This window comes from Pinus tabuliformis, chromosome 6 (assembly GCF_031772625.1).
Source record: "Pinus tabuliformis cultivar Carrire ecotype Pingquan chromosome 6, CPIR1, whole genome shotgun sequence".
Classification (NCBI taxonomy): domain Eukaryota; kingdom Viridiplantae; phylum Streptophyta; class Pinopsida; order Pinales; family Pinaceae; genus Pinus; species Pinus tabuliformis.
The window spans coordinates 220,238,850-220,310,938 of record NC_142292.1 but is presented as its reverse complement, the minus strand read 5'-3'; the positions used below and the strand labels follow the sequence as shown (position 1 = coordinate 220,310,938).

The following is a 72,089-nucleotide window of genomic DNA, read 5'->3' as shown; positions in this document are numbered from 1 at the left end:
AAAATGCACTTGAAATTCATTTTTCGTAAAAACTTCTAAAAATTGTAAAATTAAATTTATATAACTGAATATGCATAAATACATCAAAATGAGGTGGATGTGATGGAAAATTGATGGAAAATATAGAAATTAAGTATGTCTTCTAAGCAAATCTAGACCAAAAATGAGGGCCAACATCTGGCAATGTGAGAATTGGTGCAGGGCAGACACAATGATTCATCTCAAAAAACACCTTATGTTACGACAAAGACTAGAAATATTTTTCTTTCACTCTTCCCCTGTTAACTTGACTCAAAGGCCAAGTGATATGAGAGAATCCAAACATGAAGCTTCGATAAAAAGTTGTGAAGCTTTATTAGAGTGGTCGGGACAGAGAAAATCACGAATAACATGGATCTTAGCTGAATCCACATGCATACCTTGCTTGTTAATGAGGTAACCCATATATTGGACTTGGCTCATTCCAAAGGTGGATTTCTCAAATCTAGTACAAAGTTTGTGCTATTGCAGGGGCTGAAGGACCTACCGAATGTGTTTCAAGTTCTCTTTCAAACTCTTGTTAAAGATGAGGATGTCATCTAGATATACAACCATGAACGAGTTGGTAAAGGGCTAGAAGATGTCATCCATCAACCTCATAAAATTGGCAGGGGTATGTATCAACCCGAAAGACATGACCAACCACTCAAAAAGACCATCCTTGGATTTGAAGGTAATCTTCCATACATCTATGGGATCTATTGGAACCTAGTGATAACTAGACTTTAAATTGAGCTTGCTAAAATACTTGGCCCTTTTGAGCTGGTCAAGAAGGTAATCAATCGATGGGATTAGATACCTATTCTTAATAATGATTTTATTTAGTGCCTGATAATCAATGCAAAGTCTCCAGGTCCCATCCTTCTTTTGTACAAGTACAGTGTGGAACCCCAAGGTGATGATCTTGGTTGATTGTGCATTTTTTGTAGAAACTCCTAGATATTTTACTTGATTTCTTCATTTTACAAAATAGAGCAGTGGTATATCAACCAATTGGGTAGAAGGACTTTGGGAGTCTGATCGATCAAATGCTTGACTTGATAATGTGATGGTACCCCTATGGGTGAGGATAATATGTCCATGTATTATTCCATGACCTTATCCACTTTCTTCTGTTGCGCGGTGGAACCCTACGCGAGGGACATGGATGTGACCATGATATTCCCATTACTTTGAGAATGAATAATAAAAAATGAAAATTTCCTGGTTTGGGAGACGATCTTACTGCATTGCTTAGTAGATATCAAAGAGATGGTGGTAGGAAGAACTACCTCCTGTATATTGTATAACTTATTGCCCAAAGTAATAATAATAGTGTGAGCCTCGACTCATACATAATATGATGTTTCCACACGTATGGTTGGCCTAATAATACATCAAAAACTTCAAGAGGAGTAATGTCACATAGTTTCTCATCTATGAAGGGTTTAATGCTGTAGGGAAGATGACACTGATGGACGATGTGAAGACCTCATCCTTGGTGGAGCCACTCGATGGTGTATGGATGTAGGTGTGGTGTGGTTGGTAGGCCCAACCACTTAACGAGCTATGTTGATATGAGTTTCTTGTGTCTCCTTCTGTCGAAAAATAATTGCATTGGTGACCCCTTCACCCACATCTATGAGTGGAAGAGATGACCCCTTCCTCCGGATCTTTGGGATAGATATTATAGATCTTAGTGGTGGAAATGATGTTGTTTGGCACTGCATCAATAATTGAATTCCTTTTCTCATTCCCCTTGTTGAGTTCCGACTCAAAGTCGAAACAAGCATCTCACTCTGAAGCTTTCAACTCAGCCACCAATGATTTCTTGACTCGACACTCACTTGTGTTGTGAGTGGGGCTCATATGGAACTCACACCACTTTCCTTTATTCTTCTTTGTCTTCATGCTATTTTTATTTGACTGAATATTCGATGGGTTGTCTTGGGTCATACCACCTTAGATTTGACCTTTTTTCTACAGTTTGGGGGTACATTTCACTTGCTTCAAATTCATAGATCCAAAGTCTCGCTTCTTTGGTTTAAATTTCTACTCATTCTTGACAATGTATCATTAGGTGGTGCCAAACAAGGAGATGTGTTTCATGCTAGATGTATTTTTTTAGACAATTGTGGTGCTTGAGTAGCAGATGTCGTTCATAATCCTTGATACCCAGTTCATGTGAAGGGTATAAAAAGTATTTGTGAATTGTGAAACAAGTTGGTCCCTTCCCTACCATAATGTGGTCCATTTTATGTACTTATCTTCATAGCTCCTAAGATTGTATTACTATTCCTTGATGGTGTCTCGGAAACAATTCCAAGTGGGTGCAACTGAAAACGGTGAGGGTTCCCTATCATCCCTCTACTCACAATAGGTTTCTTGCTAGTCCTTGATGTGGGGGGCGACTTTGAAGAGTAAAATAGTAATATTTTCCCTATTGGAAAAATCATGAACAAAAAAATATCCTTGCAACATATTTAACTAGTAATCTATGACATCTGCATCTATCTGGCCTTTCAATATGGGAATTTCAAGGTTGACTTGTACCTTAAAGTGAGTGGTGCTTCCAAGGTGGTTACTGGAGGAAGATGCGTTGCATTTGGGCATCTGCCGAAGGATCTGGGCAAAATTTTCCATAATCTCATTCCTTTGTTGCTCGAGGGATTCTTTGAGCAATATTTTGAAAGGATATCCCGCTCCCTCATGTTTCTTTTCTTTTGCCATGGGAGGATGCCTGGGTTGGCAAGGAAAGTCCTGCAAAGGTTCAACCATTTCTAGCCCTAACTCCTTATACCTCAACCTCATAGGGGACATGCACAAAAAATATAGAAAAATCAAATTGCTCCGATACCATTGATCTAGATTTATGTAGGAATGAAATGAAATATAAATTTAAACATAAATACATAACTACAATGAAAATTGAACTTAAAATCATTAATAAAAAAATACTAAAAAATATTTACATGCATAATGGAAATAAACTAGCTCGAGCGATGGTAGCTTATCTATAAGAATAGATGTTGTGGCTACATGCCTCTGAACTTTGTTCCAATGAGGCTAGCTCAAAGGCCTTTTATTATTGAGAAACAAGGGAAAACCCCGACATCTAAAACCCAAACCTAGGAGATGAAGTGTGAAACATTTGTGGGCCCAGTTGGGGTTAGTGGGTACACTAAATTCCCAGGGTTGTAACTTTGGCATACAATCTGTGTTTGATGTGCATAATCCTTCATTAGAAATACCTATATGGAAACGATGACTTTTGATTTCAAACCTTGTTGGAAAAAATACTGAGAGGGGGTTGAATCAATATTTACAGTTCAATAATATTTCATTTCACAAACATATTTATATACGCTACTTCTGTGAATTAAAATTGCATGTACACGCTACTGTGATTAGAGAAACCAACGTATACCAAGAGAAATTATGATTTAGCCAATTTATCATGTGTTGAACTTTAATCAGTGCATCAGTAACTTGTTAAACAGTGTAGTAAAAACATAATAAACCATCACACATAAGCAACACACATGAACACCAAGATTTAAGGTGGAACCCAATGTGGGAGTAAAACCACCTACTACTATCGTCCCTGTCTTCTTTTAATATTAAGAAAATTTGTTTACAATCTTTTACTGGTGCAGACTCATACTAGGACGTAGGCACCCACTTGCAGAAGGCTACAACTTTCTCTCATTTTACAGCTTCTACTGGAAAGGAGCTACAACCCCCTAGTTGTTGCACTATCCAATGTGTTTACTAGTACGTAGGCACTGACCTACAGAAGGCTATGAACTTCTATCTTCCTCTACGGACCACATTTCATAAATTTTTAGACTGGATTCTCTGGGTACAAAAAAATACAAATGAAGGCCTCGTTTCATCAAATTTTCATACTGACCCATCAAAACTTTCAAGCTAGATCAACCAATAATGAATTAATATGAATAGTCATATCATTGTCACCAGAACACTGTGCTGAAACCAGAAACCTGCATCATAATTCAGAACCAACTATAACCTCAAAAATCATGTATCAGAATGTATACGCTACTTTACTGAACCCAACCTGCGTGTATATGCTACTTCCTTTAACCAAACCTGCGTATACCTTCAAAACTACTGAAACATAAAATTTCTGAATCAAGTTTGTACCAACCAATAAATTACTGAACATCTACTGTCAATTTACATAATTTTACACAGGAAATATAAAACATAAAATATACTTCAGATAGAACTATTCTTGAGAAACCCTTTTCACTTGCACACCTTGGCCTTTTGATCTTCTCCTCCTTATATAGTTTTTGGCCTTTCTCAATACCTCGGAACAAAACGACTTAGGACCCATGGTTTTCTTGGACGGGATCAAAAAGTTATTACTCCACTCAATATTGTGGGCTAATACCATGGTATTAACCCCTAGTATTCTTTACTCTTGAATTTCCTTGATTTTCTGACATATATGCACTTTTCCTCTTGTGAAAGTGCGTGTATACGTATACACTCTTTTTGTTATGTGAACCAACATGTGTATGATATCTTGACTATGTGGACCTGTGTATACATCTTAAATGGCTTTACACTATCCTTTTCCTTCAACTTCTTTATTTTGATCAGTAGACCTTAGTTCCATCTTCCTGTTCTTATATACTAATGCCATGTTACCTCTCTATAGACCCGTTATACTGAAAGTTTCCTTTTATCAAAACTGAACTGACTTGTGAGTGAGTTTCCATCAAGGAAAACACTTGTATAATAATGCCAACAATTTCCCCCTTTTGACTTGATGGAAACCATGTTGGTGTTGATTAATGTAAGCTATAGAAACTATTAGAGATAACAAGCAACACCAAAATACTCTCCCCTTTGACATCAAGGGTAAAGGGCAGACCAAGATACTCTCCCCCTTTGATATACATTATCTTGTCCATGCTCCCTCTGAGTACATGCAGAGTCTGCAGAGATATGTTTCAAAAGTATAACATGACTCTATAACTCAACCAAGTGAGTATGACCTCCCTAATACCAATGCCTCATACATACATCAATCACCCAACCAAGTAGGGATACACCCAATTTGACTCATCCACCCAGCTAATTGGGGATATACCAGTTGTTTATACATGACTAAAATGCAACAACTATTACATCACCCATCCCATGCCTAGTGGGGATACAAATTACATTATATGTCCAATAGGACTCATTCAAACATAGACAATGACAGAACGAGAAATATCACACCCTATTACTTCTGCAACAAATGATATAAATATTTAAAACCATAGCTAAACTCATCAACCATAATGCCAACAATGCAGAATGTGAGTGAAGGCTAATGCTCCCCCTGAACCTATGCTACATGTGAATTATCAACAAGTCATTAATCAAGGCATCTTTGTCAGTCAAATAAAAATCAATGAACAAAGCATATTGTCAGCTTATAATCATCAATATCAGACTGAGCACCCATATCAGAGTTTGAACCACTGTTTTTCTGTCAAAAAAACATATACGCTTCTGCAGCCACAGAAACCCACATATATACGCAACTATACTTCATGAAACCTTCGTGTATGAACCTTCCTCTGAAAAATTGGATTTAACAGCAGGATGATGCAACAATACTCCCAACTTTTGTTTGAGATATTCAAATGTTTCTCTAAGAACCAGTTTGTTGAATATATTAGCAACCTGTTCTTTGGAGGGAACATACTCCAATTTAACCTTTTGTTCAAGCACTTATTCTCATATAAAATGGTACTTAATGGGTATGTGCTTGGTCTTGGAGTGCATGAAAATATTTTTTGAAACACTGATGGGACTTGTATTATTACATAAGAATGGAGATGGGCGGAGTACATGTGATCTGAATGTCTTGCAATGTTTGCATCATCCAAATTAGTTGTGTACAACAAGATTCAACAACCACATATTTGTCTTTAGCTGTAGATAAGGCAATCGAACTTTGTTTCTTGCTAAACAAAGACAGTAATTGTGAACCCATATAGAATGGACCTCCACTACTGCTCTTTCGATCATCAACACTTCCTGCCCAGTCTGCATTTTTATATGCATGAAGAGTAAGGTCTTGATATTTAGGATACCATAGTCCAAATTCTTGAGTTCCTTGAAGATATTTGAAAATTCTTTTAACTGCCTAAAGATGTGATTCATTTGGATTTGTTTTGAACCTTCCAACAATTCCTACTGCATGCATGATATCAGGTTTGGTACTTGTTAGATAAAGTAGACTTCCAATCATAGATCTGTAAGTTGGTTGGTTTACTGCTGGTGATTCATCGTTAGAACTGAGACTGCATCCTGTTACCATTAGAGAACATTCTCGTTTAGAATCTTACATTCCATATTTATTCAAGATTTGCTTGAGATATTTGATTTATGAAAGAAAAATACCATATTTTGTTTTCTGTACTTGTAGACCAAGAAAATAAGTAAGTTCACAAAGTAAGGACATTTCAAATTCTTGCTCCATTATCGAAGCAAATTTTTGACTCATAGATTTTCATTGCTACCAAAGATGATATCATCAACATAAACAACAATAATTAGTAGTTTATCATTTTCAATCTTTGTGTAAGTTGTTATCTACAGAACCTTTTGTGAAACTTTGCTGTTTTAGATATTTGTCAAGACAGTAATACCAAGCCCTTGGAGCCTGTTTCACACCATAAAGAGCCTTTTTGAGCTTGCATACAAATTTTGCATCATTTCCTAGAATGAATCCTTCAAGTTTCTCAATATAAACTTCTTCTTCTAAATTTCCATTAAGAAAGGTCGGCAACAGGTGCAAAAGTTTCTTCAAAATCTATACCTTCTTGTTGAGCATACCATTTACAAACAAGTCTTGCCTTGTTTCTAATAACTTCTCCATTTTCATTCAACTTATTCTTAAATATCCATTTTGTTCCTATAACATTTTTTATCATGAGGTCTAGGAACGAATTCCCAAGTATCATTCTTTTCAATTTGGTCAAGTTCTTCATCCATGGCCTTAACACAACATTCATCTTTCCTAGCTTCATTTACATTCTATGGTTCTGTGGAAGATAGTAATGCTAGATAACTTGAGGTCCTTGTGAGAGTTCTTGTTGTCTGTACTCCAAACCATTTTTCTCCTAGAATTTGAGATTCTGGATGATTCTTTTGAACATACCTAGATGAAGTCTTTTCCCTGTCTGTTGTGTCTTCTTATGGTGTTTCATTGGTTTCTTCCTCTATATCATTTTGATTTGATGCGGGAAAGCATTCCCCATCTTCCTCATTGTCATATTCCTTTGTTGATTTCATTTGTTCCGAATTTCTGCATCCTTCATCAATTACAACATCAATGCATTCAACAATTTTCTGAAGTCTTTTATTATGACATTTGTATCCTTTACTTCTGGACGAATAACCAAGAATAATTTCTTCATTTGCTCTGGGTTCAAACTTACCAAGTTTTTCATCAGTCCTTTTGATGAAACATTTTTTTCCAAAAACTCTAAAGTGTTTTACAGTAGGAGGCTTACCATACCAAAGTTCATATGGAGTCTGATCGCTATTTACCCGAACATTTTCTTTGTTGAGAATAGTCACGACAACAAATGCAGCTTCAACCTAGAAGGTTGTGGGAGTTCCAAATTCATCAAGCATCGCTTGAGCAATTTGTTGAACTGTGTTGTTCATTCTTTCAACCACGCCATTTTGTTGAGGAGTTCTGGTGATAGAGAATTGCCTTTTTATTCCCTGTTGTTCACAAAAGTCAAAGAATTATTCTGATATGGAATTCTCCCCCTCGATTAGATCTGAGACATTTGATTTTTCGATTTGATTTATTTTCAAATAAAGCTTTGAAGGCTTTAAAATTTTCAAATGCTTCATCTTTATGCTTTAGTAGACCTATCCAACACATCCTGGAAAAATCACCAATAAATAAAATAAATTATTATTCTCCATGAGGTGACTTTTTCCTTGTAGGACCACATAGATCAGTATGAATGAGTTCAAGAGGCTTACTTGCTGATCCTTATTTTTCACCGAAATGAACTCTGGTTTGCTTACCGAGTTGACATTGTTTGCATATGGTATTTTCTGGGATACTGATATCTAGAAGATCATGGACTGCCTTGAGCCTGCATGCTTTTCTTATTTGAGAAAGGCTTAGATGTCCCAATCTTCTATCCCATAGCCAGTTTTCATCTGCTTTTCTTAGACAGAATTGTTGTTGTCCTCCTTTGAGTATGTATAAGTTGTTTGGATTTTTTGTACCTTTGATTACAGTCTTTCATGTATTAAGCTCACGAACCACACATTCATTTGATCGAAACACAACTTCATTTCCTTGATCACACATTTGACTAACACATAACAAGTTATGCTTTAAACCATCTACATACATGACATTTCCATCTTTAACCTTTTCTTTCAAGAAAACAGAGCCCTTACCTTTAATGACAGTTGGTGTGTCATTTCCAAATGAGATATTCTTTTCCTTTTCTAAAGCATTATATGAATGAAGTTTCTCTTTATCACCTGTCATGTGTTTGGAGCATTCGCTCTCACTGTACCACTGATTCTCTTGTCCTTCTGCATACAAAGCTATGCCACATATTTCTGATTAAGATACCTTCTTTCTCCATATATTGGAATTTAATGATGTTTTATCCTTTTGAAGTGTTGGCCAAAATTTTCTCCTACATTCATATTCTTCATGACCAAAGTTGTTACAAATCAAACATTATGTTTCATATTCAAGAGGAGAAAAGTTATTATAGGAAATTTTCTTGATTCCTGTTACACTCCTTTGATTTCATGCTTCTCTAGTCATGATGGTTTTGTAAGCAACACATAGAGCAGCCTTATGTCTAAAGTTATGGCATGAAAAACATTTCCAATTAACGAAGTTTCTACGACCATAGAATATTTTGGCATTGTTTACCAATTGGTTGAAGCTTCTAATGATATTAATCCTTGGAGCAAATTGAGTATGATTTACTTGATAAGTACTTTTAGGTCTATCCTGATGATTGTCATACTATTCACTGATCCTTGCTGCATCAAGAGAGCTTCTGGTGGAGGCTGACGACTTCTGTGATTGATATGATTCTTCACTATATCCAAGACCTGTCTTTATAAGAGGATAACATTGAACTTTGATTATTTCATTTAAAGTTTCTGATCCTTTAGCAAATCTAAGATTAAGATATTTTGTCTTTTCAAGTTCTTTTCTTAGACCCACAATTTCACATTCTAGATTTTCATTGTGTTTTTCTCTTTCGGTGAGTTGATGTGTCAATGTATCTATGATCGTATTCTTTCCTTCTAAACATATTTTGAGTTTTGTGATTTCTTCAAGAAAGTCTTCCTATTCTAAGGCATTCAAAAAATCATCATTGTCATAGGCCATGAGAAGTCTATAATCTTGTTCAGTTTCATCTTCATCACTATTATATAAACCATCACTATCTTCATGTGTATAGTAACTCCTTCTATTGACAACCTATTTTCTATTTCCTTTTGCATGTTCCTTTCCCTTTTCATATTTATCTTTATGAGGACATTTTGTAGCATAATGGCCAACTCTACCACAAGCAAAGCATTTGAATGGTAGCTTACCTCTGAATCTTCCAGAACCACGTTGAAACTTCTTGACAAAATTTACCTCATCTTCTTCTTCTGAAATGTATTTGGTTCATTGTTCTCTTCCTTTTCTTTTCCCTTTGCTAAAGATTTAAAAGTGGCTTCTCTCATATCTAATGGACCTCCTTTCCTCATTTCAAAGGCAATTAGGATTCCATGGAGTTGAGTCACAGTAATATTTTGAAGATCCTTTTTTCTTCTATGGAAGGCACTTTTGACTCAAATTTAGAAGAGACAGATCTCAAAATCCTCTCAACTAAAGTAGCTTCCTTTATCTCTTCACCTAGATTCTTCATACAATTGACAATCTCATCTACATGTAAAAAGTAACTAGCAATACTCTCATCACTATGCATCTTAAGAGTTTCATACTGTATTCTAAGAATTTGAAGCTTAGCACGTTTTACCTGGGAGTCTCCTTCATAGCTCTGAATGATTTTGTCCCATATCTCTTTGGCTGTCTTGAGTTGCATGACTTTGACAAATTCTGATTCTGACAACTTCCCAATAAAGTATTGAATGCTTTCGCATTAGTTTCATATAACTTCTTACTTGTAGAGTCTATATGTATTTCTCCTGGAAATTGATATCCTCCTTCCACAATTTCCCAAACATCGGCTCCAAGCGATCGAAGATAGGCTCTAGTTCTTATTTTCCAATATACCAAGTTGTCCCATTGAAGATTGGTGGTCTGATAGATCCCATGCCTTCATGATTATTCATCTTGAAAGATCTTCCTTCAAGTGCTCAAGCTTCCTCTGAAGGTCCTACTCTGATACCAATTGTTGGAAATAATACTGAGAGGGGGGTGAATCAGTAGTTACAGTTCAATAATATTTCATTTCTAAAACATATTTATATGTGCTACTTCTGTGAAGTGAACTTGAGTTTACACGCTACTGTGATTAGAGAACCAACGTATAGCCAGAGAACTTATGATTTAGTCAATTTATCATGTGTTGAACTTTAATCAGTGCATAAGTGACTTGTTAAATAGTGCAGTAAAAACATAATAAAACATCACACATAAGAAACACACATGAACACAAATATTTAAGGTGGAAACCCAATGCGAGAGAAAAACCACCTACTGATGTCGTCTTTGTCTTATTTTAATATTAAGAAAATATGTTTACAATCTTGTACCTGTGCACACTCATACCAGTACATAGGCACCCACTTGCAAAAGACTACAACCTCGTCTCATTTTCCAGCTTCTACTAGAAGGGAGCTACAATCCCCTAGCTCTTGTTCTAGCCAATGTGTTTACTATTACGTAGGCACCGGCCTACAAAAGTCTACAACCTTCTCTCTTCCTCCAGGGACCACATTTCATAAATTTTTTGGTTGGATTCTCCTCATACACAAAAATAAAATGGAAGGCCTCATTTCATCAAATTTTCATATTGGACCCATAAGAACTTTCAAACTGCATCAACCAATAATCAGTTAATCTAAACAATCAAATCACTGTCACTAAAACACTGTGCTGAACCCAGAAACCTGCGTCATCATTCAAAACCAGTTGTAACCTAAAAAATCATCCATCAGAATGTTTACGCTACTTTACTGAACCCAACTTGCGTGTATACGCTACTTCCTTTAACCAAAGCTGCATATACCTTTAAAACTACTGAAACATAAAACTTCGTAATCAAGTCTATACCAACCAACAATATATTGAACATGTACTGTCAATTTACAGAGCTTTACATAGGCAGTAGAGATAACCCTTCTCACCTAGACAATCAATCAATCAGACACCAGACTCCTTATGCTTTCAGTTTTACATTCAGATCTAAGAAGACTTCATTGGAAAACAATAGTAAAATAGTAGAACTGATCAGATAGATCAGTCATTTCTGAAGAATATGATTTTCCTTTGTATAGGCTACTTGGAAGAGTCGAACCTGTGTGTATATGCACTTTTACCGAGGTGAACTAGTGTATAGATCTGCAAATATTAACTCACAAATTCACTACTATTTCAAGCTTCAGACAAACCCAGATCATGACATTTAAAGAATAAAATAGGTGTACGCAATCAAATCTATCCTAACCAATATCAGATCATTCAATGATAAGTCATTTTAGGTCTCATGATCCTGATCCAACATTGAATTCAAGGTGCACAAAATATTTCATATCAAATCACAAACATAGCCCCTGCAATATAAAATATACTTAGGATAGAAGTATTGCTGAGAAACTCTTTTCACTTGCACACCTTGGCCTTTTGATCTTCTCCTCCTTATATAGTTTTTGGCCTTTCTCAATACCTCGGACCAAAACCACTTAGGACCCATGGTATGCTTGGACGGGATCAAATAGCCATTACTTTGCTCAATATTGTGGGCTAATACCATGTTATTAACCCCTGGTACTCTTTACTCTTGAATTTCCTTGATTTTCCAACATATACATGCTTTTCCTCTTATGAAAGTGCGTATATACGTATACACTCCTTTTGTTCTATGACCTAGTTTGTATACACTTTTTTTACTAAGTGGACCTGCGTATACATCTTAAAATGCTTTACACTATCCCTTTCCTTCAACTTCTTTATTCTGATTAGTAGACCTTAGTTTCATCTTCCTGTTCTTCTGTACCAATGCCCTATTACCTCCGTATAGACCTGTTACACTGAGAGTTTCCTTTTATCAAAACTGAACTAACCTATGAGTGAGTTGCCATCAAGGACAACACATGTATCATAATGCCAAAAAATCCCTACAAGAAGTTATGAGTTCGATCATTTTCCAAAACAACATCATTTAGGGCCTCAAAATGGCTCCGGAAGTTGAAGACCTGAAAAAAGTGCCAAAAATAGTAAATTGTGCTGTAGTTACATGAATTGGAAGAAACAGTGCTAAGGGTCAAAGTGGAATAGGTGGGTAGCCAGCAATATCTACCTGGATAAAGAAAAGGTATGTATGATTGAATTTGTACATATTTTTTTTTTATCTTCTTCTAACTTTTCATCTTTGATCTCTAATCCATATTGTGGACCCATCTTCTTTGCAGATGTTACAAGTGCAATATTTGTTCCAACTGCAAATGCAGATTTGGTAGTTGTTAGTTTCTTTATTGTTTTGATCAACAATAATTTATATTCTTTAAAAACAAGAAGTATGGTTTCCAATGTAATTATATCATGCAAGACCAATATGAAATTGTAGTCTTCATGATCATAAACTATTTTTAAAGAGATTCTAAAATCTATGATGTAAACTCCTAAACCAAGAACAAGTTTGGTTTCAATATGTGCTATTAGGTTGTATGGCACATTTACTAAAATTGTTATTTCCCTTTTTGTGTCAAATAAGTGAACAAGAAATAGGTCCAGTCCATGTACTCGATCAATTTTTGTTTTATATGTCACTAACACATGTCCATGAAAGACTCTTCCTACTTTTAAGCCCTTATATTGTTATTGGATTGCATTCATTGTGTTTGTCCTCTATTTGAGGATTTTTGTTTTTTTGTTTGTTTGTTTGTACAATAGAATTTAGTAAGTGCAAATGAGAAGACTATCTTGTTAATCAATTCGATGAGAATATTCATAGAGAACATTTACCTCTTTTTAAGTTGACACAATATATCTTTTGTATCAAGTTCCTCATGTTTCCTTTTCATATTGTTTATCTATATACGAAACTACTAAAACATGCAAATGCATTACATTCAGTAGTAAATATCAATTAAGGATGAAAATATATAGAAACAAAATATGCATGGGATGTATTTATTACGAGTTTTTAGTTTTAGTTCATTGTTTAAAACCTAAAACAATAAGGATGGTATTGAGTGTGTTGTTACATTCTTGGATTTTTCCAAGTAAATGATAAATGTAGGAAAAAATAGATTTTGTTGTGATTAGAGATTTGATAAAGAGTTAAATTTTGTTATGATCAAAGATTTAGCTAAGTGTATATCATGTTTTTAATAGAGGTGTAGCAAATAATAAATTATGTTATGATAAGACCAATATGTGTTTGTGACATTGATTTCACATTTCTTAGAAGGAAAATTTGTCCAGATATGATCTATTATTTTTTTTTGACATAACTTGGTGGTTATTTATTGTAGCTTTTATATTTTCATATATTCCGCAAGAGTTCTTTTGCACATTGTTCTAATTTAATATTAATTTTCAAATAATCAATAACTAAGAAAACACAATCATCCTACGTAGTTTGTGACTTTTCTTTTTCTAATAATTTCTATTATTGTATATACATGTTCAATGGTGTTGCATAAATGTTGATTAACCAAATTGGTTGTTGAAAATACATGTCAATCAATGTGAGTTCAATTTTGCTGTCACATAATGTTTTTGTTAATTAGATCAATATTTTTTTTCTATACAAGTAAGAATTCCACGTGTGGAATGTGCTATGACAAAGTTGAATGGTAAGAATTGTTTATTTTTTGGTCAAATGTTCAAGCTAGTTTCTAGAAAACATAGGATCATATTGTCGATTAGGTCTCCGTTATGGATGACGTCACTGAGATGTGCATGTAAATTATGTGTATTTAGGGTTGCAATTGATAAAACATTTATGTTATGAGCTATTTTTTTAGAAAATTATAGTTTCCATGGAGTAGTTGTTTATAGTCGTGTCATTTCATCTAATGTATTGTTTTTGAAAGTTTCAAGATTCTAGTTTTTTAATCAAGTATCATGAGTCAGTGGTTTTAACACACAATAGTAAGTATATACTAGCCCATGTTTTGTCTCTCTAGTTGGGTAAAATGAAATCCATTCCAATGTTAGTCCTTGTGTTCGTTGTATTGTTCATGCACAAGATAATTGTATTGAGAATTCTTTTTGTATTATGATTTGTAACTTGTTTTGAAACATTTCCAATGGTATTGTAATTTGAAATATTGATGTCCAAGTTGGAAAGATATTTATTTCATAATTGTTTTTTGGTATTTCACAATGTCTATGTCTAAAAATTCTATCTAAACAATGTCAATTCCATTGTTATTACATGAGTACATTCTAAAAATGCCTTTAGTGCCATTGACTAAACCACAATTAGTGTTATTTCCTACATATAGATCAATAACATGTTTTGTTTGACTATAATTTTTTATGGCAATGTTATTGTATTCTTAAAGGAAAAACAATTTGAACCAACAATCTCATACTCATCAACAACATTGAGTGTTATTTGTTGATCATGTGCTAGTGAAAACCTTTTGTATTATGGTTATGGACATCCTTGTTTCAATAGAAAATGTATGGGAAAAATGGACTTATAGTTTGGCATCTATGGAAATTTCCATTTATGCATGAAATATCTTTATCGATTTGCATATTTAATCTCATCCTATTTAGCACATCGATGAACAATGGGTCTTTTTAACTTGTTGTATGTAATTGATAACATTTTATTTCCTCTCTCCAAAAGTCATATGGAATTATGTTTTTTTATTCTTGGTCTTTCAAATATAAGAGAGTCTCTTACACATTTTTCCTAGTATAAGTCCCCAAATAATATCATGCCAACATTACCAAAATATGAAATTGGCATATGTAGGATTGGATGGAGTCACTTATAAATTTCATAAAGCATTGCTAGAGCAACAAGTGATGCCTTTTCTATAAGGACTACATGAGTTTTTGGAAGTTCTTTGATAATATATCTAATTTTTAATTGTTTAGTGAAGGACAACTTGTCTTATTAGAGGGCATATAGAACAAAAAATGTAATGTGATGCCACTTGCTTTTGATCCAGGATACTTTCACTTATAGATGTATGAAAAGAATCACATGTAAAATTTGCAGCTTAACCCCGAAATTTAATGTGCACACAAGAAAACAAGAAGAAAGCACATAAAAGGCACAAAAGAAGACACCAAGGTTTGATAGCGGAGTTCATCCAATTCAGACTATATCTCTGGGCCCAGCTCGAACAATGGGGAGGACTTTATATTAAATGGCATGAAAAGAAGAGAATTACAATCATAAGTTGCATAACAAGAGGCTTATACCTCCATTCTGAAAGATGGCTATGAAATGGAGACCTCAGATGGAGAAGTAAGCAGCACCAACGCATCTGTAGCAATGAGAGGGACTGAAGACATGTAAAACTTGTCCAAAACAGACGAAGTGCACTATCGGCCTCCTTCCAAACGGAACAACGTGCTGCAAAATCCTCCTCCCTTGCGTTTTCAACCATTGGGCTTTTATAATGGTTCATTTGGACAAAATCCCGCTTAAATAGGGGCTGTCTAGTTCACAATAGAGGCCGGTGACGTGGAAGGATCGGTAGGCGCAACTGACCCATAAAATAGTCTTTTATCGTTGAGGTGATAAGACTCTAAAACTCCGAAAAAACACTGAAAATCCGACCGAAAACCATTTACCTAGACTTAAAATTTATCAAATCGGCGTATATTCTTTATCGGGTCCAAGCCTGACATCGCAATTGGCATATCGAGGTGCCACAATCCTGTTAATCAGGGATGGACGACCGCCGATCGCCGATATCGGCGTCTGCCGATCACATATCAACCCGGTGCTTTATCGCTGATTGCATCGCAAGTCAGCCTCTGCCATCGCCGATATATATCTATATATCTATAGATGTGATTAGCCCGGTGCTTTATCGCTGATTGCATCGCAAGTCAGCCCCTGCCATCGCCGATATATATATATAAAACCTTCCTCCGACCCGATTGCTCTCCGGTCGCCGATGCCGATTTAATTGGAGATCGGTGATCGAGGTTTTTGCTGTGCCCTGCTTAAGTCTGTCTCCATGGATCCTCCGATTCTGACTTTTGCCTCTTAAGGCTTAAACCCATTTTTAAGGAAAATTCCTCATTTTCTTAAGGAACAAAGCAACCTTCCTTTCGCACTAACTTCATCATTCGGATTCGAATTGAAGTAACGTTCACGCCATTGGAATCAGGATGACGAGATCTACACTTTAGTCTCAGTTGGCTTCATTCTAAGCACTTTGATTTCTAAGATTTTCCATGCCATTGTATCTGAAGATCCACCTGGATCAGATTTGAATGCAACCTTTCCTCTATATGCATTGATTATTCATTTTAATTGTGATGGGTTATACGGAAATATATAATTATGTGTGCATAATAAGGTCTAGAAAATTACCTTAGTTGCAAATGTGTTTCCTGTTCCTGCACCTCTTGTCAATAACAAATGGATTAGTTTGTGTTCTATAGAGTTTTCTTATTAACACATAAGTTGCTAATTTTTCTTATTTTGTGTTTAATTGTCGCATGATGTTACAACACTCTATTTTTTCTAGTATATGCAATTTTTTGACAATTTCATATGGTATTGTAGATCGTAGAGTCAAATCATTGGTATGTTGAAAATGTTGTAAATCAATTTGAAAGTCATAGTTTTTGTATTTTTCATCCATTTATTTATCCAATATTGTACTCTCTATTTCATTTTATTTGAGGCTATCTATGTTAAGTAATTGTTCAATTTGTGTTTCTATTGCATTGATTGCGTCATCAATCTCACCCCGTGTAGGTCCTGTAATAAATCTGAGTTTTTGTTCATTTTTCTTAAATTCGTTTTCCAATGCAACATATGTAGATTCCCAAGTTGGATGACGTTGCTGGACCATAGTCTCATTGGCTCGATATGGATAAAATGATATTAATTTTTCTCTCCAATGATTTTCAATGTCATTGTATTTGTTATACCACACGTATCGAATGAAATATGGCTTATTTTTGTTTTGCGTTTTTTTATCGTTTCTTTATATAGCTAGATGCAAATTCTACTAAACGTATAACATCAATAGATACACACGCTAGCATATAATATTCAATGATCGAAGGGAAAATTCACTTTGTTCCGTTTGCAAGTATTTTTTTATGTTAAGAACGAATGTGAATTCCTCCATAGGAGATGCGTTGATGACAATATAGTTTCATGAACTAGAGTTTAACGGAAGAAATTGCAAAACATGGACTATTTTGTTGTGTAGACATTTGTTTCATGTTTACTAAATCCTTGAAAACAAATAGTGTTCATGATGTTAGATTTTGTGTTTAGATGATTTTTGCATATGTTCTTACATGTCAAAGTAAGTGTTTTATATCATTTTGTCATGTAGGAACTATATTAAATTGTAGATGCATATGAATCAAGTACAAATTTTGAGTCAGTGTTTGTAATCCAAAATTTTGGAATGTCATTCAAAGTTATATGTCCAAGTGTCAGTTGGATTTCTTTGCAGCAATAAAGTTATGTGATTTAGCATACATTGGATAACATGTATGTATTCATCATGCCATAATCCAAGGCTATCCAAGAAGCCATAAAAAATATCTTTTTCATCACACCTAGCATCATTTATTGTGTCAAATACTATCTTTGCATTTTTTTTGCTCTATTGTTATCAAATTCAAGAGGCTTAAGTATTTTGGTTATCTTCGTTGGTGGTGTTGGTAAATTGAATCTACAGGTTAGGATTTTTTATGTTTCCTTCAACTTGTTATATGAAAATGATGTTGGAAGGTTCTAAGTTCTTTTGTAAGAAGTGATGAATAAATTGACAAGTATTTATCTACAAATTTTTTAATTTCAATGTTTGTTTCTTTACAATATATGGGTATATATTTTGTCAATAATAAGGCATGTTCATGTTCACTTCCTTTGTTTTGGAATTTTGTCACATAGAAGTAGCCACCAATTTCTCCATAGTACCTATGATGATGAGCTATTAATTAACACAGTGCATCCACCCTAGATATATGGTAATTTTCACAAGCTATAGGATCATTTCTTATTAATGAGTGGGGCTCGTTTTCTTCTAATTCATTTTCACTCGGTCTTGTAGATTTTTTCCTTATATGGCTTAATGCACTCATCATACACACCAAAAGATGCTCTTCCCTACTAAAGGAGATAGAGAAAGTAGGTGGGCCTAGATGTCAAATTATTGAATGTAGTTTTTACGCATATATTGATGGTAGTATGGTGAAGTGGAAATTGTTTTTAAGTCCATATACCTAATGTCATATTTCAAAATCTGATCCAAATTTGGTTTTGACCTAACATCTTTTGCAAGTGGTTTTCTTCCTTTCAAGTGTTCTTTTCTAATTCTAATCAACATAACATTCAATATTTAGTTTATGATAATGCGAATTTCTTTATAGAACTGTTTAGTTGTACGGTAAGAAAAGTCATGGTTTTTATGCAGGACTTCCCATTGATAGTTCTTTTGATATGTAAATTTTTTCGACATATTTCTTGGGTATTTGTTTCCATAGATTAATAATGGAAAAATCATTTCTTATAAGTACTTAATTTTCAAAATCCCTAATGGTACATATCATACAACATGTGCTATATTAATTTGTTTATTTAGAAGGTCATGGAGGGTATGTGGATTAGTTAATCCATGGACCAATTTTTTTGAATTAGGTTCATTAATATCCTAATTATGATTTAAACTATCTTTAGTCTCAACTGAAATCTCAAATGATTCTTGGTTTCCTATGAATACTTGCTTCCAATTTCCATTTATGTTGTATTTTTCTACCATATAAATAATTCTTTTGCATAAATTTTTTAACGCTTTCATGACTATGTGAACTTAAAATAGGTGAAATCCATACACACTTTTGAATCTTAAATTATTTTTCACAACTTCCATTATGACAATGTGTTTTATGTTTTGAGGCATACTAGATTAAATTTTAGATATGTTAGTGGGGACATTGATGACACCTCCAATTAAAACTTATTTGTGTTTTTTTTTTTTTTTTTTTTTTTTTTTTTTTTTTTTTTTTTTATGTCAATGACCCATTTCCTTTATTTGGAGGAAAGGAAAACTTAATTCCACTAGTATTTTCTCTAGTTCGGTATGTTGTACGAGTGTCCTTGTAAGGTCCTCGGAGCTGCGGTGCGGTTGGGCGCCGGGTGACCGTGCACGTGCGTGCGATGGTGCGACGGGCAGGTGCGACGAACCAGGCGTGTGAAGAAAATGCGACGAACATGCGACAATAATAAGAGTGCGATGCACTTATATGGCGATTGGAGCGTGGAGCGCTGGGCTTAAAGCCGACTTGCGATGGCGGGCAGGCCGACTTAGAAGTGGGCGTTGAACATTGTGAAGGGGTGTGTAAATGAAGATATGGTGGTCGGTTGGGCGAGCCACTACCACACTTCCGATGTGTATATATATGAGTGCGATGGAGGTCATTTCAATCATCCAACTTCGCACTTCTTACTTGTTCTTGGAGTAGGTTCACTTGTGCACAGTTTTGAGGAGGATGAGCACATAGCTCATGTGCTCCTCTAGTGAGTTGCACTCGGTGAAGAACTCTTGGTGGAGAGGTGGATGTGTTGGACAAGGCATGCCCGAGGTGATTGTGCGGAGGTGTTTGTGCGACGACTTGGCGACTCGGGTGAGCGCCCGCCCACCGTGCAAGTGTGCAAGAAGGTGAAACGGAGGTTGGAACGGAGGTCGTAGAGTTGGGCAGGCGGTACTATGTGTTGTGCACATGATTTGGGCGTTTGTCAAGAGTTGTCAAGCGGGACTGCGTGTGGGCAGGGATACATGGTTTGGGCGTTTGCGACCAAACGAAGAGCGAACCAGCGAAGACATGCGACGAGGTGAACAACGGGTTGGAGAGTCGTGCGGCGACCGTGCGGAGGTGCCGACGAGCTGGGCAACCGAGTTTTCCGAAGTTGTGTAAATTTGGCTAAGTGTAAATTTGGGGTTTCCCAAGGACTTAGTCTGTACATTGTAAAAATGATGATTATATAATATATTGATTCAGGCAGACTCACATTACGGGGAGTTGCCCCTCCCCTTTATACTATTGCAATTGTTGTTGTTCTTGTTATAATTGCTATGGATAATGAATGAGTTTACTTGGTTGCGAAACACAAGCTAAGTAATGTTAAATTGAAAGTAGGCGTAGTCCATGAATGTTAGTATTGGTGAAAAGAAAACATTCGATAGTGCCACACCTTGCTACAAGTAGTTGGAAGACTACCGCAGGTGTAGGGGCGTGACAGGTTGTATCAGAGCTAGTGCCGGGGAGCTGGTGCTGGTGTTCAAGCGTTGAAGCTAATACACACCTGCACTTCGTGACAGGTGGTATCAGAGCAGGTTGATTTAGGGTTGAAGAAGCTTGACAGTTGATGACAGTGGAAGCAGGTACTTGCAGGTGAAGGAAGCTAGTTTCACATACAAGTGGAACAAGAGCCGGTTCATTGTTGCAGGGAACTTGGTGAAGCTGGTGAATGGTGAAACAGGTTTAGCAGAGGTGAAGCTTATTGCTTGGACCAAGCTGAACCACAAGGCATGGCAGGTTTGGAAGAATGCGAAGGGAAGCTCTTGCTTACCTCATACAGGTTGAAGCGGTTGAAAGAAGAGAATCCCCGGATTCGAAAGGAACTTGAAGTCTTGGAAAAGAATGTTGAAGACGAACTTCTTCAACTTGGTTGGACAATGGAGCAAGGTGAAGTTGCAGATTTTGCTATCAAGGAAGAAGAAGCTGTGATGTTTGAAGATGTTGCAGACATGACAACGATGGAGGATGAACTTGAGATTGATCAAGTTGGACCAGGATCGTGCAGTTTGCAGACATGGATGAATGAGGAAGAGCCTCATGATGATGATGAAGGGCAAGGATTGTTGATTGTTGCAGGACTTGTTGGGATTGTTTGTGACCTTATGGTAGAAGGTACAAAGGCCCTTGACAAGGGAGGAACATGATGATCGTTGTGGAGGAATGGGTCATGCTTTAGCCATATGGAAGATTGGCTAAGTGCTCGGCATGACTCATGGACATATTGAGGAGGGCACACACTTGAGGTATGATGATGTTACTTGGGTGGACTTCTCATGGCCGAGATCAAGAGCAAGTCTTGGTGGAACCTTCAGTGGAGGATCCATGATGGGAGGGACTCGTGATGTGATGATGATGATATGGTTGGGTGACCGAGTTCACTAGACCGAAGATTGAAGACTTGGATGAGGATGACTGATTGTTGTGATGAGCCTACTTGGTTGGACTACATGGACAACATAGTCATGGACATCAGGTTGGAGACATGGAGACTTATTACTTATGAGTTGATGGAGAGGTTGTGCACTCTTGTACAACAAGGCCGTGGACTTGGTTGGATTTGTGAGCTGATTATGGAGCTCATGATGAAATGAGATTGTTGTGACTTTTAGGGACTTCATATATGGTGGACTTGGAGGATCTAATGCATTGAGAAGCTAAGGTCAGAGACTTTGATGCAGTATGGGATGCATACTTTCAAAGTACATGTATGGGCATGGCTTGGAAGAGTGATTCGATGTGGAAGATCGATATGAGACACTTTGGAGTGATGGAGTTACAACGATGATGATGCCTTGGTGTCTACACTTGGGCATGGGTTGAGCCGAGACTCAACTACTTTGGACAGCATGTTGCAGATGAGATGAAGACTACTTCATGGACCTGAGCATGGCTTACTTATATGGAGATGGATTCTTGATCGAGTTGAGGATGTGATAGGATGCTTTGAGGAACAACTGATGGTGGCATGAGGATGTGCATTCTCATGATTGAGCGTGACAGTTGGACTGTCCATCCGACTAGTTCAAACATGAGGGAGCTCAATGTGCAGAGATGTGTTAGCATTGTGTTGGAGTATCATGGCAGCAGTTCACATGGTGACACATGATGAGGTCGACACGAGATGTTGCAATGGAGATTGTGGCAGAGGGGTCGATGATCATGGATTGAGATGATCTCTGATGGATGGCATACCGATGAGGTGTATACCTTGGTATGGTGATCTTGGTAACAGATGGTTGCCAGGGCGAGACATGATGGAGATGGTGGTTCTACATACGATGCAGAGATGGTTGCAGTATGTGGAGGAGTTGACATCATGGATGATCTTGGTGGATGGCTACCAGGATGGTATGTTGTCGAGGATGACAACGATTTCAGGTGGAGGAGGATGTAAGGTCCTCGGAGCTGCAGTGCGGTTGGGCGCCGGGTGACCGTGCACGGGCGCGCGACGGGCGCACGATGGTGCGATGGGCAAGTGCGACAAACCGGTGTGCGGAGAAAATGCAACGAACATGAGACAATAATAGGAGTGCGATGAACTTATATGGCGATTGGATCATGGAGCACTGGGCTTAAAGCTGATTTGCGATGGCGGGCAGACCGACTTAGAAGTGGGCGCTGAACGTTGCGAAGGGGTGTGTAAATGAAGATATGGTGGTCGACTGGGCAAGCCACCACCACACTTGCGATGTGTATATATATTAGTGCGATGGAGCTCATTTCAATCATCCAACTTCGCACTTCTTACTTGGTCTTGGAGTAGGTTCACTTGTGCGCAGTTTTGAGGAGGATGAGCGCATAGCTCATGCGTTACTCTATTGAGTCGCACTCGGTGAAGAACTCTTGGTGGAGAGGTGGACACGTTGGGCAAGGCGTGCCCGAGGTGATTGTGCAAAGGTGTTTGTGCGACGACTTGGCGTGGGTGTCTTGGCGACTCGGGTGAGCGCCCGCCCACCGTGCAAGTGTTCACAAAGGTGAAACAGAGGTTGGAACTGGAGGTCGTAGAGTTGGGCAGGCGGTACTACGTGTTATGCACACGATTTGGGTGTTTGTCAAGAGTTGGCAAGCGGGACTGCGTGTGGGCAAGGATACACAGTTTGGGCGTTTGCGACCAAACGAAGAGCGAACCGGCGAAGACGTGTGATGAGGTGAACGACAGGTTGGAGAGTTGTGCGGCGACTGTGTGGAGGTGCCGAAAAGCTGGGCAACCGAGTTTGCCGAAGTTGTGTAAATTTGGCTAAGTGTAAATTTGGGGTTTCCCAAGGACTTAGTCTGTACATTGTAAAAATGATGATTATATAATATATTGATTCGGGCAGACTCACATTATGGGGAGTTGCCCCTCCCCTTTATACTGTTGCAATTGTTGTTGTTCTTGTTATAATTGCTATGGATAATGAATGAGTATGGACTTCATTGGTATAAAGGATAAATGTATGTTTACTTGGTTGTGAAACAAAAGCTAAGTAATGTTAAATTGAAAGTAGGCATAGTCCATGAATGTTAGTATTGGTGAAAAGAAAACATTCGGTGGTGTCGCACCTTGCTACAAGAGGTTGGAAGACCACCGCAGGTGTAGGGGCGTGACAGTCCTAGTTCCTTTATTTCCTCTTATTTGTTCCATAATTTCATATTTAGGAATTTTGTCATCTTCAAATGATTTTTTCCAAAACTTACAAGTGTAGGAATTTTTATTTTTGGCATCTTCGATACTAGTTTTTCCATTCTCAATGAAACTATTTAGTATTTTGGTAATGTTGTGTCCATGTGTTCCTTGGTTCACTCGTTTCAATAGGAAAACATCTCTTCTAAAAAATATTATTTTACATATTGAACAATCAAAGATATGTGTGCCAATTATCTGTATTTGATAGTTTTGTTCAAATTTTGATAGTTCTGTTGATTTCTTCCTTAATCTTGATTGACTCAATGAATCACATTTTCTTGATTTCTTCATTGGCCTTGATAGATTCAATGAATCACATTGTCTATACGTTTTTACTTTGTTTGATGTTATGGATGCATTGTGCTCTAAATCGTCTAGCACTACTTATTATATCATTATTGTTGTGTTATATGCAAGCTTTATTTTCTATATTTTCAAGATTCTTCGAATAATGTCTTCAAGTAGATGTAAAGATAAACTTTTTTTTTCTTTTTTAAGCCACAAAATGTTTTGAATTGGCCTACAATGATTTCACTTATTTCTTGGGGGTTCTTTGTAGTATTTCTTTTCAAGGACCACACTGCTTCAAATCTGGAACTCTCCTTAATATTGATGTCAGTTGGAGCAAGAGATGTTTTCCTATGAGTTGTATCAATTTTATTTCTAAGATGATGGCCATTTTTTAAATGTCCTAGTAATCTACAATTAGAACATTTTTAGTAATAGTGATAAGAACATTAGAAAATTTAATTTTTCTTTGTGATCTACTTCTAATATGATTTTTAAAGCATCGAAGTGAGTGAAGTATTGTGGTGCTAGGAGCATGCTATAAATATTCTAGAACTACTTTTTGTTTCACTCTTGTTGTGCTATATACAAGTCTTATTTTTTACATTTTCAACTTTCTTTGAATAATTCCATTAAGAAGATGCAAAGATAAACTTTTCTTGTGCTTGTTTCAGCCATAATATGGTTTGAATTGGCTTGGACCAAGTTCACCTATTGATTGGGGATTCTTTTTATTATTCCTTTTTAAAGACCGTAGTGATCGAAACATGGCACTATCATCGTTATTGATGTTAGTTGGATCATGAGAATTTTTTTCTTAAGTTGTGTCAATTTTATTTCCAAGATGACATGTTTGTAGCCTATCTAGTTTATCTTTATGATATTTTATAATCCTTGCATGATAGTATTTATTTCCAATTCTACCTATTAGTTGTAATGGTTCATAGTACACATGACTTAGACTTATTTCAAATCACAGTATGTTCAAAGTTCTCAACGTTGTTTCCAAGTTACATAGTATCATGAATGTGGACATTGTAACTAGAGACCAAATGACGATCTACACCTTTAGAATTTTTCTTAGCTAAAGAAAGGAAACTACAACACCATCAATATTTTGTATGTTATAGGGAAATTCTATTTTTTTTAATGTAGTTTTTCCAATTTGTTATTTCTTTATACTTTCCTATAAAACTTAAGTATATATGTCTTGTTATGCACCTAATTGCAAATGGATAATTTTGAACTACTACATTGCAAAATTTTTGTGCAATGATAAGTTGAAGGCATGAGATCCTATATTCATTGTCTAAAAGATAATGAATTGTTTCTAATGCACTCTCTCCATATATGTTATTGAACATGGGAACTCTATAGAGGTTGGTCATGGCCATAAATGTCTTTTCTTCAACAATAGATAAGTCGATTTGTTTATATGAGGTGTTCCTTTGCTACCGAAAGACGAAATCCATGAGAGGGTCTCTTTTGTAGAGAAATGGTTCAAAGTGGCCATTTATAGGAGTCTCATCATGTAATAATATGTCATAAGTATTTTTTGTGATTTTTGAATGAAAGTACAAATAATTTTTCATTTTTGGTTTGGACCAAACTCTAATTGGATTTTTCAACCAATTTGATAACCAATGTATACAAAAATGTCTCCCCATAGTCCTCTAGATTCTAGTGATATATCAATTGATGTTGATTTAGTTATTTTTCTAAATATAATTCAGAATTTCTAATATTGTGCATTTTTGTTAATGAATCTTCACGGAGTTCATGTTGATAAATCATATGGCTGCCATGTTTTGTTCTTCTAGAATTTTCTGAAATACACGATTGTCCCTTTTCTTAATTATACTAATGTGTATCAAAAATGTAGTAAACTTTGTAAACTATTAAATAAACGGTCTCCAATCAAATATGATAAATTATTTTCTTGAAATAAGTTATTCTTTTCTAAGAAAAATGCCATTTTTTCATTTTGAGATGAAGTACACATGGTGATTTGTAGTAGTTCAATGCAATTATAAATGATAGTATGAAAATAAGAAATTTTAAAATGGAATTCTATATAGAATATAAATTAAGTGAAATCAAGATGCAAGATTAAAAAGTAGAGCAAAAAAAAAAATTGGAGAGCATGGATATTGTGTACATCTAAAATTGCAATTGCGAGTGTCTACCATTGTTCTAGCAAAAGACATGGAAAACAAGAAATATGAATTATTAGTATATATATTTAAAAGAACATATGCATAGGCATTAAAATAAAATCATGTTATTCCCATTCTTTTTTGATAAAGTATACATTAGAAATAGTTATTTAAGATTCTTAATAACACTAACAAATAAATTTTAAGCACACTTATATTATGAATTATAATGTTGGAGGAATTTTTTTAAACAATTATTATTATTATTATTATTATTATGTTCTACATATTAAGATATGTAACTTATGCTAACAAATAACTAATAATCTTACCTTTCATTTTTAGTGACATATATTTCAATTCACTATTCATAAAATAGAAAACATTTTTTACTATTTAAAAAAAAATCTTTTTAAAATCATTTTCCAAACATATCTAGCACAGAGTAATAAGAAATAATTCATGTTAAAGTCATTTTTCCATGTTCAAAAATGTGCCATATTGTTCGCTCTCCAAACTTCATTGAATGCCTAAACATATGTTAAAAAATGTGCCATATTGTTCGCTCTCCAAACTTCACTGAATGCCTAAACATATCTAGCACATACCAATCAAATTTTTTACAAGAAATATATATCAATGCAACATAAAATCATAAAATCACGGTGAAAGGAAATTGTTCAATTAATGCATACATGTCTATGTCAGGATTCAATACTTCTCTATAAGAAAACTAAATATCTAATCTAATGAACGACCACCTTCAACACTAAAAGAGAAAATATAATATGTATGTTATAACTATAAATTTCTGGAAACAACCCTAGTTGTGGACTTAAAAAAAGTATATGCAATGTGAATTTGATGGGATGAGATTTTGGGGGTTAATCCAAAATCCCAATTCCCAAATAAATCGATCCTGAGGCCTGTGGGTTATGACCCACAAAGCCTATCGGAAGCGCCTAAGGCTTTAAGCCTTTAACCATGGACCACACTTTAGAATCGGAGCCACCCTTTTATCGGCGGGTTTGCACCCATCGGAAGCCACCACCCATGAGCTTTAAAGCCCACAAGCATTACAATATAAGCCTTAAGTATTTAAAACCCCGTGGCCAACCATATATAAATACATGGGAAAACCTTATAAAAACCCACTTTACTTGTCATATGCGGATTTCAAACTTTATATGGCCGCCTTTATAAATATCGGTGGTTCCGCCGATTCGCCATTGCGACTGTCCCAATCCTCCGATCTCTGATTGCCCTCGCAGATCCAACAACCCTTTATGCTCCTTCCTATAATGACTTCGGGTCCGATATATATCGTCGATTCCTTATCGGCGAGGTCGTAATGTAATGGGTCTGCGGACCCGACGACCCATTAAGCTGTCTCTATATTATTTCGGGTCCGGTTATCGGAACATACAGTTCTAAGTCTTGCGGACCCGACGTCCTTTATATCCTCAACTTTATAATGGTTTTGGCTCTGGAACGTCGGAGCTTACACTTCGGCAGTTCCAAAAGACTCCCACTTCTCCGATCGCCAACGAGATCGAAACTGTCGATCCGGACTCGCGATCCGACGATTCATGATCCGTCGCATTATCACCATTGTAATTGTTCCTTGGTTAGTTCCGATAACATCCAAGGGTTCTCGCTGGTGCAATAAAGATTTTGTCGATGCGATGAGGTTCCGCCGCTGAAGCGATAAGGAATCTGGACCGTTGTTATTTCAAATCCAACGGTCCCTGTATGTTTTCGCCATTTTCTTCTTACTCTAATTTTGCTCGCCGACTGAAGGATTTCAGTCTTAAACACGGTTCTCTACCATTGTCTCTCAAACATGCATAGTCCCATTAATATCTCTAGATTTCCATTGATCCATTCTGTGATAGATGGTCGATCACACGCATGCATTCATAATCTGGGAATTTAGCCTTGCAGACACATATGAAACAGAGTTGGAAAAGAAACCATTTACGCATATATATATATATATATATATATATATATATATATATAAACCACAGACAGGTGCACAGTGTTAGCCTCCTATTGTGATAGGTTGTCATTTTTCATGATTGACAGTGGAAGTGCCAAATATGTTCATTTTTTCCATGCTGCAAAAGTTCCATATTTGATGAGTCATGCCATTTTTGAAGAATTTTTCAGTTAAAGGGAAGGCCAAACAATTTAATCTTGGCTTCCCTAGGTTTAAATTTCATGTTTTAGAATATAGAGAATAAACATCTGTCCAAACTATTTAATCTTGGCAAATTTGTAGATAGGTAGAGAATCTTGGGTGCTCATCAGCTTAATCTGAGCCTCGGAAGAAATAAGGGTAGATTTAGATAGGAGGATAGCTGAAAGAAAAGTTGAAAAGTTGGGTTTGCTCGTTCAAGTGCACCCAAACCAAAAAGAAGACAAAATGCTAGGTGAGTAGGCCGGGTAGGTAGTTTTGTGGTGGCTGAATGATCATTTGTGATCCATTTCATATTTTCAAGTGTCAAATCTATTCAGATCACATGTATGAGGCAGTTTTTCATTCGGAGCAGCTCAAGCGAGGCATGTTTAACTTCCCCTTCTTCCCCTTCCCCAAATCATTCACTAACTTCCCCTAAAGAGGTCAAGATCTGCTTGACATCTCTTAACTTCATCGTATTTCATATCATTTGCCTTGGTAAAGATCCGCTTTGCTTAGGAGTGCTCATATTTCTTCTACAAGTTCTATTTCCCCTTTATAGCCTAATATTTCTATACTTAACGCTTTCTTCACACTTTCATGTTAACTACTAACTCTATTATGTAAATCCCTATCTTTTTCCCTTGCCCCTTATTAAAAATATGTATAAAAACCCCCTAAATACATATCCCCTTCCCCTGGTTGAAAAATAACCATAAGTATCCCTTGGGAATTACTAAGTTTACTTGAAACTTAGTAAGAACCCTCCTCTCGCCTTTCAAACCATCTTCCCCGTGCATTTGGACTCCTTCCAATGCATAAAAGCCTTTATCACTTCATAAAAACTTTCCAAGTGCTTTTGGACCCCTTCATAAAGCACAAAAACCCTCCTCTCATGCTATGGGAACTCTTCCGATCATCTCTGATTTCTTAAAAGCCTCCCTAATATGCAAAAAACCCTTTACCGATTGCATGGACCCGTACTTCATATATAAAACATGCCACCGATTCATTCGCCCCCCCTCCGACGCGATATCGCTGTCGGAGGTCGCGGCAGTGATGGCCCCTTTACATATATTGTGTCCCGATTACAAAGCCGCCGATGCAATTTCGCAAGCGGCGTATCGCAATGATATATGCCCCCGACTCCCTCTGCTGATGCGATATCGCCATCGCACCCGACAACATATCGCATCGTGCATATATCATATCATTTATATTGTTGTTGCCCGTCGATCGCTGATGCGCCGATTTAATCATGGCCGTCGGATCGGGCCCTCAGATCTGACGGCTCACATTCAATCGCGCCCCCCCATTTCGCTCGCCCATATTATAAAGCCTCCATTGTATCCTCCGATAGCCGATCGCCGATAGCGATAGCGGCGATCGGCCCATCGGCATTCCCATATATATATATGAAGCCCGTGCCCGCCCCGATAGCGATATGCCCATTTAATATTGGCCGTTGGATCGGCCCGCGCCGGATCCAATAGCCTGGATCTAATCTGTGCTACAGTACTCATTCTGCGCCCAATTTTCATGAAAATTCACGTTTAAAAGGAATTTTGCCTTTTATAAAGGAAAGGGTTGTTTTCGCATATATTACCTTGGCGCTCATGTGTGCTCCAAAGCAATGGAAATTGGTCATTCCTCGGCCATTCATCATCGCTCCAAGCCCGATTGACTCCCAAATAGCAGGTATTTGCCTCGGTAAGCCATCAGCACCCGGTCCCCACCATTTTTGTAGTGTTTTCATCATTTTTTGATCAGATATTAATCGGAAATCGCCGATAGCATTCCCAAGGCTTGCAGAAGGCCTCGCAGCAGTTCTTTTGGCCGAACAACGACCATAAATGGGGCGATTTGACAGTTTAAAGTGTTTTAGCAACCAAGAGGAGCCCAGATTCAGTGAAAGAGTATCAGGGATGCGGCAAAGTGTATCAGTCACGAATATCAGTGGAAATCTTTATTTCCAAGGCAGATGGGCTTTAAAGGCCCCCATCAAAGTCAATGAGGCAGTTTTGAGCCATAAAGGCTCACCAAACCGCAGTTTGAGCTTTAAAGCCACTTAGCAGCAGCAGAACCGCCTAAAGGGAGCAGATAGGAGATCTAAGGCCTAGATTTTACAGAGACAGTGTACAAAGACGCATAGGAGCAATGCTGCAAGTCCCAAGGTCCAGTTATGGCAAAATTGCCAGCGCATTGCAGCAAAGGACCAATATTTATTCATTCTTATGGCTGTTGCCTCCTGCGCAACTTATAGATATTTTTTACATTTATTTTCAACAGATGTTAGGTTAGAAGCATTTATTTCTTCAGATCTGTCTCAGATCTGCTGTTGTAGATATTTTTTAGATATTTTCTTTATTTATACCACCCTCTATATTGTGAAAATGGTTGGTTGGTTGATTTCCTCTTTCGAGACTTGCGTTGTATATGTTGAGAGCTTTTGTAATCAAAGATTGATGGAATATTTGCATCTGAACTGGCTAGTTGTGCTTTAATGGCTGAAGAGCTTGATATGGAATTCACGTGCTTGCTCATGGTCCAATAAGTCTTTCCTCCCTCTGTTTATCAGCTTATATATATCTGTATCATCTATTTATTATAATCTAAGTTGTAGGAAGAAGGAATAGTTCAGAACTGGCTTCCATGCCCTTTGTGCTCAATTCTTGTAACTTTTCTATGTTTTCCTCTGAATTAGTGATGAATATGCATACTTAATTGATCATGTTTAAGCTATTTCCTTCAGATATGAATGCTGTCTAGGAATTCTTCATTACTCCTATTTAGCCTTCATCCACTTTCCCTCTTTGGCTGGATGAGAGATCCTTAATTGCCTCTCATCCCCTGACCTCCATTTCATCCTTATTCCAGCATTAATCATTGTGCCATGTGTAGCTATCCTGCTCCATATTCCTCTCTTCTGCTAAAGAAAACACATCCATCAGTTCACATTCATGGACTCCATGCCCAATGGTTTGAACTTCTTACACTTTGCATGCCAACTCTTCTTGAATAGATCAACCATCCCACCAAACTCAAACAAAACCCATGTGCATCATATCTAGCCTAAAATCATCCCTTAAACAAAGCTAAATCCTAAAGAGAGAGCCATATCTGACTGCTGGTAGGCTAGGACCTGCAGTCCAAAGATTGGTTTGTGGTTACCTCGGCCGTATTCCCTTAGGAGTCAAAGGGAACAACCTGAGTGATAACATATTGGCGACTCCACTGGGGAACTGAATCATTTGATTATTACTGCTGTAAATCCCCATTTTTGACCAGTTTGCCTCTCAAATAAGTCTTAAAGTTGTTTTGAAAAATCCCAAAAAATCAAATAATCACAAAAATCTTAAAATATTTTGATTCCTGAAGGAGATTTCCCTTTTTCTTCAGGACTATTTTCATATTTAGATCTGGTCTGTGTTGGTGGATAGAGATTAGACCCTTCAAAGTTGATTTATCCACCTAGCGACTCCACATAATCCTCATAATAAAGACTCCGCTGGAGAAATGAACCCAAAAGAAATATATGAGCAAATCAGGCTTTTGACCTGGATTATCATCCAAGAGGTCATGTTCTTTCTCTTCCATAAAATTTTGCTATGTATATTGTATTTTAAACACGATTTTAAATTTGATTTTTATGATTTTCCTTTTGAAAATGTTGTTGAAAAGCCTCCTTGCATATCTGAACAGCAGCCTTCTAATGTTGTTGATGATCATCATATAGCCAAGGAGGAACCAAAAATTGAGCTCATTCATTCAATCCCTGTACATAATCCCGTGCCTCGTAAGGTTTCTGATAGATATAAGCCTCTTGTTTTGCCTCCCGTGCTCAATCCTTTGCCTAAAGATCATCCTGAGTATCTCCCAAGATTTGATGGAGAGAATGGTGTTACTACTCAAAAGCATATTCAGGCTTTTGAAGACTATCATAATATATTGGAAGTAGAAGATGAGGATTTTATTATTAGGTTGTTTGCCCTTTCTTTGCAAAGCGAAGTTAGGACTTGGTTTAAAGCATTGCCTGAGGATAACATCTCTAATCTTCAGCAGTTCTCCAAGCTCTTCCTTGATAGATGGATGATCAAACTTAATTTCCTCTCGCTCATTCAAGATTATGATCAGTTAAAACGGCTTCCTAATGAATCTGTTCAGCAATTTTCTGATCGATTCAATCAAGTTTATCAGTTTATGCCCTTGAATATTAGACCTCCCCCCTGATCTAGCTCTATTGCACTATCCGAGAGCTTTTGATCCAGAAATAGAATTCCATTTGAGGGAAAGATGCCTGTCCACTATGAAACAGATGCAAGACATGGCTGTGGACGTGGAGGAAAATCTGAAGATGAGAGAGGAACAACGCAAAGAAGAGCAAGAAGAAAGACTTATTTATTTGTTAAAAGAAACAGAGGAAAGGATGCAACAGATTGCAATGAAATTTGAATATCTAGAGCACCAAAACACATATGTTTTGCAAAAGGAAAGTAATGATATTCATGAACAAACCTGCCACAAAACAGATGACATATTCATACAGCCATATGTGAAAGAGCAATCTCCTAATATACTATATGAATATAATAGCTTTTCTTCTTTCAGCTTTTTGCCAAAATAGGATGAGTATGATGATGATTATGAGCCTAACGACCAAATAAGCCTTGTAGAGGAGTCAGAGCTTATTTTGGCAGAAAGCACAGTTCAGGATCAGCAGCTTGAATCCAATGATGAGCGTGCCCATTTTAGCTATGAAGAAAAGGAGGAAAAGGCAGAAAATTATAATTTCAGCGAAGGAACTTTACCTTTCTATTTTGAATCTTTTCAATTTATTAAGGAGAACTATCATGCAATTAATAAGAAAGTGTCAGCAAGTGTTGATATTGACCATCTAGAGGATAATCAAATCATTGTTCAAAATGTATTTCCTCTAGTTTTGCAGCCCCAAAGAGCCATCGAATGTCAGATTGAGGAAGACTTAGTAGTAGCAGGATGTGATCAAATGATCCAAGTGGATCCCCTGCCTCTTTGTTTTCAGCCATCTCAGGTATTTCAAGAAGAAGAGGAGTGGAAAGCGCAAATCAGTCATGTGCCATTTGAGCCTATCTGTAATAAATTGTAAGTATCGCTCCAAGTTTTGTGCAATCCATTAGATGGCAGGCTGAGTGATGAAGTAAATCACTGCTCTTCTCCACTAGAAGGCTGCGAGGCTCAATATCAAGTTGCTGATGATCTCCCTATTCCAAAGCATGATGGTTGTCCCAAACCTTTGTACAGTTCTTTAATTCAGCCCAGCAATTGTATATACATGTTACAGGACCCTTTTGTACAGTTTCTTGCTTCAGCAAGGAAGGTCAACAGTTTCCTGATCTTCTCAAAGATTAACAAAGCTATATCAGATTCCAAGATCTCCATCTCAAGTGACAGCAAGCACAAGCAGCAAAGATCATTCATGTTTATATTGCTTAAGTGGCTACATTGGCTATTTCATTTCACCTAACAACAAAGTAAGTGTTGATTAGGTTAAGTAGGTAGGATTAATAAGGCAGCCAACAAAGGGAATTTTGCAGAATACAACAACAACTGAATACAAGGCCATTTGACCTGCTGTTCTTGACTTTTCGCGAGGAAAAGCCATCCCCAAGTGGAGCCACTCTTAGCCTCCTATTGCGATAGGTTGTCATTTTTCATGATTGACAGTGGAAGTGCCAAACAATTATTATTATTATTATTATTATGTTCTACATATGTAACTTATACTAACAAATAACTAATAATCTTACATTTCATTTTTTGTGACATGTATTCCAATTCACTATTCATAAAATAGAAAACATTTTTTACTATTTAAAAAAATCTTCTTAAAATCATTTTCCAAACATATCTAGCACATAGTAATAAGAAATAATTCATGTTAAAATCATTTTTCCATGTTCAAAAATGTGCCATATTGTTCGCTCTCCAAACTTCATTGAATGCCTAAACATATCTAGGACATAGCAATCAAAATTTTTACAAGAAATATATATCAATGCAACATAAAATCATAAAATCACGGTGAAAGGAAATTGTTTAATTAATGCATAATGCCTATGTCAGGACTCAATACTTCTCTATAAGAAAACTAAATATCTAATCTAGTGAATGACCACTTTCAACACTAAAAGAGAAAATATAATAGGTATGTTATAACTATAAATTTCTGGAAACAAACCTAGTTGTGGACTTAAAAAAAGTATATGCAATGTGAATTAGAAATTCAAGTTTAAGCCTAGTGGTAGCCCCTCTAAAACATTCCTTTCACATAGAATCTCACTATCATATCCCAGGATTCTTTAAAAAAAAAATGGTCGCATTTACTAATTGTCATGTTGATTTTGAAAAGGTTCACTTTGATAAATGGGAGAAACTCAAAGGATCCTCTGTTTAGACCAAATATGGAGGTGTGAGGGACCTTCCCATGGGACATATGGCTTCTATCCAAATGAACCGATGGCTTGGAATTTATTTATATTCAATTTTATAATTTATTTAAATATATTTAATATTGAAAAATATTAAATTATATTTTAATTGATGATGATGATGATGGTGGTTAACGTCCGCTGAGACCAAATAATGGTCTATCGGACCTAAAGAAACAAATTATCTATTTTGATTTAAGATTTTATTTCTATGCTCAAAAAGCTTGGAGAAAAGCCTCCCGAGCTCACTATAATTTTGACATTGTAAAAGGCTAGGAAGGTCAGTATTGTAACAAAGATTGTGAAACTGAGATCTAATGTGGTTATACGCGGGGCACTCTAAGAGGAAGTGGTTTTCATCCTCGATGTTCCTATTCTCACATATATGGCAGATCCTTTCTGTCCATGGCGTTTTAGGAACTGCCCAACGACCTGTTTCACTATGGAGCTCATGAGAATTCATTCTAATCTTTGCTATATTAATTTTCTTCTTTTGAGCGAGTTAAAATAGAGAGATACTTTTGATCTTCTAGGGTGGGGTTGATGACCTTCTTATAATAACTTAATTTTCTTTTAGCCGCTAAATCTTTCTCACACCACATTTTTTCTTTGAACTTAGAAGTAACAATATCTTTAATGTTATTTATGTTTTGCAATGCATCATTTTCGTTGATCTCCCAATAGTTTAACCAGGCCCTTGTGTCTTTATGCCACCCTCAATAGGGGAAAGACCTGCTTCTATAAGGAGAATGGGATAGGGTGTATTACTTTTAATTTTCAGGTTATAAGTTATAAAACGGTTTTGGATTTGCTCAATCTTTCTCCATGATTCTCTGGAGATGCTGCAACCCCAAACCTCACAGCCATATAAGATAACAAGAGTGACTAAAGTTTCAAAGAAGAACTTCTTTTTATCCCACATTACGAGGTTTGCTATTTTACAATTATTTTCAAGACCAAAGTAAGCTTTCCACCCCCCATTAATCATTTTCTCAATGCTATGGTTCCAGTTGAGCTTGTGATGAATATCAATTCCTAGGTACTTGTAAGAATACACTTCCTCCAAGTTATTATTGTCATACATAAAATTAGCGTAAGTGTCCTTCTTGGATTTGATAATCATAACTTTTGTTTTGTCAGTGTTAACAGTCATACCCATGGTAGAGCAGAAATCCTTAAGAAGCCTGAGTTGCTTATTAAGATCAAATGGGCACCTTGCCAAAAGAACAATATCGAAGAATGACGACTATCCCAGCTAAGATTGTGCCATCACATCCCGCTTCCTCTAAATAGCCTTCGAGCTTATTCGATGTAAATAGCCTTCAAGCTTAATAATTAAAAATTATTATTTCTACCGATTTAATTTTAGATTTCAGTTTTCTGGCATATATTTCAATTCTATATATATATATATATATATGAAAATATTAAAATTTAATAAAAATAAAATATAACTTTTAATAAAATAATCTATATTTTTAATATTGAAAAAATAAATGTAAATATAATAAAAAAATTAAAACGTTAAATAAATTAATTGAATTCAAACAGACTTCGAAATCATAGTTCTCATGGTCGCTGTCAACTGTCACGTGGAGGAGAATCTTGCTTCTAATACAATACAGAGACGGTTGAAAAGGTTTGAGAAACTCGTATTCGATGAGGAAGTCTATCTTTGTGAAAAATCTCATCCGTTCTAACTGTTTAAAATATTGATATAATTGAGTTGACATATCTTCACGAAAATCCTAATGTTTTTGAAATAAGAAAATTACATTTTAATTTTAAAAATATAAACATCAAAACTAAATTTAGGTTACTTATGTCCAACCAGAAGAGCAGTTTGTTTATATATATATTAGAGGACATATGCTTGAAATGGGAAAATCTAACATACTTGCTTTAAAGTGACTGTATGATGGACTTACATAGACTGTACACACTATGCGCATGAATACGTTTAGCAGTACATTCACAAAAATCCACAATAGTATAACCAAGCAAAAACTAAATCCACAGTAGTAACTGAGGTGCTACTGATAACTAAAGTGAGAATATACCTTAAATCTGTAATCATTCACCATCCATACATTCATGACAGAATTCCTAATTTCTAATTTCTTTGCAAGTTCAATGTTCTCAACAAATTTTATAACAGAATTCCTAATTTCTAATTTCTTTGCAAGTTCAATATTGTTATTGAAAATTTGTTGCTATCGAAAATTAGAGTTATCTTAAAGAGGAAACACTTATTTATTTAATACAAATATTTAAATAATCAAGAGCAAGATTGCCCATTCACATTCTCATTGAGCTACAAAAGTGCAGATACTTAAACCGAGATAAGAACACATTCATAATTCTAATTGAACGAATCAAAGTAATACAGTTCATTCCATGTACTTTTTAAAATAACATAGTATTGAAAGTGAAGTAATGGATCTCTTAAGGGTAAACAGGTTAAACATAGAAACAATGAATCTGTTGAGGGTAAACAAAGACACAATTTTTGCATTATTGGTGAAGTTTACTGATTGGTATTATCTATAAGTTATATATTGTATTATATAACAAGAGCAGCAAGCAGCTGCAGTCCCTGCCCAGTCTGCTCTTCCTATGGTGGTCCCAACAGCCCAGTCTACTCTTCTTATGGTGGTCACAACTATCTATATTTTGATAGTCACAACTATGTACTCTGGCTTTGTTCAGGCTGGTGTCACAAGTTTAGCTTAGAGTTTGATTCATAATTCCAAAGTGCGGAACATCCGATGCATAACAAGCAGCCTAATAAGCAGAAAAGTCATCCAAGTAATTTCACACATAAATAATTTGGGTCATCCAAATGAAGAAAATTCATCCAAATAATTTCACACAATCAATGCATTGCATTAAAGTACAAGTAATCTGGTTAAATAAACAACACCTTGAACTCCTAGGATCTGCAAGTGCAAGTAATCTAGCTGAGTAGACAACACAAACTCCTAGGATCTGAACTGCACAAAGAATCCACTCCAATAGATATGTAAGGGAGCTCACCTTAATTGGTATAACACGTAAATAAGTGAATATTGTGTCAACACTACCTGTCAACACAACGGGCATGCTGCCCTCCGTATATTATATAATTAAAAATAATAAATAATAAAAACAAATAACAATTGTCTAGTATGCTTGTTTATTTGTATTCCAAAACGTTAATGCCTATGGGCGCTACAGGTCTATATCTATTTTAAAAAGAGAAAGAAAGAAAATATACTCTTTGCCATGAGCTAAGTCCACCATGTGCCCCTTTATTTAGTTACATCCATCTATTATAAAAAAATTACCTCGTGCAGTGGAGCAACTGACTTTGATAGCCTGCATTCAGAATTCGTAAATATGACTTTACAACTCAAACTATTTAGGTAGAAAAACTCCTCTTTTTTCAAGTTAAGGTTCAAGAAAAGCAGCTTTGCCTTTTGTTTCATGTATTCTGAAGAATGGGACAGTTCTAAGATACAGAGATAATTGCAGCATTTTGCAGAACGTAATGCATTGCACACATAGCGCATTATTTTTAAATTATTAGTGTAATGCATTGTACACATAGGCATTCATTTTTAAATTATTTGGATGACGAAGGGGACTTTTGTGTGTGGTCGACCCTTTGGAATTAGTTGTATTATATAATTAAAAATAATAAATAATAAAAACAAATAACAACGGTCAGTGTGCATGATTAAAAATAATAAATAATAAGACCAAATAACAACTGGTAGTGTGCATGTCGCAAGCTGCATAACAGCTGTCTAGTCTGCATGTTATGATACATGCCTTCTGAGTGTAAAACATGTTAGGTTTCCTATGTTTTATGTTTTCTACCTTAACTGCTTTCTATAATGGAACGATTTTTACGATTTTTGCTTTGCCAGCATGGATCTTGACTAAATGTTAGCATTGAGCATATGTTAGCCATTGTAAATATACGATTTCTCATTGATGAGCAAATGTTGCCTTGAGCAGATGTTAGCCACTAGATATACGAATTCGTCTCAATTGTAACACATCTTACTATATATCTTATTATACAAAAAAAAACAAAAATCTTTGAATATACATGCGTAAAGAGTTGTTACTTAATTTATACTTTAGCGTTAAATCTTATGTGATTAATTTTATAATGTAAACACAGTATGTGATTGGATTATCGATGAGTTTGGATTATTAATTATTTGGATCTAGATTATATGATTGATTATGTGCTGCGTTGGCTTGACTCCACCTGGCCTCACCTCGAGGGCTGTGATGGTTCTCCCGCGTGTCACATGGTTTCTGATTAATGCCGAGGCCGGCCTGCTGTTAGAGAGTTCGGCCATTGAATGCAGGACCCATTCACCGCCGGATCCATGGTAGGTGGATCCAATGGCTCTAGACCTTTCCCTTGTTAACCCTAACATTTCATTGCTTTTCGGCTGGGTGTTATTTTCATTTTGCCTACGGCGTTAATGGTTTCGAAGCTCTGCAACTCATTGTGAATAGTAATGGATGCTAAGGTTTTATCCACGAATCCTTTCGGCGAAGAGGAGCAACCCGTCGGCTCAGAGCTTCACAACATGCCGTCATCAGGCGAGCTTCTGGTGATATGGTAAGTTATCAACTAATCCTTAACTCATTATTTTCTCTTTTCCTCCTTTACCATGAATGGCATCTAGTGACGAAAGGATGTTGCAGGTATGGTATGTGAAGCTTGTCTCGTTTCTTCCCTCAGTCAAGGTGTCAGTACGAGGACGGTCTTCTACGAGAGAACTTTAGGTTTGCCCTGTCACCACGGATGAACTATTTGAGGTATTTATTTCATTTTGGATATGGCTTAACACCTCCATTTGTTTTATTAGGTCTTCAAACCTTCCTCAACCGGAACGATTCTCTTCAGGTAAGCTAGAGTTAATGATTTGTATTTATATAGTTGTGAAAGGTTATGAATCCAGAGCTCTAACCCTCTGGTGGGTCTCGCAGGTAACCCTCTGCCCTTAGTATTGGAGCAGAACACTCTCGGAACAGCATTGTACATGGTGGTTTAACAGTGTGCCTTCTACTATGCCTCCATGTTGTTCTGTGAAGAATCCCGACGACATGAATGCGGATATAATGACTATATTAATTAAGGGTTTGCATAGTTTAGATGGTGGGAGGGTTTGCTGGCTCTCGGCACAGCTAAACCCTCACAGCATTATCGGAAGTTCCTATCTTTAGCGGCAAGATTAATATTATGATGTCCTAGACTAGCTATATTATGCTTTTGATCCTCAGTTTGGTTGTGTGTTACCTCATTGTATAACTCCTTTTTTTTTAATAGTGAATGATCTTATGGCATACTCTGCCGGACCTAATGATGGTCTATTCTTCGCATTTAAATTATATCATTTCTGAAAGTTTATTTCGAAATTGTTGTTACGACTCGGTGAGCCTCGGTCCTTTCTTTGGAATGGGCAGAGGTTGGAAATGGTCCTTGTCTAGTCAATTTAATGTCTTAAATTGCTCTACATAAATTATCAATCCGGGTATCGTAAACTAATGAAGTGTGGTGCACCATATGTGGTTAGTTAACTTTTTTCTTACTTCATTGTTTTATAGTTTATGTTGTTTTTGGGGTTTTGTTTTTGTTGGTTTCCTAAAGTGTTTAATGCAAATGGAAATCCTATTCTAAGGTTTTAAGAATACTTTTAAAGGACAAGTATAGATGTAGATTTCTAGACAAGGTTTATGACCCTTATGGTAACTTCCAAAACTTAGCACTTCAAAAGATCTCAAAACATGTTATTGATAAAATTAATACTTGAACAGGAATGTAAATATGCAGCTACTTAAATCAAACAAAAGATGAAACACTGATCATGAAATCACTGTCTATGCTGCCCATCTAATTACAGAAATAAAATATAAACTGTTGCATTCAAACAAACCAAAAATTGTAGACTAACAAAAGCAAGATCAATTTACTTCACTTATAATCCAATAGCTCGCCAAGTAGCTTTTCCTGGTTAAGCCATGGCACCAGAGATAACGTCAATAACATGAAGAATTGATATCTAAATTACCTACTTGCAAATGAAAGTAAAATCAAGTCACTTCACTTATAATCCGATAGCTCGCCAAGTAGATATTCGGGGTTAAGCCATGGCTCTGGAGATAACGTCAATAACATGAAGAACCTGATATCTAATTGCAGAGATGAAAGTAAAATCAAATCACTTCACTCATAATCCGATAGCTCGCCAAGTAGCTTTTCGGGGTTAAGCCATGGCTCTAGAGATAACGTTAAATGACATGAAGGATTTGATATCTAAACTAACTAACAACAGAAAATAAATAAGACTGAAATCAAAGCATAACTGAAATTGAAAAGTTTCAGAAAAAGTTCAGCAGAGAGGCAAATCTCATGTCACTATTTGATGTAAAAACATGTAAAGAAAAACTAATCTACAATCAACCGGTTGAACACACTTGCATGAATTAAAATTGCATGAATGAAAAATCTAAACTATCAAACTTGAAAGCAATAAAATGACATACATGAATGAAATCAAAGAAAAATTACAAAATAAAATCTACTCTACCTTACATTCTGACATCTACTTCACATCTCCTTCCATGTTGAGAACATCAAAGCTTTATTCAAATTCTTCAAAATTACAAAGTACAACAAAGCTCTCCAAAGCTTTCAAAAGCCATCAAGGAAGAACTATAAACTCCAAGCTAAACCAAGAGCAACAAGCTAACAAGCTAACAAGCTCTAAACTAACTAATGAAGGAGAGAGTCTCCTATTTATACAAAAAGATGAGAATCCATCTCATTAATGAGAGTTCATGAATCTCTCCCTCTACCTCTAAATTCCTAATCAAAATAGGAACTGGTAAGACACATGTCTTCTTAGAGTTTTAATACAATTAGGAGATGTGACACATATCCTCATGATCCCATGATTCTTTCCACTCAAATTCGAATTTGGCCTTAGAGTGCCATAGAAGGGTCTTTTAGAAGCCTCCTTTTGACCTACACATGTCAACAATCTCAACCCACTTGTTAGGTATAAGCATATGTACATTATTTCCTAATTTTTAACCATAAATTCACTTAAAAAAGCTAAGAATTAATAATGTTTGGAAAAACATAAATGTAACCCAATGATAATGAAAGTGAGATGACTGTGGTGACATAGTAGTGAAATGGAGGTGATATAATGGACATAATAGTGAGAGTGTAATGGAAATGAATGATATTTTCAAGACCCAACATACCCCCCAATTGAACTTATTGCATGTCCTCATGCAATATATATTACAATAACTCTTTTGATCCTTCAGCTTTGGCTTAACTTTGCATGATATCATTTGATAACTTCATATTTTTGCAAAGTGTTTTACTTGAATTGCAACATGGGTGTTACAACCAATTGTTTGTTGTTTCATTTTATTTTGATCTTTTAACTTTGCATAATGATATTTTGATTATTTTTTGCAAAGTATATCTTTATTGGATTGCATGATGGTTGGTTCTTGTGTGACAACTATGATTTTTTTTGTATCCAATTTATCCTTTAAGCACTTTTTGAAAAGCCATTGTATGTTCATACTAACAATGTAATAGTTAATATATGTTGGAAGTATGTGGGCTCCTGAATATTATATGGACATGGCAAGATATGAATATGAATGTATCCCCCCCGCCAGCTGATGGTATTGGCAATTTTATGAAATGAGGAAGAGAAATATTTTTCCAACAATTATCATTCTAGATTTTTATGGAATTCTATGGTCAAAAGTTAGAAAATGACGTACCTTAACTTACCCTTTAGAATGGATGAGTTGTATGTGTGGTGGCCGTAAAATTCTGATCATATTCTTCTTCAAGTGGCTGAATAAGAAGAGTCATAGATAAAGAGTTAAGATGGCTTTTTATTGCTTCCACTAAAACTTGCTAAATCTGCTCCAAAACGCTGAAAATAATAGTCTTCATGTCTTCAAAACTCATTGGCACAATTCCTACTATGTGAAAAAAATGTTCTGATGTCGAACATAGCAGGAAATTGTTGACTTAGTGGCCGTTAATGGATGCCACTAGTCAGCACGAGAATTCTCACCATTGATGACAATGAGAGTCAAGATGCCCAAACACATCTTGCTAGGTACGAATGAATTTGCTGATGTCGAGTCACCTAGAAGATCTGATGAACAAGGGACATTAATGTATTCCCATTGTTTGTCAGCATGAGGACTTGCCATTAAGGCATGCAAGCCTCAAGGTGTTTTTACAAGGAACTTAGACTCAAAGGACTATGGACTCAATAATCTGCATTGAAGCAGGGCTTATTTGCAGAATGAAAATGACAAGAAATGAAAGATGACAATGGACAATAAGCATGTGAATGAGCCTCTTGCTTTTATTTGTGGGTTACGAATTGACAAAAAGAGATGGAAAGTGTATGTGAATGTAAATGGAAAGTATGAAGTGAAATGAGGTGAATGGTTTATTATGAGGTATGGATGTGATGGAGACAATAGTATCTGAAAGTTTTTCAAGTGTTTGGATCTAATTTTGCATCAGCATATTTCCTCTTTGTTGTTGATCATCCTCTTATGAAACAAATTGGTCTCTTAGAGAGACACCATTCTCTTGTAGTTATTTGTCCTTCCTTCTGAAACCTGCAAAAAAAACTAATACTTCTTCTGCAATGGAATGTGAGATTATTAAAGGAGAGAGGTGATCAATCTCTCTAGTTATGATATTTACACATAAAATTAAGAATTTGTATTAATGAAACAAATTCTCAAAGGAAAAATCAAAAGAATTTATACCTGCATTGGAATTGGTTCCCCAAGTTGAATGTTGCTTCTTTTCAGCAATTTATTTCATTGTTTGCCATTTCAAACTCTAATGATGGATTTCTCATTGTGTAGATCTTGTTGAGATCTTTCCAACGGTACTTGAATCATCAAAATCTGATTTCGTATGAGAAAGTTAGGTTGATTTGAACAATGAGATTTTTCAGCTGCGGAATTGGAATTTAGCTGTGGAATGTACACAGTTTCTGTAGCTAAAAATCTTAAATAAAAAGTTAACCATTCATATTTCATCATCAGTCCAAAATTAATCAATACCTTCAGAAAAGTAAGCAAATAACTTATTCATTTCATTGATTCAATTTTTTTTTTTTGACATGCGGCGACTTAGTGTGGCGACTTAATGATAACACACACCTTGACTTCCCTTTGACCAAGTATTTTTCATCAACTTGGATCAAATGAATAGGACACCATCTATGTACTGACTTTTTCCCAACTACCCATGTGGTTTGTTTCGTCTCTTGACACCTATAACCCATGGAAGTAATAAAATGGTTGTGGAATTGCCAGTTAGCTGCGGAATCAGGCTGCATTCCGCAACTATAAGACAACCAACCATCAGTTTTGATTTTTTTTTTTTGTATGTATAGAGGATTATTTTGCAGACCAACTACTGCAACACTCAAACTTGTTTTGGATTTGACAATTCTCAAGAAACCATTTCCCAAAATTTCATAGTTGTTGAATGAGATAGCCATGGTTTTTTTTTTACATTTCCTTTGATAGAGTTTAGTTGTTTTTGGTTCAGTCATGCATATACTGAGCCATAGCTCATGTTTTAAGACAACTTCCAAGAATATCAGGCGATGATTCGAAAAACAAACAACACAACTACCTGCATAGGATTCATTCCACTTTGATACTTTTTCTTCCTCTCTGGTAGTTCCAGGCAACCAATGTAATTAGAGGCAACTTTGGGTTTAACTCACAGGGAATATACATGAACAAAATGTGAGTTTTCAAATGGCCTCTACATCAAATGCCAAGAATCTCCATTCCACATCTATTGATTGTTTGTGAAGAGCCGTATCCAATTAAGATTGTTGTTAACAGGTGTTACATCTATTAGTGAAGAGCCATATCCAATTAGCACTGCTATTAACAGGTGTTACGTCTATTAGCAAAGAGCCATATCCAATTAGAATTGCTATTATTCGGGAAGTGGCAGAGCAAGTGTTAGATGGGTGGAAAAAGGCAGGAGATGTATAATCAACAAATGGTTAATTATCAGCACGCCATTGATTTCAAATCATAAGCAGCTGAATTAAATCAACTATTAGTTAATTAATTCAATTCCATTTTTTCCTCGCAGCCTGCAAAAATGGGCTTCAAAGAATCGAGAAATTCGCCCAAACCGCCATGAATTTCTTAAAACGGTTTTTGGGTTATCCAACTGACCCTATTGCCGAAAAAACCCATGTTTTATTTTTCTCAAATTCATTTCCGTTTGGCCAAATCGTGCATTTTAAGTTCGACATTTTTCTCTTCTACGTTTTTTCTGAGTTGATGTTTTTACTATTCTACATTTTATGAATTGTTGCATTCGGTTTTCTGGGTTTCATTTGCTGTGTAATGGCTCTTGAGGCTAGCTATTTACCTATACAGTAAGGAGATATGCATTCTAAATCCATGTTTTAAGATCTCCATATAATCAAATCCCTATAGCCTTGTGTTAAACAACATGTTTGATTTGCGGCGCAGTTTTAATCACATTCCCCCTTGTAAGTAACCCAACCAATTTCTCATTATTGTCCACTATAAGCAATCGGGATTAGCTTGGTTTACTTAGTGTTGTGCGCCTAGGATGGTTTAAGCTTGTCTCGACCAAAGATAGAGGAGGGTTGCGTGGTTTGTAATGAACCTCTGCTCAATTGATATCATCACAATATACTCCTATATTATGATCCCTAATATTGTATGGCTCGCATCTCATTGGAAAGTTATTGATTTCCTTATAAATGTTGGCAGACATCTCCATATAGTTATGGTCTTAGTTGGGATGTTCCAGCAAGACGGAGGGATAGAAGAAATGATTGAGATGAGAAATAGCAGCTGTAACAATGCTGATGATACTTCAACAATGGATGGAATATGGATGAGTGTTGAAGATTTTCACTAACATTGGCCTACTGCTGTTGATTACAAGAGTCAGGTAAACAACTAGAGGAGGCTATTGCAGGTTTTATTTTTATTTTTTATGATTTTACAGGTTTGTTTCAAGGCCAAAGCTCAGACAAGAATGTAGATTTTCTATTGAGACCACAATGAAAACTAGAATTGGGGATAACTATTGATTGTTTTTCTCTTTTTTCTCTGAAATTGTGAAATTTTATAAGAAAGATTAATGATTTTCAATTTCAGGCAGCAAAGACTTCAAGTAAAATATACTAAAAACAGGACTTTGACTGAAGTCTTCAGCTGATTTTTTATTAATTTGCGCTAGGTGACGAGGATAGGATCCATGCGGGGGCAATTCTGGAGATGTCCATGTGGTCAATTTCTTCATTGGACGCCTGTAACCTGCTAAACCTTGAAATTAGTTGCAGAATCAGGGTACATTCCGCAGCTAAGTTGCAAAATCTTATTAAAACATGATACAATGTTTTGATGACCACTACAAACCATAACCAGTCAATTTTGGACAGTTTGAACCTATCAAAGCAGTTGGATTTTTTTTTCTATTTTGTTTTTTATTTTGTTTTATTTTTACTTTTTATTATTGAATCAATTGAAATGATGAAGTTTATTTTGTCTCTTTTTTTTTTTTACATAAGAATCATTTTTCTGATCCTCCAGATCACACAAAGTGTAGGAGGAGAGCATACTCAAGAATTATTAATTTTTCTTTTTACATAACAATAATTTTTCTGATCCTCCAGATCACACAAAGTGCAGGAGGAGAGAATACTCAAGAATTATTAAAAAAAAGATTAGATGTAAGAAATAAGGTTTCCTAATTACACTTTCTCGGCAATGACGCCAAAAATGTCTAGTCAATTTAACATCTTAAATTGCTCTACATAAATTATCAATTTGGATATCGTAAACTGATGAAGTGTGGTGCACCATATGTGCTTAGTTAGCCTTTTTCTTACTTCGTTGTTTTATAGTTTATGTTGTTTTTGGGGTTTTGTTCTTGCTGGTTTCCTATAGTGTTTAATGCAAATGGAAATCATATTTTAAGGTGTTAAGAATAATTTTAAAGGTCAAGTATGGATGTAGATTTCAAGACAAGGTTGATGTCCCTTATGGTATCTTCCAAAGCTTAGCACTTCAAAAGATCTTAAAACATGCTATTGATAAAATTAATACTTGAACATGAATGTAAATATGCAGCTACTTAAATAAATAAATAAAAAGATGAAATACTGATTATGAAATCACTGTCTCTGTTGCCCATCTAAATACAGAAATAAAATCTAAACTATTGCACTCAAACAAACCAAAAATTGTACACTAACAAAAGCAAGATCAATTTACATCACTTATAATCCGATAGCTCACCAAGTAGCTTTTCCGAGTTAAGCCATGACTCCGAAGATAACATCAATAATATGAAGAATTGATATCTAAATTACCTACTTGCAAATGAAAGTAAAATCAAGTCACTTCACTTATAATCCGATTGCTCGCCAAGTAGATATTTGGGGTTAAGCCATGGCTCTGGAGATAACGTCAATAACATGAAGAACCTGATATCTAATTGCAGAGATGAAAGTAAAATGAAATCACTTCACTCATAATCCGATAGCTCGCCAAGTAGCTTTCCGGGGTTAAGCCATGGCTCTGGAGATAACGTCAAATGACATGAAGGATTTGATATCAAAACTAACTAACAACAGTAAATAAATAAGACTGAAATCAAAGCATAACTGAAATTGAAAAGCTTCAGAAAAAGTTCAGCAGAGAGGCAAATCTCATGTCACTATTTGATGTAAAAACATGTAAAGAAAAACTAATCTACAATCAACCAGTTGAACACACTTGCATGAATTAAAATTGCATGAATGGAAAATCTAAACTATCAAACTTGAAAGCAATAAAATGACATACATGAATGAAATCAAAGCAAAATTACAAAATAAAATCTACTCTACCTTATATTCTAATGTGTTCCATGACATCTACTTCACATCTCCTTCCATGTTGAGAACATCAAAGCTTTATTCAAATTCTTCAAAATTACAAAGTACAACAAAGCTCTCCAAAGCTTTCAAAAGCCATCAAGGAAGAACTATAAACTCCAAGCTAAGCCAAGACTAACAAGCTAACAAGCTCTAAACTAACTAATGAAGGAGAGAGATCTCCTATTTATACAAAAAGATGAGAAGCCATCTCATTAATGAGAGTCCATGAATCTCTCCCTCTACCTCTAGATTCCTAATCAAAATAGGAACTGATAAGACACATGTCTTCTTAGAGTTTTAATACAATTAGGAGTTGTGACACATATCTTCATGATCCCATGATTCTTTTCACTCAAATTCGAATTTGGCCTTAGAGTGCCACATAAGGATCTTCTAGAAGCCTCCTTTTAACCTACACATGTCAACAATCTCAACCCACTTGTTAGGTATAATCATATGCGCATTATTTCCTAATTTTTAACTACAAATTCACTTAAAAAGGCTAAGAATTAATAATGTTTGGAAAAACATAAATGTGGCCCAATGATAATGAAAGTGGGATGAATGTGGCGACATAGTAGTGAAATGGATGTGAAATGGAAGGTGATATAATGGACATAATAGTGAAAGTGTAATGGAAATGAATGACATTTTCAAGACCCAACATTCCTTACCGCTTTTCTTAGTTTTGTATATATATATATATATATATATATATATATATATATATATATATTCATTGATTTGCGTTAACATTTAACTGGAAGAACCTGTGAGTTCATACTGGAAGTTGTTCATGCGTTTGGAAAACTTCATTGGTATTTATATTCTTTGATGGTTTTCTCAGTCAACACATTATGTTTTCATTACTCTACTTTGATAACAGATGTTCTGGTAATTAATAGGGAAGTCAGACCTATACCCATAATCTAAGAATTATAATGAACATAATTTCTCGTTTTAAAATCTGAAATGAATTTATACTTCATGGTCGGGTTTTTGACTTTCTCTGCTATAATTATATACAATATTGTTTTATGGTTTTGTATTGTTGTGGACAATTAGTTACAATTTTTTATTCTTTTACTAAAGCAAGATACAATCCTTCTATTTCATTAATCGAAAAGAAAAGTTACATAATGTACAAAAGGACCATCCATTTATATGGATTCAGGAGAAAGGGTTCCCTGCCAAAGAAAAACCCCACACCCTACACCAGTAATCACCAAACCCAAGAGAAACATATTCTAAAATGGTACAAGAAACTACAACCACTAGGGAGGCTCCAGAATTTCCACATCCCCCTAATTGAACAGATAACCACCATCACCCCCGACCTCACAATTCGTGTGAACAACGAAAGAGGGAAAAAGCATGCCATCAGAATGAGAGGAGATAACTGATCTGTCCCCACCAAACAACACAGACAATCCAGACCATAGATTTGAGCGGCTGGATCCAACGGCTAGGAGCCATATCGCATGACCTAAAATGACTCAACGTTAGTGTGCGATGGAGGGTGGTTTCCAAATCCACCCCCTGCCACATGTTGGAAGCCCAATGGAATCACTTCCAAAACTGTAAAACCGGTAACCGCCCAAGAGTCGTGCGATCACTAGAAAACCAACTCGAGCGTGGTTTTTCTTCCCGAAAGTGGAAAGAGGGTAAATTCCAACTGCCAGAAACAACCAACCTACTGTCCTGCCAGTTTTTTTTTAGAACTTGAACCCGAGACTGTGCTTGATTGAGAATTGACCCATCATGTTGTGATCCGAGAACCTGAGGACTCCAGTTGACTTACTTCGGGGAGGATTGAGGCCAAACTCTGCTTTCCCACCTTCCAAGTACATAATGAAAGATGGAGGATGCACTAGCTGGGAAAAATTAATCCGTGCCAGTCTCCCTGGATCTATATCAGAAAACTTCTCTGTCGTCTGTAGCTTGTTCATCGCAGAGAGTTTTAATTCGACTCTGAGGCATCTCCTGCCATTTCATTGCAAACCCACTTTCTACATAGTTCACACCTTGGTTGGCCAGAATGTCTGCTAGCTTATTAGCATTTCGGCGGACATGGTTGAAACTAACTGATCAAAGACCCTGGAGGTGTCCTTGAATTCTTTGGTAAACATAGATTAGTTTCCAGTGATTTGAGACTTTCTCCGACCTCGAACCACAATTGATTCTTTTCACAGAGTTTATGGTTATCTCTGAGTCTGCTTCTATAATGATATTTGATCCATGGTTCTAAATCAGAAACTCAAGGAATTTCTCCAAAACCATTAATTCAGCCATATTGTTGGCGGCTGTTCCTAAATGGCAGTGGAAGATAAAGATAATACCTCCGTCTTCATCTCTTAACACCCCTCCATAACCAGTTGTTCCCGGGTTGCCTTTTGAAGCAACATCAATGTTGTATTTCAGATAGCCTTTCGGTGGAGGATGCTAGAAATCCTTCTTTGTATCCATTGCTTTTTCCTTCTTGTATAGGCCTTGGGGAATAATCCCTTGCATTCCTAGTTGCCTGAGAGTTCTCAACTTAGTCTTTGAGGGGGGATTCTTGGGGTGATTGCTAGTTGCGGTGCTAACTGTCTCCTTAAGCTGTTTCAAGATCAGATCAAATATACGATGAGGGGTGGACTTCTCATCCTTGAAAATTCTTTTATTCCTTTCTTTCCAAACATTCTAGATAATGAAGCTAGGCATGAAGGCCCATGCTAAATTAAGGAACTCATTCTCCGTATAATTTTTCCTCCACTTGTTTAGGGTGTTTATGATACTTCCTCTATCCCTATCTATCTGTTGGAAAATGGAAGCAAAAGAATCCGACAGCCAGGTGGTATAATTGTAGCTGTTGAGAATGTGCTCCATTGTCTCCTCATGCTCTTCGCATAGCTGGCATCTAGAAGGCCCTATAGCACCCCTCTTCCTAGTGTTGTCCCAGGTCAAGATTTTCTTCTGATGAACTAACCGCATGAAAAGCTTGATCTTCACCCACCCTTGGTGTCTCCAAAGGAGCTTCCAGGTATTGTAAGAAACACTGGAATCTAGCCCAAGGAGAATACCTTTTGCTTCCTTAAGATTAAAGGTGCCTTTATTGTTGTTGCCCCATCTCAACTGATCCTGCTCCTCTGTTACGAAGTTCATCCTTTGTTTTAACAATTTTCTAAGAGCCTTTGCTTTTATTTTTATGGGGCTGTCATCTCTGTAATCAATGTTTCTCCGCTTCTCCACTTTTTTGAATTATGAGAAAGATCCTAGTAATCCTTTACTTTGTTAAACCCTTGGGAATCTGTTTCCTGCTTGAGACTTAAGAAATCCTCATTTAACAGTGTTGGTTCTTGTTGCCATCTGTCCTCCCAAAAGAGTGCCAGATCTCCTACTCTAATTTCCCAGAAACTGTTTTTCTGTAATAGGCTTTTGTTTTCCCAGGCTTAATTCCAAATGTATGATCCCTTTATGTTTCCAAACATTCTTATGAGATCACTAGTGTGCCAGGAGCTAGCATAGTTTTCTTTCCAGATCCTTGCCCAATGGGCTTGTGGTTCTTGGACCCATCACCACCAAAGCTTGGCACGAAGAACTTTACTAAGAATCTCCAGATCATATACGCCTAGACCCTCATGGCTCTTGGGTTTGTAGATTTTATCCCAAGAAATGAGGGCCCATTTCTTCCTTGTTTCCTCCTTGCCCCAAAGGAAATCTCTTTAAATATTCCTGAATTTCTATAAGACACCTTTGGGAGCTGGGAGGGCAAATAACATGAATAACGAGATTGATTGCAGAATAGCCTTTGTCAGCAGTAGCCTGCCAGCCAGGTTCAGGGCTCTAATGGTCCATTTTTTTACTTTGTCTTGCATCTTATTAAGCATCGGTTCCTAGATACTCTTGTGCAGTGGTCTGGCCATGAGAGGAACTCCCAAATACTTTGAGGGGAGGGAATCCCTTTGGAAGCCAAGAATTCTGCAGATGTTTCTCTGAATAGCAATGTTAGTGTTTAAGAAGAAGATTTTTTATTTAGAGAGATTTACTTCCATACCTGTAGCCATGGAAAATTCATTAACGATTTGATTGTAGGTTGAAGCTTCTTTGACTCTAGGGATTCCCTATAGCATGGTGTCATCAACAAATTGTTGGTGAGTCAGAGCCTGACCATTTTCAGTTAATTGAAGGCCCTTGATCTTGCCCATGGCCTTGGCATGCTTAATGGATCGACCAAGTCCCTCCATCATGAGGATGAAGACAAAGGGAGAGAGTGGGTCTCCCTGCCTGGGGCCTCTAGAAGGAATTAAGATCTCTGAGGGGGAACCATTAACCAAGCTGGAAGAAGTCACCAGAGCCATAACCCATTTGACCCAGTTGTGATCAAACCCAAAAGCAGTGAGAACCTTCTTGATGTAAATCCAATTCACCTTGTCATACGCTTTGGCAATATCCAATTGCATGATCATTCTAGCCCGCCTTTTGTTGGTTAGCGTGTGAACCACCTCATGGGCTTGGATAATATTATTTAGAATTTGTCTACCGTCCACATAACCTGATTTTTCCTCTGACACTAAAGAAGGAAGTAGAGGTTTGAGTCTGTTAGCCACTACCTTGGATATTATCTTGTATACCACATCACATAAAGCTATGGGTCTGTACTTATCTGTAGTTTGAGTTGATTCTTCTTTGGGGATCAGGGAAATGAAGGAGGTGTTGAGGGCTTTCAAAGTAGTTTTATTTCTCCTGGAATCCTCAACAACATTCAAAATATCCTGTTTGACTATATTCCAACAAGCTTTAAAAGAATCCACATTGAAACCATCTAGGCCTGGTGCTTTGCCATTCTGCATATCTTTGAGAACCTCATTGACCTCCTCTTTAGATACTGGTCTATTTAGGTTAAAATTGTCCTCTCTCGACACCAGCTTAGGGATATAGCTTGTAATTTCCTTGATGGATTGTTCCCTGTCTGAATTGTTTTCCCGAGTGATGCCTCGGAAATGCTGAACCAAGACAGCTTCGATATCCTTATGAGTGATCTGAAACTTCCCCTCCTCATCCTTTATCATAGAGATTCTATTGTATGCTCTATTAGCCATGGTGGATCTATGGAAAAATCTTGTATTACACTCTTCTTCTTTAAGCCATTGCACTCTAGACTTTTGCCTCCAAACTATTTCCTCTTGTTTGCATAAATTCTCCCATTCTTGATGGTGTTTATTAGCCTAATCACTTTTGATTTTGTCAAAGCCATCTTTGATCAGTGCTTGGTTGAGTTCCTGAATTTTGATTTCCACTGATTTTTTTTCCACGAAAATGTTACCAAAATCCTTCTTGTTCCATCCTTTTAGCCTAAACTTAATGTGCTTTAGTATTTTATGAAGGAGGAACATTTTTGAACCCTAGAACTGCATATCTTCTGACCACCATTTTTCAATGTTACTGATGAAATCCGGGTGGGAGAGCCAGACATTCTCAAATCTGAAGGGTCTGTTCCTGGGAGAATCTATACCCTTGATTTCCAATTGAATTGACCAATGATCTGGTCCTCCAAAGGGAAGAACTCTTGCTGTTATTTCTTTGTCTACAAGCATAAGCTCCTTTGATATCAAAAACCTGTATAACTTAGAGGCTACTTGTGCCTCACCTCCTCTTTTGTTGTTCCAAGAAAAAATATCATTGCTCGTTTCTGAGTCAACCAGTTTCATATTATCTGTGAATGATTGGAATGCTAAGGAGTCTTTGCTTAGCACTCTGGTACCTCCCTTTTTCTCCAAAAGAGATTTGATCATGTTAAAATATCCTCCCATGATCCAAGGAATTTTAGCCTGTATGTTCCTAAGATCCATAAGGAAGTATAGAAATCTAAGTTTATCATCTATTCTTTGAGGTCCGTAAACATTTGTGACCAGGAAAGTCTCTGAAACCCCCACTGGTTGAATAGTCACTGATAAATAATTTCTAGATGCCTCTGCATCTATTATGCTGACTTTTTAGGGGTTCCATAGAGTGAGAATGCCCCCTGTTGTGTTCTCTGCTTTCACTTCTAGAAACTCAAGCCTAATGAGCCATTTTCTATGGATTTGTTTTAATTTCTGAATGGAGCATTTCGTTTCTTGGATGAAGATCATATCCAACATTGTTTGTTTCATTCTATAACTAAGCATTCTTTGTTTTCTTTTACTACCTAGACCTGTGATATTCCAAGAAGTGAACTTCATTATTAAAGGTTTGTAAAGGAGTAGTTGGTTAGGTCTTTCATCTTACCCGAATCTATCATTAGCTTACCACACTCCATTAAGAGCTCATTCTGCTTTTTCCTGCCCCTCTTCTTTCTTGGATTTCTAGTGGCTAATCCTAGAGTTGATTTCATTGTTTTCACACCTCTGTACTCATGCTTGTCAATGGTTTTTCCTTTATCAAACCCCCTTTCCTGAGTTTTCCACAAAAACAACTGTTGAATTCTGTTGCATTCTTCTTGAGGTAATGAATCTATCCCTCCCGTGGTTCCCTACATCAAGAACCCTTCCAGATCTAGGTGTTGCTTGTCTAGAATTTCCTTAAGTTCATGGTCCTCTAGATATATTTCACTCTGGGTCATTTCCTGATCCATCTCCACTTCTGTTTCAATCATTATAGTCTCTTTCTTATAACCAATATCTTGTGTTGGGTTGTAGTCTTCTTCCTTCTCCTTTTCCATAAGTCCTTCCTCCATAGATTGGTCTTCTTTTGTAATTTCTTCATTCCCTTCCAGTGCTTGAAACTTATTCTGACTGACCTTTTGCCCCTCATTATGTTGTTTCTTCGGTCTTTTTTTGCCTCCTTTTCCTCTACTTTCCACTTTCTGAAAGCTGTATGTATCCTTCATTGTATTAGTTTTCTCTTGTTGTCTACTTTATTAAGAGGGCAGTCTCTAAACAGATGTCCATGTTCATGGCATCTACGGCATCTGGACGGGATATGCTCATAGTCCACTTTTTGTACCCATTCCTCATCAAAAACTTCGAAGATAACTTCATCCGGAAGAGCTCATAATAGATCCAATTCCACACAAATCCTTGCAAAGGAGGTATATTTGCCCCTTCTTGTAGCTTCCGAAGCTTTGACAAAACGACCTAGTTTATTGCCTATGGCAGCAAGCGATTCAGTTTGCCAGTAATCAAGAGGTAGAGAATAGAGCCTTAACCAAACTGGTACCGAAGTGAAACTATCCCGTTCTGGAACAAAGTTCATCATCCAAGGCCGCATGCAGAGGCTAGCTGCCGCATAAAATTACGATCCTCCTTCCAATATTCTGTCTTTGTCTTCAATATTTGTGAACACCACGATGAAGATTCCCTTTGACCCAAGATGTAGATCAATGCTTCCTTTGGGTTTCTACTGATGCTTGATCCAAGTGTGTAAAGCCTTTTCAGTGGACCATAATCCCATGAATTTACATATAATAGTGTAAGTCCCCATGTGTTCCCTGTGTGCCTGCAGAGCAGGATCATTTAACACTACTCGAGGAGTGATCTCCTTTTTGGATCTGCAAGGTCCCTTTTGTTTTTTTCTCTTGTTCCCTGGTTTTTGTCTTCTTCCTCCTTGTCCTTTGTGCTACTGTTTTCCTTGGTTTTGGCCCCATCTGTCTCCTTTTCATTATTTCTTTTTCCTTCCTCCACAGTTCCTCTGACATTACCCAGTGGTGTCTTACCTTTGTTGGAAACAATGTCCTTGTAGGAGGGACTGGAGCTCCCTCCTCTGCGGCCCTCCATTAGGATCAAGCTCTTTAACTCTAAGAAACCCTAGCTGCACGCTTCGTCCTACCAAAAAACTCCCTACCTAGTGTAACCCCCCACAATTAGTTACAATTTTCATATCCATATATATATCGATATTAATAGAGTCTATATCATCTCTGCATCTGTCAATAACACTGCAGTATCTTCATCAGACTTAGAAATCATAACATTGTATTTACTTTACCCGTAATATAATGCTAGGAAAGAAGAATGTATTAAAACCTTTCTATGATAGATATAGTAGAATATACGAAAAGGTTAATCATAACAATAATTATCTATCTTAAAGACAATAGAGAATACTGATAGACTTAAACATCTATTCCTAATTAAATATACTTTTCCAGCTGTCAATAATAAGCACAGAGTTTGGTTACTTATCTGTTTATGATTATTTTAGCACTATGCAAATAATATTCTTTCTGGAAGGTCTCACCACCCAACCATGGACCTGGAAATCACGTCTAGTGTCCCCCTCCAAGCACTTCCTGCTCCTGACAGTCACTAGACTTAACACAGTCTGGTATCTTGGGCTTCAGGACTATTGTCTAGCCTCAAGTCACACACCAATTCGACTGTTTTCCATAGTTTTGTTTTCCCACTGGTTATTCCTGCCCAGCTCAAGGAAAATTCAAGCAACCCTTCCTGCTTCTTTTCCCCTCCTTTTGGGGAAGAGAGATGGCAAATGTTTCTAACTGTTCAAGGAGTTATTGTAATTGTTTCCATTCAGTTTTCCTTAATTAAACACTGTTCAATTTATTTAAACAAAATATCATGATGTTCTGGCTTTTCCAGCCTTAACTTCTTAACAACTATGTTAAGTAAAATTAAAAGTTTCTAAGTTCTGCGTAAAACTTGGTAAAAACAAAAGTAAATATTGTGCAACAAAGGGTGTTACATGCAGGCTTTTCTCCTGTTTATGGAAAAGCCCCTAATATTTCTGAGTGGTACAACCATACCAGTGCCATCCTAACTTAGACGTACTAATTTCTTACAATATACGGATCTTAGAATTCATGTTATTTCCAACATTTTTATGCATTTTTATTATAACTGTATATTTACTAATTGTGTGTTTCTTAAGAGCCCACTTCCTAAACTTTAATAATAAAAGCGACTAACATTCAGGGCCTTCAAAGTTCATACCCTCGCCTTTTTTTACATCTACATATCTCTAGAAACACCATGAACAATTTCATGGTGCAGACAGTTGCAATGAATTGGCTGCTCAAGTGGAAATTTTTCTTTCAAATATGGTCTGAAGGCTCAAGTTCCTAGCCTATGAAGAGTTCCTCATTTCTCTTCTCAGATTAATGATTAAAACAAATAATAACTCAATTGAGATATCATCACTTTCTTTTTCAAGGAAACACTTACATATGTAGAACATCTCTACCTCTGAAGAAAACCATAAAAGAAAAAAATAAGGGAGGGAGGGAGGCTGTTGTCCCTTTTTGACAGCGAGTCAACATGGCCATGCTATCTTCTCTCAGTGCTTGTAGCATTACTCATATTCTTTTTCTACCCAAACTTTCTATCACTATGTAGAGAAAGACTTCATCAAACCGGTCTTTCACTGTCTTAATTCCTTGGCTCGCATAATTGTATAGATAAATCATAATTTGTTGGAAGAACTACAAAACCCACACTTGTTCAACTGCAACATGCCGACGTTCAATGTTTCGAACACCCCCATGGTTCGATTTTGTGACTAAAACACAACGTGTTTGAATTAGGTTCGAACACTGCAATGGTTCGATTATGTGAGTAAAACACAATGCGTTTGAATTAGGATGGTTTGAGTTTTATTCATTTATTTAAACCGTTAATAACTTGTGTGTCATGACTTAAGGCTGTGTTTCATGCAATGAAATTTCTTTCTAACAAATATATGTACAACTTTGACATACAAAAAACACTTCCTTTCTTGCCTGTCTATACATGCTATATGTGTGTTATGATACATGTATATGTGTGTTATGATAATATAGAGTTAGTAAGGGTGAGTGTAGCTTAAGGGAGTTATTGGATTAAGTAGTTCTATAGCATCCCCCGACAAAAAACCTAACACATTGAATAAATGAATGAAGCAAAAAAACACAAAGAACATGTTAAAGTGTAAAAATATTTGTGAAGATTATGACCGCTATCATCTTCCAATTACTCAATATTAATTTATTCTAAATAAATTAAATAATATTTTAGTTGATGAATTAATAGATGAATGAATCTAAACTAACACAAAGATTTTAAGATGCAAAAGTATTTACGAAAATTATGAATTCTATCTCTCTGAGTCAGTTGTGGCTGTATGTGACTCTCTGTTTTAAATCAGTTTAGAGCTCCCTAGAGCTCCTTTTGAAAAAATGAATACCCACAAAGTGAGTTGGTTTCTCACTAATTTTACGGAGTTTGGAACTCCTTTTCTGTAATTAGCAGGATTTAACATGATTATGATATGTACACAGTTATAAGATGGAAAGAATAATTCATCCATGGAACTGCACCTAATAGTGTTCTACTTTTGAGGGTTTTGTCTATCTGGTAGGTATGGCTTTGCATGGTCGGTATGGCTTTGCATGGTCAGTATGGCTTCGCATGGTCATTCCCCTGTTTACTAATATGGCTTCGCATGGTTGTTCGCTTGTTTACTAATATTTCCAATGCATAGATCACAATTAGATATTGCACAGTATTCAGCAATAAGAATTTTATAATAGATCACAATTATATCTTGAACAATATTTAGCAATAAGAATTTTATAATGATTTACCTCTCACTCTGACGTTGATGAAGATCCTTGTCTTGTTATGCAAATGAGGAATTGTCTTGTGATGCAGATGATGAATTCCTATCATGTGGTCCAATGATGCAGATGAGGAGTCTTTGGTCCAAGGTCCAATGACACATATTAAGAGTCTTCAGAGACCTCTCCAGGCCTCTACTTTGCTTTTGGTCCTCAGAGCCAAAGTTATAATGACAATTTGGTGGCAATTTCGAGAGGGACGATGTGTCAACAAACCGCGTTATTATGTATCTTCCGAATAAAGGGAATCAGGGTTTTGGTGTGAGGGTTTAATGAACCTTTAATGTATTAGGCTTGACCTTATGTACTGGCCTCGGTTCCACAAATGCAATTCATTTCCACCTACCGAGGTAAAACTATGCGTCGACCTCCATTTTTTCGTGCGCTGTGGGTCTAGTTCGGCTCTATATGTATGATGTGCCTTCATTTGTTTCTTGGGGAGATTTGTCTACTGTTCCATGGAGGCTTCAGGTTGGCTTACTCTCTTCGAGTTACCTCTTACTCTCTGTTCTCTGGTTTAAGATTTGTTTGGTTCTACTTGCAGTGGTTTTTGTTATTGGTCCCCGACGTGACCTGGCTTATGTATCCATAAGTATTTCTCTTGCTACTATTGTGGGCGGCTTCAGCAAATTCTATTTCAGGTGAGATTTTGTTATGTTTTCATTTCTTCAATTTATTTTAGTGATTCTAACCCTCTTGCCCTTTCCTGAGCAGGTGAAACTCGTCAATGGCACTCTCATTAGGAGAGTCCCTCCAGCTAAAGACTTGGTTCTCGTCCTCTGTCTTGGAAAAGACTCCTTAGAGGTAAACCCTTGTTCTTCCCTTTCTTAAAATGCTCTCTATCACCTTGTTTCATATGCCATTTTGGTTTTGTTGACTTCCATCTCGTTTTTGTGGTGGTGTGTAGGTCAGTTTTGGAGATTGCTACTCCATGGCCTCACCCTTGGGAGTCTTTGCAGCTTGGGAAAAATAGGGTAGGATCCCTCTGTGTTTGCCTAGTTAACTTTGCTTGTGTTTTCTTTAATTGGCACAAGCCGTTGGTTCTCGTTCCCTCTGTTATGTTTGTATGGCTTCGTGGGTTTCAAACCCTTGTTGTCAGTTTGTTCTGAGCCTACATAATGCTGTCAATTTGTTCTGAGGTTGCATGAATGTTGGTTTCCAGCTTCTGTGGGTTTCAAAACCCTTTGGGTTTTGTTTCGAAAAATGTATATTGAACTGTTTAAAATTTAAGATGAAATGAAATACATAGGCGTGCCTATTTACTATATGACATTTGTACCTGGGTCTTTATTTTGTTGAGAAAGATGTGATATCTTGTTGGGTTGTGCCTTTGTCTGGTTCTTGGTCCTGAATGCCTTCAGTCACGAGACTTGAGTATCGTTCGCTTTTTTTTAATGAAAATGCTTCACTGTTTTACTTACAACAATATTTGAAATAGGTAGACATAGCAGAAAAATGAAAAATGCCTTTCTTTTCTTCATGACAGAGATATTGGACTCATTTTCTTTACACAGATACTTAAAGAGAAACAAACTGTAAATTCGTTTTCTATATTTTTCTCCTCTCTCAATGGCAACCCTTCCTTAATCTTTGATTTTTCCTTTTCAATACATTGTCAGCAGTTCCTTTATAGTTTGAGGAACTGTTCATCAGTTATGTTTCAGTTACTAAATAGTTTCTTCAAACAAATCCCTAACTAATTCCTATTTTGTCTAATTTAAAAAACTAATAATGGTTGATTCAGACTTAATTAAAAATGACACAAAATGTAACTAAATGAAACAAAAACTTGAAGTGTTTTCTTCCCTATCTGTCAAGATAAACAAAAAAGGAAAAAAAAAGAAAAAAAAAAAAGAGAAAACCATCTCCTAGCTGTCGCCTTTTCACTCGGATGCTCCTGCATCAGGCTCCTAGGGTAAATTAAAATCATGGCTCCTGTCCATGAGCTCTTCAATAGAGTACCCGGAACTTTGAATATGGCCAGCATCTAACCAAGAACTATCTTGAATAGGATGACCCTTCCACTTGACTAGGTACTACAAATATTCCTTCCTTCGAGTCCATCTGGACACCTGAGTATCTAGGATCTGTTCCATCTCTAGAGGCTTTGCTGGGGGCACTTTCCTAATCCACGAATCATTCTCTTTCTGGGTGTCCCGTGTTTGTTTTTCTAAACTGTCTTCTTCATCTACTGCAGTGTGGGGTACAGATCTACCACATTGAAAATGGGTGAAATTCCAATATCTGGGGGTAACTACAATTCGTAAGCATTCACATAAAACTTCTGAAGAATCTTGCGAGGCCCAATCTTTTTCCATTTCAACTTGTTGTATTCACCTTTAGGAAACCTTTCCTTATGTAGGTGTGCTAATACCAGGTCTCCTACGTTGAATTATACCTCCCGTCTTTTCAAATCTACCTTTTGCTTGTATCTTTGACTGCTGACTTGTAATTTCAATTTCACCTGTTCATAAAGATCACTAATTGCATTTGTGAAATCTTCCCCATCAGCATTCCTATGCTCCAGCTGTCCCAAATCCCATAATTCATGTACTCCACGTGGGTGCATTCCATATATGATCTGGAAAGGACTACTGCTTGTGCTTTGGTTGGGTGAATCGTTATAAGCAACTTTTGCTTACATGCAAGCACACAATCCCACTACCGAGAATTTTCTCCAACCAAACTCCTCAACAAGTTTCCCAGACTTCAGTTCACCACTTCGGTTTGACCATCGGTCTATGGGTGATAAGCTAAGCTGAAGTTTAGTTTGGTGTCTAATTTTTTCCATATAGTTCACCAAAAATGTCCTGTAAACTTCACGTGTCGATCCGAAACAATAGACTTCAGCAAGCCATGTAATTTAACTATCTCAGTAAAGAACAAATGTGCTACATGTGTGTCGTCACTGGTTTTCCTGCATGGAATGAAATGTGCCATTTTCGTGAAACGATCCACCACAACCATGATGGAATCGAATCCCATTGTGTCTTCGGCAGACCTAAGACAAAGTCCAAACTGACAGAGTCCCATGGTCTGTTTGGAATAGGTAAGGGTGTATACAACCCTGTGCTCTGGCTGTGTCCCTTTGCAGGTTGACACACTTTGCATCTAATCACAAACCTTTGTACATCTTTGTGCATCTTCAGCCGATAGTAAAAGTGGCTCAACTGATCCAAGGTCTTGTCTATGCCAAAATGTCTTACTAAACCTCCATTATGCTTTTCTTGGATTAAGTTCTCTCCCATAGAACATTCCGGAATACACAACTACCCTCCTTTGAACAATAACCCTTCCTGCATATTAGAGTCCAGCCATGAACTGTTATCTCTCAACAACAGATTTTGGCAAGATTCATAAGCTTCCTTAAAATCTTCATCTGCCTCATACAAGTCCTTAAGATGTTCAAATCCTAATACTTGTATCGTAATTTCCTGTAGGATCAAATTCCTCCTGCTTAGCACATCTGCCACTTTGTTGGCTTGATCATTGATGCGCTTCAACACAAATGTAAAACTTTGCAAGTACTCCACCCACTTCACATGTTAATGGTTTAGCTTATGCTGCTGCATAATATACTTCAACGCATAATTGTCTGAAAACAACAAAAATTCATTGGCCAACGAGTAATGTCTCCAATGATTCAACGCTTGAACCACTGTGTAAAATTCCTTGTCATAAGACGTGTACTTTTGCCTATTTTCATTTAGTTTCTCAATGAAATAGGCTACTGGCTTGTCCTCTTGACTAAGCACTGCACCAATGGTTGTCCCACTGGCATCACAACGAACTTGAAAAAGTTTGTTAAAGTCTGGTAACCTCAAAATCGGTTTTTTAATAATTTTCCTTTTGAGCAACTGAAAACTCTTCTCTGCCATGTCTGTCCAATGGAAAGGTTGATTTGTCTTCTTAATGGTGTCCAACATGGGTGCACAAATCCCACTGAAATTTTTAATAAATTTCTAATAAAAACTCGCCAATCCATGGAAACTCCATACCTCAAACAAACTTTTGGCGGATGGCCAGCTAACTATGGTTGCAACCTTTTCAGGATTCATTTTTAGTTCATTCTCAGAAATCACAAATCCCAAATAAATTAATTCTTTCTGGAAAAAAGAACATTTCTTCAAATTTATCAGCAATTTATTCTGCTGTAATTTTTCTAATAGACACCTCACGTGTCAAAAATGTTCCTCCTTTTTTTTGCTGAATATAAGTATATCATCCAGATGTACAATCACAAATTTCCCAATGAATTCCTTCAACATCTCATTCTTCAACCACATGAATGTGCTAGGGGCATTGCTCAATCCAAATGGCATAACCATCCATTTGTACAAGCCTTCATTAGTCTTGAAAGCTGTCTTCCACTTATCACCTTCTCGAATTTCGATTTGGTGGTAACCTCTTTTCAGGTATATATTTGAAAATTACACTGCTCCACTCAAACAATCCATCATATCATCCATCTGAGGTAAAGGAAACCTGTACCTGATGTTAATCTTGTTAATGGCCTGGGAATCTGTGCACATTCGCCACTCAACTCCTTTCTTGGGAGCTAAAACAGTCGGTACTACACAAGGGATTAAACTTTCCCGAATCAATCCCTTATCCAAGAACTCCTGCACCTACTTCCAGATTTCTCCATTATCCTTCGGACTCATCTGGTAGGTAGCCTTGTTTGGAAAACTGGCTCCTGGAATAAAATCAATATGGTGACTAATGCTCCACTTCGGTGGTAATTTTTCCGGTAGATTGTCTACCACAGTATCACTAAACTCTTGCAGCATGTTCTGTATTTCTTTAGGTAAGTCAGTGACTTTAGTATGGATCAATACTAGTTTTGGCCTTCGCACAACTGCATACTTCACCTAATCATCCTCCATCTATCGCAAAAACTCTTTTCCACCTAACAGTAGTGCTTTTGTCCCATTGTTTTTGCAACTTGCTCTTCGTTCATGGGCACTAGGGTATGCTTTATCCCATCTTTAACAAACTTGTAACAATTTGTTGCCCCATCATGGAAAACCTTCCTATCATACTACCATGGTATGCCCAATAGAATATGGCATACCTCCATTAGCATGATATCATAAGTCACCTTGTCCTTGTACTTTCCAATATGAAACTCTACTTCGCATTGCTCATTGACTAGCAGTTAGTGTCGTTTCTGCAACCAAGACACCATATATGGATTTGGGTTCTTCAACTTCTTCAAACCTAATTTTCCTACCATTTCAGTAGCTACCAGATTATCAGTACTTCCACTGTCTATATGTTATAGACATTTTGGGGCACTGCAACCCCAATCATACGTGTCCATAAACTAAGGGCTCCTAAGTCCCTAAAAGTGTTGCTTCACACCCTAAAGGAATAAGGTCAGCTGATTACATCATCTCCCAGAAGTTCTCAACAGAAAATTGCTCAAAACTGGTCAAAGCTGGACCATACAGACTGCCCAGTGCAGAGGGTGTGATGCATCTCACATGCTCAGTGTAAAGGGTGCGATGCATACTGGAAAGCCCTTCTATAGGGTGCGATGGGTGAGAGTAGACAAATGGTAGAGATAGTTTGCAAGGTGGATTGTCATGGAATCTTCCAAAAACTTCTCCTCTGACACTTGCCTCTCTGAATTCACCTAGGGATGAGTAAGAGATCATCAATCTCCAAGTGCAATCAAGAACTATCAGAGAGAGGACACTAATCAAAATCCCAGAAGCTGACTCACCCCCCTGCAATCATCTATATATGGATCCCTCATCACAGAGATCCAGAGGCTGGAATTTTGTATCTTATAAGGAAGTGCTATTGGTTTCTTAGTGGAATATCATAGTGTTGGGTGATCTAAGATTTTCATGAGGTGAAGAAGGGTTTTCATGTTGGGAGGATGACACTGGGTCAGAACAATTGGTTGTAATCCTCTTTGCTATTCTTGATATTAATAAAGCTATTCAAGTTTTCCTCCACATTCTTGTATGTTTGATGATATATGCATTTGTGTGGTCAATATATATCTGGTCCTATATTGTTTATGATTGTAGATCTCTGTTCTTTGATAGTATTATGCTGCTTTGATTCCACAGGTGCTCTTTGAAGCTGGGTAGACGAAGGAAAAGTGGCAAGGATCTGTCAGAAGGGAGAGGAACCAAGCAAGGAACCAAGCGCAAGACTGAGGTTGGTGTCCTTTGTTCCCCTCTTATCTACTTCTCATAAAGGAAAGCGAAAGTAGTTTTAGTTTGTTTGTTTCTAAGATAGCTACCAGTCTTAGTGGGACTAGCAGCTCCGAGTGGACACTAGATTTCCCGATAACACTATAATTAATTTGTAGCATTTGCCATGTGACTTGCATACAGTCTGGAACAATGCTTTCCTCTGTGTTTGATCAGCTACTTCTTTAGCTGGTTTTAATAATACCTTGTTCAGCACCAAGGCTTCCCCAGTCTCTGCAAAATTTTCCACCTCCTGTGGCGGTGCCTCCACTTCATCGGATTGAGCAACATATGCTCCCCTCTATCTAGTTGGTTCATTTTCAGGACATTTAAAGGACCTGTGCCCCCACTTATGACACTTGTAACAATAATAGGCATTTCCTCTGCCTCTGCCATTACCTCTTCGTCATTGGTATGACCTTCCTCCTCTAGTATTACCTTCCCTTTCAGTCTGTCCTAAAGTTTTCGAACTACTTCCCTCTTCATTATTGTTCGTAGTCCTACCTCTGCCAAAGGTCTATCCCCTACCTTTGCCTAAACCACGTCCTCTTCTGGCATTCTATTTCTTGGCGATCATTTCTTCCACCTTCAAAGCACTATGATAGGCTTCCTCTATGGTCTTAGGGGAAAGAATACTATTTTCATCTAGGATCTCCATTCGTAGACCATTTACAAACCTCATTGTTTTCTCAGGAGTATCCTCAACATAGCCAGCTCTCAGATTTACTTTATAAAATTCTTCGGTATACTCCTTTACAGTCATCATTCTTTGTCTTGGATTTTATACTTGTCTATAAAGGGAAATTTGGTAATCTTTAGGTAGAAGTTTTCTCTTCATCTTAACAACCATCCTATCCCATTTTTTAATCAATGGTTTCTTTAATCTCCTCCTTTTTGCCTGTACATTGTCCCACCATAGAGCTGCATGTCCCTTCAATTTGGTGACAACAAACCTGATCCTCTTGTCTTCGCTAATTTCTTCATACTCAAAATATTTATCTAGCTCACTTATCCAGTCTAACAATGCCTTTGTGGACAAAATTCCATAATAATTAGAAAGCTCCAGTCTTGGCTTACTACTAGCCAGCAAAACTGATCTCAACAGTTTAATATCTGGTCCCTCTTCATCTGACACATCTATCGTGGCTGTGTTTTCTTCCTCATTGTCATCCCCACCTTTCGGATCTCTGCGCCTTCCTGCTTCCACTACTGCCAAACGTGCAATTAAGGTCCTAATCTCTTCTCGTAGCCGTTCATCTGCTACTCTTCGGATGGCTCTACCTCGCCCTCTTCTACTTACCTCCATCTTTACTAAGAAAAAGGAACTAACCTCCACTGATACCGGAAATTGGTGGCAATCTCGAGAGGGATGATGTGTCACCAAACTGTGTTATTATGCATCTTTCAAATAAAGCGAATCATGGTTTTGGTGCAAGGGTTTAATGAACCTTTAATGTATTAGGCCTAACCCTATGTATTGGCCTCGGTTCCACAAATGCAATTCATTTCCACCTACCGAGGTAAAACTACGCGTCGACCTCCATTTTTTTGTGTGTTGTGGGTCTGGTTCGGCTCTGTATGTATGTTGTGCCTTTGTTTGTTTCTTGGGATGATTTGTCTCCTGTTCCACGGAGGCTTCAATTTGGCTTACTCTCTACGAGTTCCATATTACTCTCTGTTCTCTGGTTTAAGCTTTGTTTGGTTATGCTTGCATTTGTTTTTGTTATTGGTCCCAGACTTGACCTGGCTTATGTATGCAGAGGTATTTCTCTTGCTACTATTGTGGGCAAGTTTAGCAAACCCTATTTCAGGTGAGCTTTTGTTCTGGTTTCATTTCTGCAATTTATTTGAGTGATTCTAACCCTCTGGCCCCTTCGTGAGCAGGTGAAACTCGTCAATGGCACTCTCACTGGAGAGTCCCTCCGGCTAAATACTTTGTTCTCATCCTCTATCTTGGAAAAGACTCCTTCGAGGTAAACCCTTGTTATTCCCTTTCTTAAACTGCTCTCTGTCACCTTGTTTGATTTTCCATTTCGGTTTTGTTGACTTCCATCTCATTTTTGTGGTGGTGTGTAGGTTGGTTCTAAAGATTACTTCTCCATGGCCTCGCCCTTCGGAGTCTTTACGGCTTGGGGAAAACAGGGTAGGATCCCTCTATGTTTTCCTAATTAACTTTGCTTGCGTTTTCTCTAATTGGCACAAGCCATTGGTTCTCATTCCCTCTGTTATGTTTGTATGGCTTCGTGTGTTTCAAACCCTTGCTGTCAGTTTGTTCTGAGCCTGCATAATGTTGTCATTTTGTTATGAGCCTGCATGAACGTTGGTTTCCAGCTTCTGTGGGTTTCGAAATCCTTTGGGTTTTGTTTTGAAAAATGCATACTGAACTGTTTAATTTTTAAAATGAAATGAAATGCACAGGTGTGCTTGTTTACTATATGAAATTTGTACTTAGGTCTTTATTTTTTTGAGAAAGATGTGATATCTTGTTGGGTTGTGCCTTTGTCTGGTTCTTAGTCCTGAATGCCTTCAGTCACAAGACTTGAGTATGGTTCGCTTTTTTTTAATGAAAATGCTCCACTGTTTTACTTAGAACAATATTTGAAACAAGTAGACACAGGAGAAAAATGAAAAATGCCTTTATTTTCTTTATGATAGAGATATTGGACTCATTTGCTTTACACAGATACTTAAAGAGAAACAAAATGTAAATTCGTTTTCTGTATTTTTCTCCTCTCTCAATCGCAGCCCTTCCATAATCTTTGAGTTTTCCTTTTCAATACATTGTCAGCAGTTCCTTTATAGTTTGAGGAACTGTTCCTCAGTTATGTTTCAGTTACTAAACAATTTCTTCAAACAAATCCCTAACTAATTCCTATTTTGTCTAATTTAAAAAACTAATAATGGCTAATTCAGCCTTAATTAAAAATGACACAAAATGTAACTAAATGAAACAAAAACTTGAAGTGTTTTCCTCCCTATCTCTTAAGATAAAATGAAAAAAAAAAAAAAAACATCTCCCAGCTGTCGCCTCTTCACTCGTATGCTCTTGCATATCAATTTAATAAATAATTATTAGTGAGCAACATACGACACAAGGATGATGAGGTCGTGAGGTGAGGCCGTGGAGAGGCACTTTGAAGACAAGTGGCATTTCAAATATGATATTGCTAAAAAAATTAGCACTTGAAATATATATCTGGTTTTTATATATACATTGTCCAATATTATTTTAATATAGCGTTGTATATACACTATACATTGTCCAAAGTTCCTTTAATATAAATTTTTATTTACACAGGCCAAAGTTTGGGGAAAGTTTGGATATAGATAAAAGTAATAAGTACATTTGGAAAACAATATTATTACATAAACTTTGGATATCTATTGCAAGTTGCCTTGAAAAATGGTATTATTACATAAACTTTTGATATCCATTCTAAGTTCCATTGGAACTTGCCTTGAAACACATGAAGGTTCCAATAAGAGGTTGAATTAGAAAAATGATATTATTGCAAAAACTTTCGATATCCATTCTAATTTCCCTTGGAACTTGCCTTGAAACACATGAAGGTTCCAATAAGAGGTTGAATCAAAAACTTTGGATAAATTTTGTTGAAGCAAAAATACCACCTCGAAAGTTTGGTTAAAATTTGGATAAATTGAGAGTCAAATTAAATTAAAATAATAATCCTTGCGCTGTCGTAGGTTGGATAAAGGCGGAAAGACCATTCCCACCTTATGGGATCTACCATGAACAGTAGAAACCTTAGATAAAATTAACAGAACAATAGAAACCTTGGATAAAATTAACAGAGCCAAATCTTAAAGCGAATCGATACTTTGGATAAAACCTATTTGCCATTGCATATTCTGTAACTCTGCAATAAGACCTCTAAAATTATTAAACTTTGGATAAAAAAGGTGTTTTTGCACACCTCTAAAATTAAATTTTGGATAAAGCAAATGTTTTTGAAAAAACATCGGTTAAATACATTGGTCAATGCAAATTAATATCGATTCAATGCCAGGTTAAGGGTTATGGAGGGGTGGATTGTGTGGAAGCAAGGGGTCCACCCGCAGGAGCCGGGTGTGGAGGATATGTGGTGGGAGAAATTGTAAAGTTGTTCAAAGAATTAAATGCATTTTACAAGTATGATATTATATTATTCGATGTATTAGGTGACGTGGTCTGTGGAGGTTTTGCCACTGGGATTGATCACTATAGTCCCTAACACAAATTAATATCGATTGAACGCCAAATCGATCACTATAGTCCCTACACTTTTGTACGCAAGGACTAATAACAACCAATTATAAGGAATTATTATTAGCAATTATTATTAATAATTGCAAAAGGTAAAAATATGTTGACAAATATATATTTATGATAATAAGTATTACATTTAGTTAAGTTAAATATATGGGTAAGTATTTACTTATGATAACACATATGATATTTTAAGTTATTTTTATAACCTTAAATTTATCAATTTTTTGGTTAATAATTGATAAGTTTACTCATTAGACACGTGTTTTACTTTACTTAACAATTGGACATTTAATTTGAGAAGAATGCTTTTGGTTTTTTGTTTATTTGGAGCTATCATTGGTCTTTTGTTACCTGAAAAATGTGGAAAATATATAAAAATATGTGAAGATAATTTTGTAGAGTAAAGGGTATAATTATACCAACGGGATCTTAGTCATAGTTTATTTTTTTTCTCAAACTATTTTTAATTCATATTTCCATCGATTCAATATTGAACCCATAATATTATAGATATAAGTATATGAAAAAACAATTTTGTAAAAATAACTCTTCAATCACTCCAAATAAAAAAATGTGTTTTTTATTAAAAAAATATGGAAAATAAAAAAATTTGGAAATTTAGTGAAATATGTATATATTTTTATAAAATAATTAGAAAATTAACTCTCTCATAAAAAAAATTGGAAAATTATTCCCTTTACTAAATTTCATCCTTAAAATTTTGAAAGCAATCAATTTTATACTCATTTTTCACCTTATAAAATAATATTTTACATTTACTCAACAAAATATTATAGAGAGAAAGTCCAATTTAAAAGTCATTATTATGAAAATGACTATATATTTTTCTCAACAAAATATTATAGAGAAAAAATCAAACTTAAAAGTCATTATTATTAAAATGACTATAGATTTTGCTTTAATAATTGCAAACTAGGTAATGTTTTACTTTTCACCTTAACCAAATTCATATTCTACTTTGCAAAAATTCACATGGCTTTTGAATTCAACATACTTATAGCATATTTCTTTAAATCTATATACAAAATATTTTTTAAAGCGACAATTTTTTTTAAGAGAAGATTGAAGTGTTGAAGTAATTGTGTAGAACAAATGTGTATAGAGCCTAAAAGTAACTCTGTGAAACCACACCCGGATGCGGGTGCCACGCAGAGGGAGGAAGGTACGCCACATGGTCAGCATGGGCGGGCTCAAGCTCAAGCAAGTCATTAAATGCTCTACGCCGCCCTGGTTGGCAAGCGTGAGAGCAAGAGAGCGAGGGGACAGCCATTTATGGCCGCAGCTGCGCTCCATTAACTGTGGCAGAGACGAGTTATGGCTCACCAGAACCGAGGCAAACCAATGCAGCATAAGTATGGCGAGAATTGGGAATGTTTTGTGTCGGATCAAGTCCGAATTGTGGAGGTGGGTTTCTGGGCGTCAAGGCTCAGAGCACAAGCACGAGAACTCCCTCTGGCTTCCGGAAGTGGTGAAAGGGCATCAAAAGGGATTGAAGGCAGTCTTGCGCCCTCATCGAACCTCAAGGAAATCATGCCGCCGAGACAGAGGCCCTTCAGTCGTCGCGGTACAGGACGAGGCGGAACTTCACGCCCCCCGGTTGCCAATCCGTCTTCAAATTGTTGCCGCTGTCTGTGCCACAAGGTGGAGGAAGCAAATCCCATCCAGTCGCAGCAATTTATGGATGCCAGGACGCAGGATTCAAGAGCTGCCCCGCTACCTGCGTTTGGCACAACGGTTTTCTCCTTCAGCAATGCCCAAGGCAATTCCAACATTCAAGCTCACGTTTCAGTCTTATTCATGGAAGAAGCGAAAGAAGAAGTTGGGGAGCAACCCAGTGCCCAAACTCATCCTGCAGAGAGCTCCAAAGCTGCTGAGGAAAAGGCAGGGGCACAATCCGAGCCAGGGGCTGCTCCACCAGCATCTCAACCAGCATCCGCGAAAGGCAAAGCCAAGTATGACTGGGGACCCCCACCAGAAGGCGAATACTGGATTTATCCGGAAGATTCGGATGAATAGATGCTGGCTCGACCAATCTTCAGTCCTCAGCCCAAGCTCAGGTTTTTTTGTGAACCGTTTCCCCTATGACCAATGTTTAATGTATGGCGTGAATAGTTATGTTTGGCTTGACAATTATGTAGTTCAGTGCATGTCCATTCCCCTGCGAGGGATTCTGATGAAAATTTTCCTTTTCTCTCTTTTGCCCATGCGTGGGATAGACATTTTTGCTTTTTCTGGTCTCCACAGCTCCACAGCCTTTGTGTGGGCTTCCAGTTTCAGTCTTGGTCACAATGATATCACCCCTGCGTGGGTTTTCAGTCACAAGGAGAATGCCCCTGCGCGGGTAGTTGTTTTAGTGAATCTCTATCATCCAGAGTGCCACCCCAGGCCTCTGGCGACTTGTAATCCTGGATGTAATTGTTCGCTGCTGTTACTGTAAATAATAGAATTAGTATAGTTTCAACGATAAAAAAAAAAACTCTGTGAAACCACAAGTGTACAAAAAAGATATGTGGAAAATGAGTATACACCGAAAACATGTGCTAAGCAAAGTACAAACTTCTTTTGCACACATAAAATTATTTTATTTTTAAAATAATATTAACTTTAAAATTTTAAAGTTAATATTAAAATTATTTTATGATTTATATTAATAATATTCATATAAAAAATATATTTTTGTGAAATGTTTTATAAATTTAAAAACACAAATAAATTTATATAATAAATTTAATATAAAAAAATTAAAAATATATGCATTTAAAAAAAAAATTAAAAATTTATGATTTTAAAACTTTATGATGTTTTTTAAGTGAGAAAAAATATAACATAGTTTAACAAAATAAAACTTAAAATCCTAGATTTTTAAATATAATTTTTAAACACAAAAAAACTTTTCTAACAAATTAGATTGAAAATTTATGATGGAAAAATACTTACAAATAAAAAAACTAATAAAAAAAATAAATCATGTAATTTATTTTTAAACAAT

At 36.5% G+C, this 72,089-nt stretch overlaps 1 long non-coding RNA gene across 1 annotated transcript; it reads left to right on the top strand.

The window, feature by feature from the left end:
- The first annotated feature begins 39,496 nt into the window (after window positions 1-39,496).
- Window positions 39,497-40,190, top strand: LOC149258243 (uncharacterized). The gene is made up of 3 exons (XR_016246020.1): window positions 39,497-39,644; window positions 39,731-39,844; window positions 40,016-40,190. It is a non-coding gene; the product is annotated as an uncharacterized LOC149258243 (long non-coding RNA).
- Window positions 40,191-72,089: the final 31,899 nt, after the last annotated feature.